The sequence below is a fragment of the Epinephelus lanceolatus genome, chromosome 21 (assembly GCF_041903045.1).
Source record: "Epinephelus lanceolatus isolate andai-2023 chromosome 21, ASM4190304v1, whole genome shotgun sequence".
Taxonomy (NCBI): domain Eukaryota; kingdom Metazoa; phylum Chordata; class Actinopteri; order Perciformes; family Serranidae; genus Epinephelus; species Epinephelus lanceolatus.
The window spans coordinates 38104141-38174483 of NC_135754.1; the positions used below are offsets into that span (position 1 = coordinate 38104141).

Here is a 70343-nt window from a genome sequence, read left to right on the forward strand (position 1 = left end):
TTTTGCCAACCATTTCCAAACACAACATTTCTGAAAGCCAGCAGCATGGCCCGGGAACGTGCTCAGCAGTGCAGTGTCGGATGTGATATAAACCATTGGTGCGGCCCTTTAAAGGTCCACTGTGACTTATTGATAAATTTAGAAAATACTAGGCAGATTAATGGATCATGAAAATAATTATTATTTGCAGTCCTAAGTGAATCTGTCCTGTTTTAAATGTGTTCAGATCAGAGTTGATCCAGCTGGTGACAGTGACTCAGAAGAAAGCTGAGAACTCCTACAGAGAGCTGATCGAGCAGCAGATCCAGATGTACCAGCGCAGGTAACATTATAAACATCTTTTAAGTCTTTTAACATCGGAGCTTTTCTTTGCTCTCTTTGACCTGATGTGTTTGATTCTGTCGTAGCTGGTTGAAAGTCACAGAGCACCTGACCGACAGGAACATGCCCGTCTTCCAACCCGGCACCAAGGTCAGAATTTTATTATCTTTCACTCTGTACTGACGTTGGTGCATGAGTGTCAACTTTAACACGTCTGTATGATTTTCGCCACTGGAGACACGTTGACATTGTGCCAGGTTAACAGTCAGTGAGGGCCGCGTGTCCCCTGCAGGTCGATCCCAAAACTGCAGTTACTATTGAAGGCTTAAGTATCTGAAAATGAATAAATATTTTTATTTTTTTATCTTGACACTCTCTGAAACTGCAGATATGTTTCTTTAACCATCTCTGAGTGACTGGAGGGAAATGCATCACCCTCCCTCCACCATTAGTTACTATATATTTGTATATTCACACCAAATGTAGGTCTTAAAACCAACGCAACGAGCTAACAGGAGAGAGAATTATCACCGAAACAATTTCCTCAGCAAAATGCAAATTCTCCTCACAAATCTCATCATCACACAAGCTGTGTGTGCACCTCAGCAGAATATGGATGCATGCCGGCCACCTGTCCTGGTCCAGTGGTCAGAATAATATCAGTAACTCGGCTCGGCAGCCATTTTTAGATTTTAAAAATGTACCTTTGATGATCAAAAGGTAAAAGTTGAAAATGAAATTTGTTTCTCACTGGTGTCCTGCAGGTGCACAGAATTTAATGTTTTTCACAGGATCTGGTGCAAACAGTTTGTTTTTGGTGAATTTTGAAATGAGATATAAAATAAAGTCACTTTATTTGGTTAAGTTTAATGATGGTGGCATTGGTCACACATGATGTGGACTGTTGGAAATCTGAATATCCAAAGATAATTTCTGTCTCTACAGTTTCTGGTGCTGATAAATGGTGTAACTTTGGACTTCAGGGTTCAGAGGGCATCTTACTGTATAATGAGGAAAACTCTGTGTGTGTGTCTGTTCCACGTTTTTCTCACTTTTGCAACATGACAGAAGACCAGGGATGAACGATCTGAATTTAAAAATGTTTCACCTTTGGGAAACTAAAACATTTTATGGTCCATTAAAAGTTGTTGTGAGGTCTTAAAATGATCCACATGCTGTATAAAATCCACAGAAAGTGTTTCACTTTAATCCTGAGGTCTGGATGGTTCATGTTGTTTGTTGCCTGTGAATCATTTTGTCATGATGAGTTTTGTAACTGAGGTCTTGTCATCCTGCAGCTGAAAGATAAAGAGCGGCAGGTGATTAAAGACAAATTCAAGGTGAGCTCAGCGTCACTTCGTCACCACACATATATAAATATCTTCAAACAAATCTAATCCTGTGAAGATGCTCGCTGTCGTAACACGGATGTGACACAACAAACAGATGTGACCTCTTTTTCCTCCTCGCTGCCTCTCAGGGTTTTAACGACGGGCTGGAGGAGTTGTGTAAGATCCAGAAGGGCTGGGCCATCCCAGACAAAGAGCAGAGAGACTTCATCCGTCAGGCTCAGAGGAGGGTGGTGTCTGACGCCTACAGGGCCTTCCTGCACAGGTGAGAGCGACTCCGATGGAAACACTGCAGTTACAGCTGATTCACCTGTCAGACACATCACAGGTGTATCACACACGTCATCACCTCTGAGATAGCACTGTGTTTAGTACGAGAGGGAGAATGAGCTGTGTTTGTGGGAGGGTCAGAGAGATGCAGTGGCTTTTAGAAAGTTTCTCATCAGCAGGAGATAGGAGGACTGAAGAGTTTTAGAAATGATCAAAAGCAAAACGATCTTAAAGTTAAAGTTAAATCTGGTGTAATGTGCTGCTGCTTCTTCTTCTTCTACTTCTTCTTCTTCTTCTTCTTCCGAGGAAATCATACTTCCCATGGGTGAAAACTCTCCAAACTTTGCACAAAGGTCCAGTCTCATGCCAGATATCCTCAGCTGTAAACTCAAGCCAATAGTCCTGATGGTGGCGCTACAGCAAGCGTCTAAAGTTCAAAACTTTGAAAATTCATAACAAATCAACCATACGTGCTACAACTTCACAACTTTGATCAAACTGTAGCCTCAATACTGAAGAAACTTTTGTACATTTAAACCTATTAAAAATTATGAAGTTCATCACTCTGTTTTTTTCAAAAACTGTAAAACTTCTTAAACCTATCTCCTCCCACAGTTTTTGCTCAACTGACACCAAACTTGCTACAGAGCATCTTCAGACTGTCCTACAAAAACTGTTTCTCAGATTTTTGATTTATCAAAAATTGAGCCTACAGTGCATCAAAATGTTTGACTGTAAACGGTACTGTAAACATATACATGCAAATTCTTGCTAAATAAATCTTCAACGTTCATGAAAAAAAGACAAAATTCTAGAGTCATGGTAGATGATGTGTGGCAAATTTCAGAATTTTAACTGAAAAACTGAATTTTTGACAGCATTTTGAATTTTGCTCTAATGTGAACAATTGGAGTCAATGTAAAAATGGCAATTTTAAACATCAGTTTTTCACTTATGGAGCAAATCAATCATTGTTACAAACAAATTACCAACATCTCCACGCTGTCTAGATGCAACATGTGTATTTTCAGATTTTTGTTTCGATAACTGAATTTTTTACAGTGGTTTGAAATCTGCTTTTCCATGCATGGACGGCTGCTAAACCTGCACGTCTGGCTTAGTCAGTTTGTGAAGCTACACATGAACTGTCACTGACTAATTAGCTCAGTGAGATAGAAATTGATTCTTAGTCTCAGAGGTTGTGAGTTCAAGCCTCAGCTGATGCAAAAGGCAGAGTGTGTTGCTAAATTCCTAAATGTCTTCCAATTCTTCTGCTTGTTGCTCAGAATTGTCTAAAAATGCCCGGACCGACCCATCACTGCGCAGCAGCTATAATTTTAGTTTAGATTTTAGCTGCAGTGTTCACAGACCTCCTTAAAAAGTCTTAAAAGGCATTGAATTCATTAATCTAAAAATAAGGCCTCAATCAGTATTAAAGTCTCTTAAATTAATCTTTCCAAACTTAAAAATGTGGAGGTAGGATTTTATGATTCTGATGTTGCATTTTAAAATATTGAAATAATTACTAACATCTGTTTGTTAAATAATTTACTGAATGCCTCTCATGTTAACGTCATGCTCATCAAGACCGAGGCACCAACAACATTCATATACATTTACCAGCCACTTTATTAGGTACACCTTGCCGGTACAGGGTTGGACCTGTTGCCTTCAGAACTACCTTAATTTCTTGTGATCTGATCAGAAGAGGGCAGAGCTGAATACAAGTGTAAACGACCATAACGACGCATTGTGATCCACTCAAACCAGTTGCTGAGGTGGTCTGGGACGCATCTGACCACATCTGTTTTGTAGTGTAAACACTCATGCGTCCTGGCACGTCCCTGACCAGGGTTACATCATCAATACAGGACATGGTGGTTGTTTTATTGACAGAACGCTAACGCTCTGTAACGTGCCCATTTTACAACGAGTTGGACGAAGTGTTGCTTGATTGTTTTTCCCTTTGGAAGGAGACGTGTTTAATTATGCTGACAGCGATATCTCCAGCTGTGTTGACACAACTGCCGACATGACTAGTGAGGTCAGACCTTGAGACGCGGCAGGTAGCGGTCTCGAGTGAAGCACAAGTCACCGTGCTGTCAGCGTCGCAATCCATCTTTGTAAATTCACCCGCAGTAGAAGCTCTGCAACAAACTGCTCCAGATGTGACAGATGTTTGAAATGACTGTTATGTGACACTACACCTGCCAGCCAATCAGAGCCCTCCCTGGTCTGACTCCCTTCACACTGAATCATTTTTTTTTTCCAGATGTGCCAACATCTCTTTCACCAAGAACCCAGAGAAGTATCACAAGTATCGTCCGGAGGAAGTGGAGGAGATGATTGAAAAGCTGTTTGACACGTCGGCCTGAGCTGCACTTTGACCCTCATCTTCCTCACCCTGAACACGTTAACCACAGCCTCTCCTCACACTACCGCCGCCCTCGTTGTGTGTGACGAATGTTTTGTACAAAGATATGATGTATTTATGTAATTTAGCTGCTCCAGCATCAAAACAAATAAAGGGAACTCTGTGAATCGTCCGGGGGGGTCAGTGTTTGTTCTGCTGATGACAGTTACACAACAACACAGCGCAGGCCGATAATGACACCGTGTATTGACCTGAAAAATAAGAGACGGAGCTGAATGCTGTCTTTTTCAGTTTGCATACAGCATTAATCAGCAGATAGACACGATGGGAAGCTGCTCGTCTCTGTGCAGGCGACACTCCATTACAGCAGCAGGATCATTTGCATCTTAATGAGGATTTAAGGGTTTTACTACAGAGCAGCACTTGAACGCTCCTCGCTGAGATGTTTCTACCGCGTGACCCTTTGTGTTTGTGACAAAAACACAAACTGAGGAAGAGTGTGTTTGTTAATCAGCAGCAGAAATAGTTCCTTAACATGATGGTTCAAACTGTGCTCGGATGTTATTTACAGAATTTAACAGTCTGATCTGAGTGGTGTGTTTCCAGGGAGAAGACTGCAGCGTGTTCAGAGTTACAACTGAAATAGTCTGTGTCTGTTTATCTGCAGTGGATGTTGAATTATCACCAACTCTCCAGTTCCTCTCAGCTTTGTGGAGTGTTAATGCATCTAAAGCAGGATTTATACTTGTGTGTCAGCTCTGTGCAGAGCCTGAGGCCTACACATGTGGCCTACGCCATTGTGAGCATTTATACTTGTGTAGTGGTGTGTCTGTGTCACTCTGCAGTTACACCTCCAAAACACTGGTCACTAGTGAAGTGCTGTGTAAAGTTTAGTTGATTCAAACACACGTTAAACACACATTAAACACACATTAAACATGGCTTAATAGAGACAGTTTCAAACACAAATCAGCTTCACTATAACTCGCAGCATTCACAGACAAACACTTGTCTTTATCTGGACACATTTTCCCCACAAATACAACACGCTAACGTTATTAGCACAAGCCTATGGCATTTTACATTGTATAAATTAGCCTAGCAGCTAGCAGAGATTTCCTCTGCTCATATTTCAGCCAGGATAAATCACACACAGTGTGTGGAGGCTTTATTGTCTTCACAATTTATTGTTTCTTATCTGTGAAATTAAAGTAAATCAAAGCTTTGTTTCCACTGAGGGAAATGGTTTCAGCTCACAGAGACAGACAGGAGGTCTGCGTCACTGTGACCTGTGCTCAGTGATTTGGTTTTACAGACCAGCACTACACTATTTTAGTTCACTCTCACGGTTCTCATTGTTTCTGGCAGTAGCGGGCCGACCCAGTCGCCAGAAAAAAAGTTGGCATTGTATGTTTCTGCAAACCACATTTGAATATTTGCACATTATTATGTAGAGGTACATTGAAACTTTCCACAATGTGTGGTTATATTTAGACATAAAATCCACTCTTATGGTCAATCAAAGATCATGTCTTGGCTGAAAATACTCGGATAAGCGGGTACAATCCCCGCTGGAAAAACAGTGACGTATCAGTAGAGAACAACTGCTTTCTGTGACATTATCCTCAGTGGTAACTCAGCAACGGGTTGCCAAAAAAACACCCACAGTCAGTGGTTATAAAGCAGCTGGAAACACAGCAATGACACACTCAGCTCATTCACTATGTCACTTTAGACACATTGATGTGTTCCGTGTTAAATGTACAAATGTGACTGATTCACAGTTTGCAGAAACGTACAAGGCCAACATTTTCTTGTGGCAGTAGGGCTGAACAGGAAGCTTCTTTTAGAGTTAAAAAAACGGACGTAATCTCTACAAACTGTGTGTGTGTGTGTGTGTGTGTGTGTGTGTGTGTGTGTGTGTGTGTGTGTGTGTGTTCCAGGTTTTTCTCCTCACTGACTTGGTCAATCCATGTGAAATTTGGCACAGTGGTAGAGGGTCATGGGAGGATGCCAATGAAGCAATATTACATCAATTGGCCAAAGGGGGGCGCTATAGCAACCCATTGAAATGTCAAACTTTGAATGGGCATATCTCATGCCCCGTATGTGGTAGAGACATGAAACTTTGCACAGAGATGCCTCTCCTCATGAGGAACACATTTGCCTCAAGAACCCATAACTTCCGCTTATATAGATTTTCTGCCATTTTGAATTTTTTGAAAAACACTTCAAATGGATCTCTTCCTAGGAAGTTTGAGCGATCTGCATGAAACTGGGTGAACATAATCTAGGGACCAATATCTAAAGTTCCCTCTTGGCAAAAGTTGGAAAACTTACTAAAACTGAGCTTCTATAAGGCAATGAATATTGCGGAGGGCGTGGCTCATCACATAAAGGTGTATAACATCTCAAGGGTTTCACCCATCACCACGCAACTTTGTAGGCATATGACCACACATAATCTGAGGGGACCCCTCCATTATTGACCCCATCAAACAAAATGGGGGCGCTAGAGAGCTCATTTCTTATCTAGGCCTAACCGCCATATGGATTTTTACTAAACTTGGTAGATATGTAGAACAGGACGCCTCAAGGTGACTGGAGAAATTTAACTCTAATTGGCAACTGGGTGGCGCTATAACAACAGAAAAATGCTTCAAAATGGCTAAAATGCGACCGATCGCTGTGGCTCCCCGTCCACAGTAGTACATTGCTTAGCTTCTGTGTCGGACTGCTGCCTGCTTCTCCAAACTGGGGGCGTGCTGACGTCTACTGCAGGTGATCACCTGACTGGGTAAGTACCTCATACAGCCCCACGTAAACAAGTCAGAATTAACCCTTTAATGGTGTTCAGTGAGGTTTCCTAAAGTCTGTGCTGTTTCCTGAGTCAGTAGTTCCAACAGAAGAGACGAAAAAAGATCTAAAAAGACTGTAAACTTTCCAAACTACAACATGTGGCTCACGTTTCATGGATTTTACATTTCGAGCAGACGTCCTGTCATTAAAACATCCCAAACTGCTGTTGGCAGTTTAAAGTGCGACTGAGCTGTGGTCTGACAGAGAGCCACTTTGTGTCACCAAGACAACCTCACCTTCTCAACGTCTCCAGACTGGGTTTCCATGGTGATAAAAAGTGGCGACCATGGATCCTTGAACCCATGTGCTTCTGTGCTTCGTGTTATAAGCTGGTTTCATGGAGCAGCTCAAGGTCGAGAGAAAATGAAAAGGTTTCTTCTTTCTCCTGCTCGCTCTCAAAGTTTGGTTTGATGGGTTTTTCTGTCACGTTTGTACAGAGGGGCTCTGCAGTCACAAAGAAACAAAACGTAGACTTCTAATGAGGTAAATATGAGTTATTATCTTTTAATTACAAGAAAAGATCTCATGATTATGACAATATTTTGTAATTATGAGAAAAGTTAAGGTGGTTATCCATCGTTGCTAACGCCTGCGTCATAATAAGCAAAGAACTCGTCTGTCTGGTGTCACTGCACAGACGCTGTCTCTTCAGTGTCCTTATCAATCAAACGCCACTCTGCACAGATGAGAAAATTATGCAGCAAACACTGAGTTATGATTTATGAATCCATCAGATGCTGCCACTCATTAGAAAACAATAGTGTGGATTATTAACATTTAGTTCATCATTAGCTGACAGAGGCATCCATCAAACCTCAGGGGCCAGCTGCACAAAGCACCTTAAGTTTGCTCCTATGACACTTAAAGAACACATGCAGGCGTGTAGCGTCACAAAAACAGCAAAAGAAGCAAAAAGCTTCATTGTCATGAAAGATGATAACAAAAAGCCGCCTCCAGCTGCTTAAACACTTACTGTGTGACTGAGGCTTAACCCCCCCCTTAATATTCACTGTTGCTATCACTGAAGCTCCGGGGCCCAAAACAGTTTTCAGCACAGTCAGGCCCACATGTCACAGGCTCATCAGAGACGAGAGCAGGATATGAAAAAGAAAACACAACACCTTTGTGAGGTGGAAACAATATTCACAGATATTTATATATATATATATATATAATTAGGAGCCAAAGTAGTGAGGCAGCTTAGCTATAACATCGCTCATTTTTGTGATTAAAGCACCAAATTTGTCAAAAGTGTTGACAAATACAGTACAGGCCAAAAGTTTGGACACACCTTCTCATTCAATGCGTTTTCTTTATTTTCATGACTATTTACATTGTAGATTCTCACTGAAGGCATCAAAACTATGAATGAACACATGTGGAGTTATGTACTTAACAAAAAAAGGTGAAATAACTGAAAACATGTTTTATATTCTAGTTTCTTCAAAATAGCCACCCTTTGCTCTGATTACTGCTTTGCACACTCTTGGCATTCTCTCCATGAGCTTCAAGAGGTAGTCACCTGAAATGGTTTCCACTTCACAGGTGTGCCTTATCAGGGTTAATTAGTGGAATTTCTTGCTTTATCAATGGGGTTGGGACCATCAGTTGTGTTGTGCAGAAGTCAGGTTAATACACAGCCGACAGCCCTATTGGACAACTGTTAAAATTCATATTATGGCAAGAACCAATCAGCTAACTAAAGAAAAACGAGTGGCCATCATTACTTTAAGAAATGAAGGTCAGTCAGTCCGGAAAATTGCAAAAACTTTAAATGTGTCCCCAAGTGGAGTCGCAAAAACCATCAAGCGCTACAACCAAACTGGCACACATGAGGACCGACCCAGGAAAGGAAGACCAAGAGTCACCTCTGCTTCTGAGGATAAGTTCATCCGAGTCACCAGCCTCAGAAATGGCAAGTTAACAGCAGCTCAGATCAGAGACCAGATGAATGCCACACAGAGTTCTAGCAGCAGACCCATCTCTAGAACAACTGTTAAGAGGAGACTGCGCCAATCAGGCCTTCATGGTCAAATAGCTGCTAGGAAACCACTGCTAAGGAGAGGCAACAAGCAGAAGAGATTTGTTTGGGCCAAGAAACTCAAGGAATGGACATTAGACCAGTGGAAATCTGTGCTTTGGTCTGATGAGTCCAAATTTGAGATCTTTGGTTCCAACCGCCGTGTCTTTGTGAGACGCAGAAAAGGTGAACGGATGGATTCCACATGCCTGGTTCCCACTGTGAAGCATGGAGGAGGAGGTGTGATGGTGTGGGGGTGTTTTGCTGGTGACACTGTTGGGGATTTATTCAAAATTGAAGGCACACTGAACCAGCATGGCTACCACAGCATCCTGCAGCGACATGCCATCCCATCCAGTTTGCGTTTAGTTGGACGATCATTTATTTTTCAACAGGACAATGACCCCAAACACACCTCCAGGCTGTGTAAGGGCTATTTGACCAAGAAGGAGAGTGATGGAGTGCTGCGGCAGATGACCTGGCCTCCACAGTCACCGGACCTGAACCCAATCCAGATGGTTTGGGGTGAGCTGGACCGCAGAGTGAAGGCAAAGGGGCCAACAAGTGCTAAACACCTCTGGGAACTCCTTCAAGACTGTTGGAAAACCATTTCAAGTGACTACCTCTTGAAGCTCATGGAGAGAATGCCAAGAGTGTGCAAAGCAGTAATCAGAGCAAAGGGTGGCTATTTTGAAGAAACTAGAATATAAAACATGTTTTCAGTTATTTCACCTTTTTTTGTTAAGTACATAACTCCACATGTGTTCATTCATAGTTTTGATGCCTTCAGTGAGAATCTACAATGTAAATAGTCATGAAAATAAAGAAAACGCATTGAATGAGAAGGTGTGTCCAAACTTTTGGCCTGTACTGTATATTTCAAACCAATCTGGATATTGGGGCATCAGAAACTCGCCCCCTGGTGGCCAGAGCAGGCAGTTGAATCCTACCTGCCCATGGACCCGTCCCGTTAATTGGATCCACTCCAAAATGTAATGGCTCCTGAGTTGGACCATGCTACATGCCTCCACCACGTTTTGTGAAAATCGGTTGGACAGTTTTCACGTAATCCTCATCCAAAAAATGAATGGAAGTGAATGGGTGACCACATGGACACGCCCCCTGAGTTGGATCTGCACCAACATTTAACGTATTCTATGTTAGCACGTGTTACATCCCTCCACCGAATTTTGTGAAAATCGGTCCGGCAGTTTTTGTATAATTCTGCTAACAAACTAATAAATTTGTTCATTTTTGTGATAAAAGCGCCAAATTCGGTTCATTTATAGATTAATATACTGGAATACAACAAAGCTGCTGTTACCATGGTTTCAGCACCACAAATATAATTTAGAGACCAGATAAAGTGAAAAATATGTTTTATTCTAATGCAGGACAATAGTAAATTAAAGACAATGGTGCGATTTAGGCCAGTTATTTCTAAGGCCATTTAACAATGTTCACTGAACATATTTAACAATTACACTCAGAATACGTTAAATGTTGGTGCAGATCCAACTCAGGGGGCGTGTCCACGGGCCGCCCATTCACTTCCATTCATTTTTTGGATGAGGATTATGTGAAAACTGTCCAACCGATTTTCACAAAACGTGGTGGAGGCATGTAGCATGGTCCAACTCAGGAGCCATTACATTTTGGAGTGGATCCAATTAACGGGACGGGTCCATGGGCAGGTAGGATTCAACTGCCTGCTCTGGCCACCAGGGGGCGAGTTTCTGATGCCCCAATATCCAGATTTGTTACCTCTGCCAAGGTGGTTATGTTTTCGCCAGCATTGGTCTGTTTGTCTGTTTGTTTGTTTGTTTGTCTGCAAAATAACTCAAAAAGTTCTGAACGGATTTTGATGAAATTTTCAGGAAAGGTTGATAATGGGACAAGGAACCGGTGATAACATTTTGGTGGTGATCGGTTGAAGTGAAGTGGATAAAATAATAAAATGGCGGGAAATGCGAGCTGCTTGGCGGAGATCTGCGCTCTCCGAGTGCTTTTCTAGTTTTAAATATATTTGTCAACACTTCTGCCAAATTTGGTGCTTTTATCACAAAAATGAACGATTCTAGAAAACTACTGAGCTATGCCGCCACACTGGAGCGAATAAATAAACTTTGAAAAATCCAAATAGATTTTTTTACATGTGGTCAAAGTTTTGATGGGGTGGTGTTACAATGAGTGCGTCTGCTGCTGTTTTGCAGCCACCTTGAGTGTTTTTACCGGTTTAAATCTCCTGGTGTGTTCGTTTTGGAGAGGAGGAGACCTCTGTGGATAAATTGGGTAAGAAAAACCTCCTTACAGTCAGAGGCCAGCTGCACAAAGCACCTCGAAACACCTCGCCAATAACTGACAGGAAAGATCTCGCTGAATAAAACTGCAGAGCGATCATCAGGAGTGCAGCGTTGTAAAGTTGAAGGATCCAAAACAAGACGGTCACAATTCTAAACTGACATCTGGTAAAATTTAAAGCACAAAATCAGTTGCTCATCATTAAAAGTGTCCATCGATGCTTTTGTTTTTCTCATTGACTGAGAGTGGAGCAGCGACTGCAAAGGTACGATCTCTCCTTACTCACCAGCCTCCGTCAGTTAAAAGACAAATGTTCGGAGGATCTGAGAGGTCGGGAGGTGGAGTAGTATCAGACCAAGATAAGGAGAAAAACTTAAATCCTTCAGTAAACAGACTTGAGGAGGTTTAGTGCAACTGATTTTTTCAAAGAAACCTTAACTCAGACTTAAGGGAAAATCTTAAGGTGCTTTGTGCAGCTGGCTTCAGGACTTTTCTGGGATTCATCTCCGATAAAATCAGATTTTAGCACAAAGTTTTTAGCAAGAAAAAAACTCTGTCTGCAGACGTTTAACATTTAACAGCATCAGAATCAAGTGACACACACACACACACACACACACACATACACACCCCTCTCTGCATTCAACACAGTCTCACAAGTCATCACATGTCTAATCTCTCTGAATGTCAAGTGTGTGTCAGACGATAGTTTATTTCCAGGCAGCATGTTGCTAAGCAGACAGAGAGGAGTCGAGTTAATAGATCATTTATTTCAACAACTCAACAACACTGTCGGCATGCAGCCAGTCACATTTCATAAATATACAACACTGATGACGATAAGTTATCATGCAGCATATTGTCAAAAGTCAAAATCACCACAGGAAACATCGAGGCATGTCGAGGTTGATGATGAATTAGTAAAACTACAAACGTATATTCTACAGATGTGTGTGTTCACTGAGGAAAGAAATTTACCATTTTTCTGAAATAACAAAATTATCTTAGAATGTTGAGAAAAGTTTTTCTTTCTCTGAGAATTTAATAAATTATTCCGTTGTTAATTTTGATTTTTTTTTGCCATGAAAACATTTCTCATAATTCAAATAATTATCTCATTATTTCATCAAAACAGATTTTTTTTAATATATAAATTATTTTTTCTTGATTGAATACATTACACTTTTGTAACATTCAGATACGTCATTGAAAATCTTTCTGGAAACTGCTGTATTCACAACACTCATGTTTCAGTCCATCATCACCTGCAGCTCCTGCGACAGTTTCAGGTCAGATTCTGGTTCCACTCACGGCCGTCATTTAATCTGAAGCTGAGGAGAGTCAGTGTTCCTGCAGACGACACTGATGACCTCTTTATCTTCATTGAAATCTCTTTTTAAAACACGTTATTTCTGACACTTTATTTTGCAGCTTTTTATTTTGTCAGAATTTAGTCTCACGTGGCCTTCACTGTGTCGAATGGAGCCTTTGTCCTGAAAGGTAAAGGTTTTCCTCCGCACATCAGTTTCTTCAGTCAATAATTTGGTGGCAGCAGCCTGTGCTGTAGACAGCTGTGGCTCACCCTGCAGCTTCTATTGTCCTGAAGTGTTCTTCATTCGCCATCGTCATCTCATTATTGTCTGTCCTTACAGAGACGTCTACTCAAGAGTCTCAATGCTGATGAAATGAATACGTTTGGGACATTATGTCAGGCTGCGTTCACACCTGCCCTGTTTGGTTCGGTTCAATCAAACTCAAATTCGTTTGCCCCCTCAGTGCAGTTCGTTTGTGCAGGTGTGAACACACCAAAACAACCAGACTGAGACCTTCTTGAAGAGGCTCCAAAGGAACTCTGGTGCGGTTGGTTTGTGGTGAGAAGGTGTTGCGACCTGGATGTGAAGCAACTGCAGTCACATGACACATTGTTTGGGTTAAACATGAGCATGTTACAGTCCTGGAGGATTATTAATGTGCACCTCCTCCTGTACTGCCTTAATATGCACATTCAGCACATCCAATGCATCAAAACATTGTTTTCTAGTTGGAGCCGCGCCTCGTTTTCAAACTGTATGCTTTGACTAAAATGAACAATGACAGCAATATAGTCCACGATGAGCAGCGCTAAAATCAACCTGCGTAGTTGTCCCTCCATTGTGACATTAGAAAGTGTCACATTTATCTTGCAAGTGTACTCTTCTTCAACGTTTGCTTTACTTCCTGGATTTTTCCCACATGGAAATTCTGACCAATCAAGAGCAGCTTTCTCACACAAGGCATTTGATCTGGTCCTCTTGTAAATGCTGCTGTGAGAACACCAACCAACTCTAGGCAATTATACAACTTTGGAACAACATGAGTCCCTGATTCAGACCAAAGGAGACCACTCTAGGGCTGACAGCAGTTTCTGGGTATGTTCATAGTTCGTAATGTTCAGTTGGACGTCTCTCCTTCAGCGTCTTCAGTTGAACGTCTCTCCTTCAGCGTCTTCAGTTGGACGTCTCTCCTTCAGCGTCTTCAGTTGGACGTCTCCATGCTGCTGACTGTGTTCACCGCCTGGATGACGTGCACCTTGTTGATCTCCCTCCTCCTCAGCGAGCAGCTGAACACCTTCCTGAAGCCTTTGCGGAAGTGCTTGGAGACGAGCGCGTAGACGATGGGGTTGAGACAGGAGTTGGTGTACGCCACCAGGTGGGAGAGGATGCGGAGGACGTAGGTGACTTGGTTGAGGGGGAAGCGTCCGAACCACATGCAGAGGATGACCAGGTGGTGGGGGAGCCAGCAGAGGCAGAAGAGAGCGGCGACAACGATGATCATCTTGGTGACTTTCCGCTTGGCTCGCCTCGACTCGGACATGTCCTCCACGGGATCCACGCTGGTCCACAGGTATCGGATGGTGCGAGCGTAGGTGAGGCCCAGCACCAGCACGGGGATGAGGTAGCCAAAGACGAAGGTGCACACGTCCATTATGATGCGTGGTTTGGACTCCCAGGCAGGAATGCACACCACAGTGCCGGCCAGGTCCATCTGGGCGTAGTAGCTGAGATACGGTCCTGAGAAAACCAAGGCCAAGGCCCAGACCAGGCAGATGGAGACCAGGGCGTTCTTGGGTGTTCTCATCTCTCTGGAGCGGAGCGGGTAGCAAATGGCTAAATACCTGTGAGAGCAGAGGGAAGACGTGAGATCGGGTCAGTCGTTACTGAAAGATGAAAACCATCTGAGTGCAGTTTGTGTTGTTGACTGAGGCTGTGTTTATTTATATCATAGACTGTATAAACATAATGGATGCAGCCACCCGGTGGTTTTTGGACTCCTGTTTTAAAGCCTCTAGTCTGGATTTTTGGCCACCGCCATCTTGGATTTTTGGAGCCAGTAGTGACCATATTTGGACAAATTGAAACAGGTTAGTTATATAAAAATTCACTCAATGTGCACTTGTCATGAACGGGGAAATTAGCTTTAATCACAGTTTCCACTGTGCGATTTTGGACTCTTCCAGACAAAAATGACCGACGTAGAAGAAACATGGCGGTATCTTTGGTCGTGGCTCTACAACGATGGTCCTACATCGCACAGTGAGACAGGTTTAAAGATGGCCATTGTCCCGGTTGATCAAAGACAGCCTGGGATAAAACTGACCAAAAGTGACCATCTCACTGTGTGACTGCTGTTACCACCTGCGTCTACTGGCAAAGAGGAAAACCTTGTGAAGCCTTGTGTGTATGATGTGTCCTCCAGCTCTGACCATGATCGCGTAAAGAAGGAAATGGAGGCGGAGCTACAGCTGCCAGGTGAGACACCTAGCAGCTAGCAAACACACACACACACACACACACATACACACACACTGCAGTATATAGAGCCCATGACATTATATCGACATTTTTCTAGACTTTTCTTTTTTTTTTTTTTTTTTTTAAACATATTTTTGGACTTTTTTTTCTGTTGTTGAAAATGTTATCAATATTTTTCCAGATATTTATTTAATATTTATCAAATGCTTCATTAACATTAAAAAAAAAATAAAATTAATTAATGTTATTTAATAATGTTTTTTGGGACATTTTTAAAAATATTTTTGAGAAATTTCATTAACATATTTCAGGACATTTTAATTGTATTTTGTGGGCATTTTATTAACTTTTTTTCCTGTGTTTTTTTGGACATTTTAATAATATTTTTTTAGAGTTTTTTTAAAATAATTTTTGACATTTTAATAATTCTGTTTTAGACTCCTTTTTAACATATTTTTGGACTTTTTTTTTTAATATTTTTGAATTTAAATATTTTTCACACATTTCATTAACATGTTTCAAGACATTTTAATAATTTTCTGACATTTTATCAACATTTTTCTAGACTTTTTTTTGTTTTTACATTTTTTCAGACATTTTAAAAATTATTTCAGGACATTTTAATTGTATTTTTTGGGACATTTTATTAACTTTTTTTCCAGGTTTTTTTTAAAGACATTTTAATAATAATTTTTCAGACTTTTTAAAATAATTTTGGACAATTTAATAATTCTGTTTTAGACTTTTTTTTTTCTTTTTTTCTTTTTTCTTTTTTTTTTTTTTACATATTTTTTGGACTTTTTTTTTTTTTTTTTTGAAAACGTTGTCAATATTTTTCCGGATATTTATTTAATATTTATCGAATGCTTCATTAACATTTTTTTAAATTTAATTGATGTTTTTTAATAATGTTTTTTTGTGGACATTTTCATAATAATTTTTTTTTACTTTTTAAAAAAAATAATTTCGGACATTTTAATAATTCCGTTTTAGACTTTTTTTCTTTCTTTCTTTTTTTTTTTTTTGTTACATATTTTTGGATTTTTTTTTTGTTGTTGAAAATGTTATCAACGTTTCTTCTGACATTTTCTTAATTTACAGAGGGAATCATGATGTATCATTTATGGTAAAAAGGCTTTTTTCATGTGAAAAGTTATGTTAAAGATAGTTTCATAAATATCTATGACTGAATTTGTGCTCATTCAAATGTGTGTGAAGTGTACTGAAGGACTGAATGACTTTAAATCTGTTCGTTTATTTTTATTTTTTATAGATTTCTGTGTTTCCCTGACAGAAACAAAACGAACACCAATATGAAAATATAGATAATTTGTAAATCTGTTTTTTTTTAAATTATTGATTTATATCATTATTATAACATGTACAACATGAGAGCAAATGAACACATATTCATTCTTATTTTTATTCTTTGGTAGTTTCTTTGCATGTTGGTGACACGTGTGTGTGTGTGTGTGTGTGTGTGTGTGTGTGTGTGTGTGTGTGTGTGTGTGTGTGCAGGACTTTGCTGAGCTGCAGTAAAAAAATTGTGACCCCCACCCCCCCCCCCCATCCCTGTGATCAATTTACCATAACGTGCATTGATTCTGCAGGTTGTGTGAGTATGAAGTTAATGACATGTGAGAGCACGCACCTGTCCAGGGACACCGCGGTCAGGGTGAAGATACTCGCGTACATGGTGAGGAAAATGATGAAGTGCACGACTTTACAGAGCACAGGACCGAACACCCACTGATCCAGGGTGTAGATGGTGGCCTGGAAGGGCACACAGAACACGATGAAGCACAGGTCTGCTATCGCGAGGTTGAGGATGAACATGTTGGTGGTCTTGGTGTTCATCTGTCCGTTACGGAACAGGACCGCGAGGACCAGAGAGTTCCCCACGGTGCCGAGCAGGAAGATGACCGCGAAGCCCAAAGAGATGACCACAGACTCCGCTCTCCAAGAGGAGGAGGTCGCCGAGGAGAGAGTCATCTTCGTGTCACAGTCATCAGTTCACACGGTCCGAAATATCTGTCCAGGAACGTTGACGCACGGCTCGTGGAGACGCGCGCCTCGTTTGCGCGCCACATTTCCATATCCAGACGCAGCGTGACAGACATCATCATCATCATCATCATCATCATCTGACTGAGATACATCAATCTGTTAAGTAGAGAGGAAGAGTTTCTCCCCATCAAACACAGACTGAGAGGAACTTGGTAGCAGGGGCGCAATCTACGGGGCCACACAGGGGACATCTCTTGTCAGATGTTTGTATTTTATAAGGTGTGGAAAATTACAAAGAGAAAGTAATTATAATAATTAAATGAAAATAATTGAGAGGATCTGTAGATGAGTTTTAGAAGTGATAACAATATCTGTTATGAGCCCATTTTACACTGACTGTTCAAAGCGGGAATATCACGCCGTTATGCACCTCGCCGTGCTGTACATGAGGTATGATCCCGGAATCAGGGGACAGAGTTGTCTCGACTTTAAGACGAGCGCTGTCGACATCACGTCCCAACCCTCACCTATGGTCATGAGCTCTGGGTAGCAGCCTCGGATAAGTGTGTGAAAATGGATGGATGGGGCTCTAGATCAGTGGTTCCCAGCTGGTCCAGATCTCTCCTTCATCGTCAGTTCAAGGTCCACACAGGTTAATATATTCGGTGTCATGTCATTGAGCTGGTTTTCTGTCTCTGTCAGGTAGCTGTCTGTTAGTCTCTCACTCTACAGCAGGAAACAGCACTTCAAAATAAAAACTCTGTGTTGGAAATTCACTGTACTTAAAAATACAATTTGTTTTTTACAAACTTTTGACCATTCAGAACCCATGACCCACTTTTGGACCCCCAGTTGGGAACCACTGGTCCAGAAAGAGAGACAGATAAAGGCTCGTTTTTGTTGTCTTGCAGGAAGCTTCATCTGTCCGTCCTGGTGTCTCTTTATTCCTCTGTCTCTTGATTCGACCACAAGATGGCGCTGATGTGGCACAAATGAACCAAGGTGAGACAGATGAGGTCTTGATTATCTGCAGGATGTTTTCTGTGTGTTGATTGAAAATGTTTCCAAAGCCTGACCTCTGTTTGTCCCCTGATGAAGACAGGAGCTGTGTGGATAAAGAAGATCTTCCTCCTTCATGAGGATCACAAGCACAAATTTAATCTCACAGATTATTTATCAAATAAGTGGAGTCCTGCGCAGACGTGGGCCTTCAGGTCGTCACCTCTTTTCATGCACGTGACGACTTCACTCATCAGGTTTCGTGTTTGCTTTTCTTTATCTTCATGTGGAGGAAAGGAAGCTGGCAAACATTAAGAGAACAGATAATTTGGGTGTTTCCATTTTGTCAAACTATGATTTAATGGAAGGAGCGTAATGAATCTAGAGTGGCTGCTCTGATGACTCTCACTCTGTAACATCCCCATGAAGACATGATCCTATAGTGCATGTTCAAGGCAAGAGGCAAATGTTTTCTTTGCACATGCTGCCAGAGTTGATATTGAAGGAAAACATTAAAGAATCTGCAGGAGAACATTTACTTTATTAAAAAAGTAGATAAAATGTACTTTAATGGATCTGAAATTTGATATCAGACTGATGAGGCGGATTAGTTTTAATCTGCAGACGTGGTAAAATCCAGACACCACAGAATTGTTCTAATGTTGATGGGAGTGGTGATGACACCGTGTCGTTCTACCGGCTGGACGAGTCAAGGCGTTGGCACAAACGTTCTGCTCTGCTGTGACAACAGATCACAGCTGTACTCGTGCACAGTGTAGAGTTGGCAGGAGATGAGGAGACAGAGATGTGTGTGTGTGTGGGGGGGGGTGCAACACATTGTGATGACATCATCATGATTTTAAACCCCTCAACCAGCTGATATTTTGCTTTTTAAAATCGCGCATGTTGGATGTGATGCAGGTTATAAACCAGCTGAGGGTTTAAAGTGTTTCTGTGGTGTTTCCTCCCGCGGTGCCAAAACATGGCTGCACACTGAGGACCATCTTGTGTCTGCAGTGAGGGAAGAAAGGCTCAAAGTCTTTACTCAATAAATACAAAGAAACAATACAACAATGTACAAACACATGAGGCCTAAATACCACATCCACAATCCTGCTAAAGTTTGAAAGAGAAAGTTCACCTGAAAAATGACAAGTTTGAATCATCGGGTTGTTTCTCTCTCGTATTTTTGCATCTCTGTGGTCATTTTCTGTCGCTTTGCTCTCATTTTGAGTGTCTCTTTGGTCATTTTGCATCTCTTTGTGGCTGTTCTGTGTTGCTTTGTAGTAATTTGCATCTCTTTGTCATTGCTCCATGTTGCTTTGTAGTCTTTTTCATCTCTGCATTCATATTGAGTTGCTCTCTGGTTGTTTTGCATCTCTGTGGTCATTTTCTGTTGCTTTGCTCTCATTTTGAGTGTCTCTTTGGTTGTTTTGCATCTCTTTGCGGTTGTGTCATTGTCTCGTTCAGTAATCCATCCATGTGCATGTATACCTGATGGTCTGAATGTTTGCTGTTCCCTCTGAATGGACAGGCGACTTGTCCAAATGTTATCCATCACTTTCTCTCAGTGCGCGCAGGAACAGGTTCCACATACAGAAGGAGCATTAAGACAATGAGAGGTCTGTTTCATCACATCGTGCTCATTCATCAGTCTTTGGCACATGAACTTTAATAAAACAACACAACATGGAAACAGTCACTTAGAAAACATCATTTATTTCCAACTGTTGGAATGTGCTCTTTGAGAGGAACCGGTTCAGGAGGTTTATGATTCATCTAAAATTAGTCACCGTCATTATCAGGTGTACCGACCGTCTGACAGGTGGGGCTGCAACTGTTCACTCCTCAAATCTCTCCAGACATCTCTGTATTTCACCCAACAACAGCCAGCCACAAAAAGTTCATGTGTTGTTCACCTTTTTTTCCATCATCAGTCTTTTAATTCACATCAGACACATCATCAATGCTTCTCCCCTCCAGTGTGTTCCCTGCAGCTCCCCTGACAGGTATAAACCGTCACACATAACTGGCATCACAGGTGAGCATTGACACACCCACTGTCGCCTCACACTGTCAGCGAGGTGTGACTCTGCCTGGGAGGGTGTGACTTCATACTTGTCTCTGAATCAAACTCTGACCTGTTTTCAGAGGACTCGCTGCCGTCCTGTGTGTGCGACATAAAATAAAGTAAGTACATTTACCTTCATATAATTCTGCAGTATTCACAGAGGATAGACCTGCTTTAAAACGTAGTGATGAAATGAGTCAGCGCTGCTCAGCAGAGATGGATGTAGCTCTTCATTTTGTGTCGAGATAAAAGTTTGCTGCTGTGATGTCATGTTTGGATGCATCGCAGGTTATATCATGTAGAACGATGGTTTGCAGCCTCTCAGCAGTTTGTGTCAGTAAAATAAATCCTATCAGGCTCAGATACATTTCTCTACCTGATTCTGTTTCATGAAGATCATTCAGAGAAGTTTCCACATAAACTACAACTTCTACTTTAACAGACATTAAAACATCTTCATCGCTTTCTGTCGTTCGCAGCTCTTTTCTTCACCTCCTGTCATCCAGCCGTCTCCAGCAGCCGCCACCATGCACGACACTGCAGAGGCCCACTCCCACACTCTCACCACCAACCGCAACTGCACCATAGAGATCACCAATGTCAGCAAGAGCTTCTGTCTCACCAACCCAAAGTAAGAATCGCTGTGCAGCCTTTTTGCAGCCAAATGTCTGAAATATACTCAAATCCATTTATGCATGACTACTGGTGGTGGAAAGTAACTAAGTACATTTACTCAAGTACAGTTTTGATGCACTTCACATGAGTATTTTCATTGTATTTGTGCTCATGGTACTTTTATACTCCAGTACATTTATTTGTTCAGGACTTGATTAAGATTTAATATAAAATTTCATATCTGATAAAATACAACTAACTGTTGAAGCTTAAACAAATGTTTTCCAATCTTTTGCGGGTCGTGACTATAGACTGTATGCACGAGGTGGACGTAGCCTCCGGGTCTGAAAAGTGAAGCCAATGCTGAAGTGCTTTTTTAAGGGATTTATTCTTGTGCGTCAGCTCTGTGCAGAACCTACGCTGTAGCCTATGCACATTTTGAGCATTTATACTTGTGTGGTGGTGTGTCTGTGTCACTCTGCAGTTACACCTCCAAAACACTAGTTGGCGGTGGGGTTTCTGTAAAATGCTGCAAAGTTTAGTTGATTCAAAACACACATTAAACACACATTGAACACACATTAAACACACATTAAACACACATTAAACATGGCTTCATAGAGACAGTTTCAAACACAAATCAGCTTCACTATAACTCGCAGCATTCACAGACAAACACTTGTCTTTATCTGGACACATTTTCCCCACAAATACAACATGCTAACGTTATTAGCACAAGCCTATGGCATTTTACATTGTATAAATTAGCCTAGCAGCTAGCAGACTTTCCCTCTACTCATATAAAACCAGAGACAACAGCAACATTTAACAAAGGTAACGTTACAAAATTCAGCTCCATTACAACTCACAAGGTTCACTGACAAAACAACTGTCTGATACTAAACACGTTTTACAAACAAATACAACATGCTAACGTTATTAGCACAAGCCTATGGCATTTTACATTGTATAAAACTTTAAATGCTATTTTTGTGGAGGCTTTATTGTCTTCACAATTTATTGTTTCTTCTGTGAAATTTAAGAAAATAAAAGTTTTGTTTCCACTGAGGGAAATGGTTTCAGCTTACAAAAACAAACAGGAAGTCTGCGCTGCTGCGAGGTGCACGTCAGGCTCTACGGCTTAGGGTATGGCATAGGCTCCACATCAATGCAGAGCCTACGCTGTAGGTACGGAGTGGTGCAGTGGTTAGCATTGTCACCTAACAGCAAGAGGATTTCCTGGTGCAAACCCAGGGTGGAGTTTGCGTGTTCTCCCTGTGTCAGCGTGGGTTTCCTCCAGGTGCTCTGACATGTTCTCCCTGTGTCAGCGTGGGTTTCCTCCAGGTGCTCCAGCTTCCTCCCACAGTCCAAAGACATGCAGGTTAATTGGTGACTCTAAATTGTCCGTAGGTGTGAATGTGAGTGTGAATGGTTGTCTGTCTCTATGTGTCAGTCCTGTGATAGTCTGGTGACCTGTCCAGGGTGAACCCTGCCTCTCACCCAGTGTCAGCTGGGATAGGCTCCACCCCCCCATGACACCTAACATGATAAGCAGTTACAGAAAATGAATGAATGAAAATGAAAACGTTTTTGACATTGTGGTATTAGTATTTCAATTGAGGAGAGGATCTGAGTACTTCTTCCACCACTCATAACTGCATCTACCCCCTTCTACCCTGCAGGGTGCACATGGAAAGTGGCTTCGTCTACAACCCCCCGCAGCCAACCCTGCGCCCCACTATGACCGAGGTGTGCTCTTTCATCAAGGACGACAACACGGCATCAGGTGCTGTGGGCGTCATGACCTACGAGCTGTTCCACATGCAGAGCCGCCAGTGCAGCGAGTTGATCGCCATCATGTTCTCGGTGCCATTTGACTACAACTTCTACAAGAACTGGCTGGGGCTGGGCATCTTTGAGCACACGAAACCCTGCGATGACAAGCTGTTCGATCTCATGTACAATGACAAGGAATGCGTCAACTTTCAGCGGCATGAGGCCAACGGCTCAGGGGTGGTGTTTAAGGGGAAGTTTTTGGAAGTGAGGGGCTGCATGTCCGATGAGGGCAAGGCCATCATTAAGCTGGAGCTGTATGACAAGATGCCCCATTGAGCCTGGAATGAATGCTTTGGTGTAAAATAAAAAAAAGATGCATAGTCCTAAAAACCTACATACAACATGTCTGTCATACGTGTCATGTACGGGTGCTTTAAATAAACAATAAACAATCTCACACATTTCTTGTCTTTGACTTTTTTATGCCTCTGTGCCGGCGATAGCTGTGACCAGAGGCGTTAGTTCTTTGGGTTGTCATCTGTCAATCCCATTCTCATGAATCTCAAAAGCACATTAAGGGAATTTCTTTAAATCTGGCACAAACGCTAACTTGGTCTCTGTAATGCACTGATTAGATTTTGGTGGTGAAAGGTCAAGGTCATTGTGAACTTGCATCCTTCTAATTGTTGTGATCCCGATATCTCAAGAACAGCTTGAGGGAAATTCTGCAAATGTGGCACAAACGTTCACTCAGACTCGGCAATGAATTTGGTGGTCATAGGTCAAAGGTAAAGGTCACTGTGACAACACATTGAGGCAATTTATTCAAATTTGACATGAATGTTCACTTGGACTCAGCATTGAACTGATTAGAATTTGGTGGTCAAAGGTCAACGTCACTGTGACCTTGTGTCTGTCTCATTCCCAAGGAGGCGATATCACAATTAAACTTTGAGGGATTTTTTTTTTTTTAAATTTGGCAGAAATGTTCACTTGTACTCAAGAATGAACTGATTAGATTTTGATGGTCACAGGTCAAAGGTCACTGTGACCTCACAAAATATGTTTTTGACTGTAACTCAAGAATTCATGCGCTAACTAGAGCACTCGGAAAGTGCAGACCTCCGCCAAGCAGCTCGGATTTCCCACCATTTTATTATCATCTGTTCCTTGTCCCATTATAAACCTTTCCTGAAAATTTCATCAAAATCCGTTCAGAACTTTTTGAGTTATTTTGCAGACAAACACCGGCGAAAACATAACCTCCTTGGCAGAGGTAATTATGACACAATGTTACAGAAATGTCTAATAGGATAAACTGATGATGATATAACATGATGACATTTTATATCCAAAAGGTCAAGGGGTCAGCTTCACTTCTATCTTGTGTTGCTTGTGTGGAGTTTGTATGGTTGTGTGTGACGGAGGATTTTGTTTTTGCCACTTGCTGTCAGGAATGTTTTCTGTGTTTCATTGTGCTTATTTAAATGTAACATGCCCTTTTGCCATTGTGCTCTGTGGGAGAGTCAGGAGAGGAATAAATGGAGATCGCCTTCAAAAATATCCACGGTCTGGGCCTCATATATGTACACAACACAGACATCACTAGAGTCCACCAGTCACACTTAATTTGAGTCATCACACATGAACATTTGCACACAGTAACAAAGGTTAAAGTGAATAAAAATGATGCGAATCATTTGGAGTAAAAGTATTAGAATAAACAGTCTCATGCAGACAGTAGAAACAGCAGAGACAAAAGGTGTGGCACAAAGGCAAACACTGAGCTCTGACACTGTGTCACGAAAGGTCGAACAAACCGGCTTGTGGCTTGGCAAAAATAAAGACACTGTGAAAACACAAAAATACCACAGCAATGTCCTTATCGTTGGCTACGCCCTGTCTTCACGCCTCCGTATGCAGAACATACCTCAGGGGAAGACTGCGAGAAACATGGGAGTAGGTGTGTGTGGGTGGAGACAGTTTTGGGATGGGCTTAAGGTGCCACACATTCCCCAACAAGAATGATCTGAAGAGTGAGCCCAGTCTGGCATCGCTCAAATGAGCAGCGCACCCGTGATCTGAACAGGTAAGCCAGATTATTTCTCTGCTGTGTTTGGAGGTTTACTGACAAATATTGTTCAGTAAGTTGTGTATCTTTTATCATAGCAACTATTAACATAAGGATATTTATATTAATACAGTGTTTTGTTGCAGACTTCACCAGCAGCAGCAACATGAGTGAATCAGCAGAAGCTTTGGCTGCGAACCTCAAAAGCCGAAGAAATGTCACCATTGAGATCACCAACCTCTCCAGCAACTATTGCCTCATTGACCCAAAGTAAGTGCAACACTTAAAGACAGTATTGCCAAAAAAATAGAGTGTGTGTCAATTTCAGTTGCACGGATAAATTGAGGTTCAAATACAAGCACAGCTACATCAGTTCATTACTCGCAGTCACTCTTATTCCCTCTCTGCTTTTTCTCTGCCTTTCAAAAAAAGGGTTTTCCTGGACAATGGCCACGTCCACAGCCCACCCCAGCCCACTGTGCGCTCTATGAAAACTGAAGTGTGCAATTTCTCCAAGGGCAGCGGCAAAACCTCCGGCGCAGTGGGCGTCCTGACCTACGACCTGTATCATCAGCAACATGGTGTCACAGAGAAAATGGCGATAATGTTCTCTGTGCCCTACGACTATAACATCTACCAAAACTGGGCAGGCTTGGGAATCTATGAGAGAGATCGAGAGTGCAATGAGGCGCTGTACAAAGAGATGTACTATGAGAAAGAGCAGAAGTGCTTTCTGAGGGATGAGGCCAAAGGCAATGGCTTCACGTATGTGGGCAGGAACTTGGACATCAAGGGTATCATGTCCCCGATGGGCAGGGCTATCATGAAGGTGGAGGTGTGGGACAAGCTCTTCACTCCTCCATCAGGGCAAAGTCCGTATTAAGTGATTCATTTTTGACAAAATAATCCAGTTTGGCATGCCAGTGTGTAGTGCTCGATATGTTTAGCCCATTGTGCACCTGTACTGACTGTACCGTGTGTTCATGCAATAAATCCAGTCTGATATGAACAAACTTGTGTCTGAGTGATCGTTACAGAAACATACAAAACCAAAAAGTCTTGGTAAAACATCTGTCGAGTCCAACTGGTGGAACAAGTTCATGTTTGACTAAATGAGTTATCTTATGCTATTCATTAACATGTGTTTATTTTTCATTTGAAGCACAAATATAACTTCTTCTTATTTTATACATGTTCAGAAAACGTCCATCAGCTGAGCCTGTGTAAATTGATGTGATACAAAAAGACTTAAGTGTTTTTTCTGTGTCAAATATAGAATAAAACGTCATTTACATTATGTAGTAAATAATAAGACAAAAACACAAATTGATGTCAAAGATAATGAGGTCTGGTGTATCTTTGAAATACAGACGAATTCTGTTGAGCAGAGGATGCAACTCATATACATGTATTGCACAAGGTCACCATCTAGTGGTCAATGTATGCATCTTCAGGAATACCATAACACAAATAATACTGTATATTCATGTACATCCCCAACTCCAAAAAAGTTGGGACATTGTGTAAAATGTAAATAAAAACAGAGTGCAATGATTTGTGAATCATTTTTGACCCATATTCAAATGAATGCAGCCCAAAGACAAGATATTTAATGTTCAAACTTTATTTGTTTTTGTAAAATATACACTTATTCTGAATTTTATGCTGCGACACATTCCAAAAAAGTTGTGACAGAGTTGTTGAATGCTCAAAAAACACCTGTTGGAACATTCCACAGGGAACAGGTGTAAATTTATATTTAATGGACAGATATGATGTTCCAAAAAGTCAAACTCTTCCTTTAAAACAAGCTGTTTGTGCGTTTCATCTCAACGAAACCTGAGGTCTTATGTCAGGGGCCAGGCTATGGTCTTTATACTAAGCTAAGCTAAGCTAAGCTAAGATAACAGTCTCATGTCCCCAAATCTATATTTAATGGACAAATCTGACTCTCTGCAAGAAAATAAATACCTTTTTTTCTCCAAAATTCATACTCTTCCTTTAAAACAAGCTGTATTTGTGTGTTTAATCCTAACGAAACCTGAGGTGTAAAAACAACCAGTAGGCTAACTGTTAATGGTAGCAGCCAGGCTATGGTCTTTATGCTAAGCTAAGCCAACCACCTTTGTATTTACCAGACAGATGGTATCAATTTTCCCGCTGACTCACGGCAAGAAAATAAAAAGTCAAACTCTTCCTTAAAAACAAGCTGTATTTGTTTGTGTGTGTTTAATCCATACGAAACCTGGGGTTTAATGGGAGGGGCCAGGCAATGGTCTTTATGCTAAGCTAAGCTCATCTCATCTCATGGCTCAACCTTCATATTTAACAGTCTTCTCTTTGACTCTCAGCAAGAAAATAAGTCAGACTCTTCCTTAAAAACAAGTAGGTAGGCTTACTGTTTTACGGCAGGGGCCCGGCAATGGTCCTTATGCTAAGCTAAGCTAACTACCTTATGGCTCCACCTTTGTATTAACCAGACAGATGGTATCAATCTTCCCTTTGACGCTTAAAAAAACTTTGTTTGTGTGTGTTTACTCTGTATGAAAACTGAGGTGTAAAAACAACAACAAGTTATGGCGGGGGCCAGGCTCGGGCCTTAATGCTAAGCTATGCTAAGCTAACAGTGTCATGTCTTCAAATGTATATTTTTTGGACAGATGTGACTCTCAGCAGGAAAATAAACACCTTTTTTTTCTCCAAAAAGTCAAACTCTTCCTCTAAAACAAGCTGTATTTGTGTGTGTGTTTAATCCATACGAAACCTGGGGTTTTATGGGAGGGGCCAGGCTGTGGTCTTTATGCTAAGCTAAGCTAACTGCCTTTTGGCTTCACCTTTATATTTAACAGACAGATAATATCCGTCTTCTTGTTGACTCATGGCAAGAAAATAAAAAGTCAAACTCTTCCTTTAAAACAAGCTTCATTTGTTTGTTATTAGCCCCAAAATAAATTCAGGGCAAACGTCGCACATCAGTGGTTAAAACCCCCCAGCAACATAAGAATCACTGTCTTGATCAATGAAACCTTTATAAGAGGCTTTTTATGCAGCAATAAATCAGCAGATTTGTCAGTCCATTAACTGTCAAAATAATTAATTCTTCCTTTCTTCTTCTTCTCGTCTTTAAAGGGAAACAAACACATCACAGTATTTTAAAGTCAGGGTTGGTTTCCTTTAACCATGACCACCACAGTCTTTCCCAGACTTAACCAAATAGGCTTTGTGCCTCAGACCTGCAGGATCAGTCCGACCCGGAGCACTGCTCATAGAAAACACTGACAACCGTCCCGAACCTGTCCCTCAGATACATCTCAAGTGTATCCAGTGGCATCTGTCTCACATCGTATCCTCTGAACTGTTTCTTTGCCGTCTGGCTCACCGGCACAATCTCCTCCGTGCTGTTGCGGTCGTTGCGGCCGATAGCTGCGTACGTGGGAAAAGCATCCTTCAGTTCTTCTGGAAGACTGTTGTTGTAGTTTGGACAGCAGTAGGCTGACCACATGTACTCAGGCACAGCCACGCGGTGATTCTTGAGCCAGTGTTCGTCGCTCTGGTAAGGGATGATACCAGTAACTACGTAAGCCTCTCCGAGACAGTAGGCCGATAAGGTTTTGTTGATGGTCTGCTCCAGGTCCTCCCAGGGCCCGTCATTAGAGCCGGCCTTCTGGGGAACCACGTTGGTGAGGGTGAAGGTGGCGGAGCGGTCCTCGTGGCTCTGGTGGTGGAGGCTGGGGTCCAAGTGGCCACGAGAATAGGTGGAGTTAGTGTAGTCCAGCTCCACCCCCTGGCTCTCCACCACGTTCTGGTCTACAGGGCCTGGAGGGAACGGGATCATGTTTCCATCAGCTCCTGGGTAGGCTAACTGTTTATTGGAGGGGTGGAAGGAAGACATGATTAAAAGTAATGAATGAAGCTGCTTTTACTTTGTGGACAAAAGTATGTGGACATCTCCAAGAGTCTACAGCCATGCTAACAGCTCCTTGCACTCAGGCACATTGGTGACTTGAGCTAAATGCTAATGTCAGCATGCTAACATGCTCAAAATAACGATGCTAACATGCTGATGTTAAGGAGGTGTAATGTTTACCATGTCAGGTGTTCTCCTCACCGATTGTGCTTATACCAGTGTTTATTTCATTGACCAAAACTATGACGAATTTTTTTTGTCAGCGACCTTTTGTCCATGACGAAAACGAGCCAATGACGAGCTAAAAATAGATCTCGATGATAAAAACTAAGACAAAATCTATGTTTCATTTTCCTTGACAAGATGTGAGGAAAATGTTAGCAGTGGACTATTGGACATTGAAAGCTGAAAACAGCTGCATGAGTGACAGGCTGGTAAACTCCAGTAAATAGTCTGTGCCAGGATGTTTTGTTAGCCTCTGAACGGCAGTGGAGCCAGAGGCTGTCGGACCGCTGGAACTAAATTGTGACTAAAACTAACAAGAATTTTCATCACAACTCTGAGACTGAATCTAAAACAGCTGAGAACGATGGATCATGAATTCAATCCATCCAGTCGTTTTCGAGAGATTTCAGTCTGGACTGAAGCAGTGAGCTAAAGACATGGCTGGAGTCATAATTCCTCCAACATAACCAATTTCTAACTGGCAATCAGAAGCGATACAATTTCTCTTTGATATCCTAAAGTGTATTTATTAATTGACCCTAAAACTACGATTAAATGCCTCGTCATTAGAGGCCTGGTCCCGTTCTTTTTTTTTTTCATAGAAGTTCCTCGGCTGTATAAAATCAGGTTGTTGGCTTCCTCAAATTCCTTCTTACTCTGTAAGTTATTCATATTCCTTTGTTCTGTAAGTGTCCTCAGATCAAAAGGAAAATATAATGCGCTGTCTGTCTGAGCTGGATCAAATGAACAATTCATAATTGATATATTATGTGAAGCCTGATTATCAAACAAGTGATATTCATACTGGTTTAAATCAACAATTTGATTGTATTTCCTGATTTTTGCAGAGCAACAGTTTTGTGTGAAAGAGTTAAAGGCCTGTCCCAGATATAGGTCTGTTGACTTCAGTGATTAAAGCAAATAATAGCCCAACTGAATCATCTTTTCTGTACGCTTGCTATAGTTTAAAGGCCAGTGGTGTAGTGGAGGGTATACTCAGGTATACGGGGTATACCCACTTCTTTTTCTATCCAGTTACAGTATGCCCACCTATCAGCCAAAAAGCCATTGTAATATAAAGGAGAGTATACCTACTTCCTCATCGGTAACCTACCTATGTACAGAGTTTCAACTATGTGGGAGCCAGTGGGAACTGAGCTCCCATAAAGAGGACATTAGCTCCCATGAAAGCTGTAAAACCATACATCTGTGGGGGTCTCTAACAAAACATTAACAACCACTATTTTATCACAAATTATGTATTTTTCAGTGTAATGAGTATCATTTAAGTTAGTGAGATAAATAACTAGTCCAAAATAAACAAATGTTTTCCAAAAGAACGACGATATTCTCCCGTGAATGACAGGCCTTTGGCTGCAATTACGGCGCCAAGACACCATGGGGCACTGTAGAATAGGCTACTGTTCTACTATGAGTTGACTTTGACAGCATGGGAACACTGACGTTACATAAAAAAAAACGCATGACTTATCATCAAGCGAGTTTGCCTGTATTTCCAAGCTATAGCTATGTCATGCTGCCGAAAAAAAGGCTGCTTCAAGGTTTGAGTCTTGAACATTTTGTTTTTTTTCTCAAAAAACCCACAAGTGAAGAACCTGTTACGGCTAACGATAGCCAACACCAATGTTAGCTCGGCTGCTAACGTTGCTGAGGACTCTACCAGGCCTGAATGTGAGACCACACGTGGTAACGTTAGGCCTACTGTGGCAGCCACAGACAGTTCCGAAGAGGAGCAAGATGAAGATCAAGCTCGTGGGGCTGAACGACCGCCACAGAACGGGTCCATGTCATTGTTCCGACAGCCCATTGGTCCGGCATCCCATTAGTCCAACGGTCCGCGGTGCTGAACGGCTCCCGGCGGGCATATTTCTACCTTGATATTGCGCCACGATCGGCTCTGGGTCAGCTGGGAAAGGCTTGAGGCGGAGCAGGCTCACAGCTTATGTGTTTGCCACTTTCTTTTTCATTTTAACCCACACCATGATCTTTTCCTAACCCTAACCCTAACCAAGTGGTTTTTGTGCCTAAACCTAACCAGACCTTAACCACAGGGCATCATGGTGATTTCGGAACAACGGGACTTCGGAACAATGGGTTTAATATGGTCGGAACAATGGGCAGTTCCCCACAGAACTGGGGAGAGGACCAGTGGAGATCCTGGAAGGAAAGATACCCCTGGCTGTTTTCAAAGGAAGGTGGTGAAATACGGCTGATTAAAAATTGTAAGTCCCATTGCTGTGTGGGCATGAATTGAGTTATTTTGCACTGTTATTTTGGAGACCCCCACGAAGCTCAGTTTATAGTTCGAACCCTGCCTATGTAGCAGTACACCCACATCATCAACTACCACTACACCACTGTTGAAGGCTGTTTTGAAACCTTCAGCATACCGCCTGGAAAATAATTATAGCTGAGTGATAATAATAATAATCCCTCCTTTTTTATTGTAATCTGATATTTTTTTGCATTTATTATTTATTTATTTGTTCGCTGTTGATCTTTAAAAGAACCAGAATCAGATGAGTACTTTGCTTGTAACTGTTCTGTAGAATATGGTGATTAAACTTCAGGAAAGATACTAAACACAGCCCTGGTTACGAACAGAGGAAGAAATGTTAATGCTGCTGCTTACAGTTATATTTTTAGTGTATTTTCAGAGCTCAACCTCATCCAACACCTCACAATAGCTCCGCCAACTCTGAGCCAGACCTCACAGATATTTATAGCAGCAGACCGCTTCCTAATTACCACTTAATCACATGAGGAAGTATTGTTTGGCTGTCCGCATACTTTTGGCCATGTAGCGTACCAGATGAGTTTACACGATTATCAAATTTAAATGCATGAGCAGCACAGTGTTCTTTGGGCCGTGGAGAGATGATAGACCATAAACACACAGATGAGGAAGTTCTCCTTCATTTCCTCATTTCTTGTTATTTGATGTCAGCGCTCTGAGAGCGTCTCACTGTGCCAGATGTTATATCACTGATGCTAAACTGGAAACTGGAACTCCTTTATAAAGTTTATCTTTTTTTAACATGTTGAAGAATTCTTGTTTCAGTGCAAACATGCTGTGTAAAAAAGACAAAGTGACACAAACTGTTAAAGGAGCCGTGTGTTCAGGGGGATTTAGTGAGGACTGCAGATTGCAACCAGCTGAAACTTCTCCTGGTTAGAATTCCTTCAGTGTTCACTGTTCAGGAGGTTTTTACCAGGAGCTGAATTATCCACAGAGGTTTCCTCCTCTCCAAAACAAACAGACCAGCTGATTAAAGCTGGTAAATAAATCAATTTCAAGTTACAAATCAGTGTTTCCTTTGTGCTGTTTGGCATGTGAGATTTGTTCTGCTAGCCTGGTGTAGCAGATAGAAAAATTACTGGAAATACCACATCTCAAGCGAGAAAAGTGTCTCCTTTGGATAAAGTTGTGTGGTAACGTTAGACCACAACATCAACTCAACGTGAATAAGATTAACAATGATGTCTACATCTGTTCTAAGGTAAGTCAACATTGTGTTTGAGGCAACATATTGTCACTTTGCTGGAAAGAAATATAAAGTTATCTTTAACATCTCTAGCTAACGTTAGCTAAAGTTAGCCTAACGTTAGCTCCTAGCTGCGTTGTTCATCATGTCACCTTGTTTGCTGGGAGTTCATTAGCCTATTTTGTTCTAGTTTTGTACTTTGGTGATCGTACATCATTGTTAGCTGTTGTCCAAAGGGCTCTAGTTAAGCTAACGTTAACTTCTGGAGCTTAGCTTCATTAACTTATCTGTAATGGCAGAGATAACAAAGGTTGGCAAACGTTATGCTGAATGATTCAGTGTAAATACTGTAGCACCAAACTAACGCAGAGACACTCTTGGTAAAGATGGTAAAAAGGCCGTTATCCTTTTCTCATATTCTGAGCCAAAAACCTTAACTTCAGTGGCACTTTAACTTGTTGTCTTTGATGGTGACGGCAACCAGATGCGGTTCACAAGCGTACACTGTGACCTGTAAATTTTGGCTTGTAATTTAAGCTTTTCATCGACCTTCTCAACAATAAAATGATGAATATATCCCTCCAATGCGTAGTTTAGGCCCTTTTGGTTACTTCTCAATGACATCTGATCGTTATGTCTCCAAAAATCATCAGTCGCCTCCTGTGAAATGCCGTGTACTGTGACACCTGCCATAGCGCCGCTCACTGAATGTTGATAGTTTGTCCGAGTGAGTGGAGGGGGGCGTGGCTTAGCCATAGGTCAATTGTTTGTGTGAGTAGACGTGCCGCACTGCCTCCAGCTTCTCGTTAGTCTGCAGTGAACTCAAGAGGAAAATATTCATAGGAGCGCAATTACAAACAGAGAATTATACCTTCTGATGTTGATTTAAGTGCACAGAGCAGCTTATTAACGTAGAATATCATCAGAGTAGAGTCTTTGCATGGGATACATGTTAAAGCTTGTCTTTTTCTCATGTTAGGTGTGTTGTTGTGAAGATAGAATACACACAACAGTGTTTTGCTCTGTGTGGACTCATAACAGGAACTAACCTGAGTTTGACACGAGAACACAACACAGTGTGGTCGGGATCTGCAGACCACTAGCATCTGCTAATGTGCGCTCACCTTTTTTCTGATCCAGACCTTTAGGAGGTTTTTCTTACCCTGAGCCTTTTTATCCTCTTCCTCTCCGAAACAAACGCACCCGGTGATATAAACCAATAGAAACACTGAATAAAGCAGTTTCACAGTTTTTAAAAAATCAGTGTTTTCCAACAATCTCATCACAGAAGGGATGCAAGTCATGGTGGCTGACACAAAAAAGGGAAACGTAAATGTCTCTATTAAGAGCCAGTGTTTGGTTTGTCCATTCTGGGCTACTGTAGAAACATGGTGGTGCAACATGGTGATCTCTGTGTACGAGGACCTGCTCCCTTTGTAGATATAAACGGCTCATTCTTAGTTAACAAAACACAATGATTCTTATTTTAAGGTAATTATACGCTGAAGAAACAAAATTATTTTATATATTCCATTTCTGCCAGTATGTCCCCCTAAATCCTACAGTCCTGTTTTCAGCTTTGTGACGATGCATTTTCCAGGAGGCTTTGTAAAGAGTCTGTTTTCATTATTAACTTCAATTTATAGCCCGGGCTATTGTTTGCTTAAATCACTGAGCTTACATTTAGGACAGGCGTCTATACGAGACAGCTACAATGTGTAGCATCTCCATATCGATAAAAGTTTAAAAACTTACATTTGTATGGGTGATCAGAGCAGCTAACTATAATGTTATATAATGTTAGCTCCTGCGGGTAGCAAACCACCCTGTTTTATACATCCAAAGAATATTTATATAAATGAACTGTTTGGCAACCAGACCAGGCCTCTAATTGAGACAGGCATTTATTTGTCAAAATGTGTAGCCACACCAGGCCAGTAAAAGAGACTAGGCGTTTAATTGGCAGTAGCTTTTATTTGAAGTTTTACAGTAGTTTAAGACGTAGCAGAGTTTCCTCACGCACAAAGAAACGCTTCAGTTGATCATAAACATTTAAAGTGACATGTCTTTAATACTTATTTTTATGTGTCCCTAACATTACAGTTTCAAATCTTTAAATCAACTCAATATTTTCTCACCTGTGGTTCAAACTTCCAACACGCGGTGGGTCTCCTTCCCTCTGGGACAGAGTACAAATAGGCCGAGAACCATGGGGAGCGGCGCGGTCGACTGTACAGCGTGGCAAAGCGGTACTGATTGTTAAAACGCTGGCAGATTGGCGTCCCAGTCAGACCTTTAGGAGGCCACGACTTATAGAAGAACTGCAGACATGGAGTGAAATCCCCAACATCAGCTGCACACATGCACCACCCTCCAGTGAAGACCAAGACGAGCGCAGCCTGAGTGCTGAAACATGACATGTTGACAAGTGACGGTCAGTGGTGAAATCCAGAGGCGATGAAACCAAAGTTGTGTCATGCCTTCACACAGACTCTCAGTGAAATGCAGGCTCGATTAATGGAGAGACGTTCTCCTTTTCATTAACACGTGACTTCTGAGTGAAAGCAGAACAACTGGTTCAACATTAGTTTCAGTCATCCATTTTCTACGAGGAAGAAATCTGCTGAATCTGCTGTGACTGTTGCACCTCAGTAAACTTCACTTACAACCAGACTCACAAACTTCCTCCTACGTACGAAGAGTTGAGCTCAGAGGCAATAAAACTATAATTACTTTACTCTACAGCAGCAAAACTGATGTGTTACACTAAACCAGGATTCATCCACCACTGAAAATAGTCCCCAACAAATGCTCTGTTTCCTTCTGTTTGAGGGACATTTGCTGAAAACTGCAGCAACCAGCTGTTTTCAGAAATTCACAGACAGAATAGAGAAATGAGAGACAGATAGATGAAGACATTGTTCGTTTCAGTGTCTTCATGAAATGTGCTGACAACAAGAAAAATGTTTTAAAAAAAAACCCAAAACCCTTATCCCTTAAATTCAGAAATCAGTTGATGCTGAAAACATTTTTCTGTTTAAAACAGTGTAAAGTACCTGGAGAAAAGCACCTAAATGTCCCAACCAGTCACAGAGGAGGAAAAAAACCCACTAAAAGTAAGACTTCAGATGTGTAAAACTAAAGGTACTTTCCCAACACAGACACAAGACCACCATCAAACTTTATTTAATGCAGTTGTTTTTTGGAAAACAAAGCAAAACATCAGATTGGATAAATAATCAGCTCACAGGGAATATTTAAGTTTGAAAAAAATGGCAGCCCTGCTTTGTGCAATTTACGCTCACCGGCCACTTCATTAGGTACACCTGTTCAACTGCTTCTTAATGCAATCAGCCAATCAGGTGTCAGCAGCTCAATGCATTTAGTCATGTAGACATGGTGAAGACGAGCTGCTGAAGTTCAAACGGAGCATCAGAATGATGAAGAAAGGTGATTGAAGTGACTTTGAACGTGGCATGGTTGTTGGTGCCAGAGGTCAGAGGAGAATGGCCAGACTGGTTCAAGATGATAGAAAGGCAACAGGAAGTCAAATAAGCACTGGTTCCAACCAAGGTGTGCAGAAGAGCATCTCTGAAGTAACAACACCTTGTCCAACCTTGAAGCAGATGGGCTACAGCAGCAGAAGACCACACCAGGTGCCACTCCTGTCAGCTAACAACAGGAAACTGAGGCTACAATTCACACGGGCTCACCAAAACTTTTACTTTTCATTGCAACATATGCAGTCGAGAGGTGGTGAGAGGCAGAGGTTGATAAGTCGAGGCCCCGACCACCTAGTTATGTTTTATTTATTTTTGGAATTTTCAGGAGACTGGCATTTTGGGATCGTATTAATTAAAAGCAGTGACAAGAAGACTAAAGGCCCTGACACACCAAGCCAACGGTCAGCTGTCGACCAAAGTCGGGCCGTCGGTGAGCGTCTGTCGCCCTAGTTTTTGCGGTGTGTCCCACACCATCGGAACTTTGGTGTCGGCGGTTTTTCAGCCGATTGAGCATGTTGAATCGGAGGCGGAGCTTGTTGGTGAGAGAAATCACTCTGATTGGCTGTTCAGGTTTTATTTCTTCGCCCCTGTAGCGAGTGAATCTGCCTGTAGTGAAACCGGGGCTAACCGGTGCTTCCTCCTCAGGCTCCACTTCACTCAGCTGCCCCACAGACCCGCTGCTTCTTCACACTTTAACCTGAATAACAAACTGTTTGGATCCAACCGGAGCACCGAGCCCTGGTTTGTTATTCAGGTTAAAGTGGGAAGAAGCAGCGGGTTTATCGGGCAGCTGAGTGAAGTGGAGCCTGAGGAGGAAACACCGGGACCGTCTGGATGTAATAGTCCGTGGAGGTGCTGCGGTGCTCGGCTGCACAGATAGGAAACCCCTCGGCTGACAGGATGTACCACTCTCTCACTCCGCTACTTTGTTTATCTCATGCATTCCTCGGACTTCCGGTTTCCCTTTTTGCATTATTTCCTCTCACACAGGCGCAGAACGTACGTCCTACTTGGCCGTCGGATGTAGTCTTTGTAGTGTGTTCAAATGCAACTGATACAGGGCGACGTGAGGCGATGTAGACGACGCAACAGTTGGCTTTCATCGCCGCTAGTTCTTTGATGTCGTTTTGGTGTGTCAGGGCCTTTAGCTTGGATGAGAAAGTGCTCAACGGTGTTTCTAGTCTAGGGGTGCTGTCACACCTGCTCTGTTTGGTTCGGTTCAGTCAAACTCAAATTCATTTTCCCCCTCAGTGTGGTTCGTTTGTGCAGGTGTGAACACAGCAAAACAACCGGACTGAGACCTTCTTGAAGAGGTGGTCTCAGTCCGGTTCCAAAGGAACTCTGGTGCGGTTGGTTTGTGGTGAGAAGGTGTTGCGACCTGGATGTGAAGCAACTGCAGTCACATGACACATTGTTTGGGTTAAACATGAGCATGTTACAGTCCTGGAGGATTATTAATGTGCACCTCCTCCTGTACTGCCTTAATATGCACATTCAGCACATCCAATGCATCAAAACATTGTTTTCTAGTTGGAGCCGCGCCTCGTTTTCAAACTGTATGCTTTGACTAAAATGAACAATGACAGCAATATAGTCCACGATGAGCAGCGCTAAAATCAACCTGCGTAGTTGTCCCTCCATTGTGACATTAGAAAGTGTCACATTTATCTTGCAAGTGTACTCTTCTTCAACGTTTGCTTTACTTCCTGGATTTTTCCCACATGGAAATTCTGACCAATCAAGAGCAGCTTTCTCACACAAGGCATTTGATCTGGTCCTCTTGTAAATGCTGCCGTGAGAACACCAACCAACTCTAGGCAATTATACAACTTTGGAACAACATGAGTCCCTGATTCAGACCAGAGGAGACGACTCTAGGGCTGACAGCAGCCTAAAAGAAGCTTCACAATCTTTAGTTTTTGCATTTGTGTAAGGTGGATAACCGTAGCCATGACAAGTTAATAGGGTGCTAATATGTCTCTGTTGTGTGTACAGCTTGCATGCTGCTCCATGGGAGCCAGAAATCCCTTAAACACTTCTCCAATCATTTCTTCAACTGACTGAACACACATGAAGAAGAAAGTACTTGTATTCTTGGAACTTCTCTTTCCTTGATAAAGTATTTTTCTTATCAGTGGAATATTTCCTGTGGGAATGAGCTCATTGTGGTCACAGCAAGCCACAAAAAACCCCCACAACATTTGAAGATATTGTGTTACTCCTCCGTGAGTGTGTGTGCAGTGCAGAAAAAGAGGGAGGGCTCTGTGCGAAAACTCTTTGCCTCTCCTCCCCTTCAAAATACACACATACATACTGAGGTCCACCCTCTTCCCCTAACACCCACTCTTCCTTATGTAACACAATAATCGGGTTTGGAGTTTGGATCCTTTCTCCATGCAGGCGCTGGGCCTCACTTGTCCACAGCAGGCTCGACATTTCTCCACTGTTAAAGGGATTGAAGGTATGTCACAACTCCTTTTCTCACAGTGCATTAACAGCTCAGTCTCATGCCTTCACAGCTTCACTGTTTTGGTAACTTGTGAAGAATTTTAAATAACTATAGAAATGTGGCTGACCTGAGAGCACAGTGTCAGATTCCTCTTTTAACTTTCCCAACAATAGACATGCAGAAAGGAAACCTGACACTTGAGGGCATGTTTCCTTTCTGCATGCTATTGCTGCTGCTAAGTGTTGTTAGCTTGTTAGCAGGTCCCTGCTGAATGCAGATGAGATTATAGACCACAGGAACAGCAGGCATTACTGAGCCTGTGCATTCCTCTGGACTTCTGTTAAAGCAACATGTTTTTTTTTAAAATTCAGGCTCTGTGGGCATCCTCTGGTTTGATCTAAATCTTCACTGCAGGTCTCTGAATTTGCAGATGAAACCATCTCAAATGTTGGGGTTAAAAGGTAGCCTACAAAAACATGGGTGATAGCAGCAGGCTGTCCAGACTGGCTGTAAGCACAAGCAGAACAAACTACAATTAAATACATTTTAAAGCAGATGAAGTGGGGTTTTTTGTTCTGTTTTTTAATAAAACTGAATTGTGGAAACCTACTGTAATGGTAATGACAGTGTGTCCATGCAGGGTTGCAGCCAAAATTTTAGAAATACCGCGGTTCTTTTATTTTAGTTATTATAATTATTATTTTTTATTTGCACGCATAAAACTGCATACAATCCAAATAGTAAAAAAGATAAGTGTGTCAGGAGAGGTCAAGAAGCCACAGGCTTATACAAACAGTCCTTCCCTCAACTTAAGGAGAAAAACAGACAGTAACAAAATTAGGGAGAAAAGTAGACACAAGAACTAAACTATTACAGAAAAGTACAACCAAAGAGAAATGACAACAGGAAACACTGAGCAGTCAGTGAAAAATAAAAACCGAGAGATACATGGAACACCATCATGAATCATGAATAAATGTAATGATAATTTCGAAGAGCTCTTGACAACATGAACGTTGGTGTTCCAGATCTGTACATCACGATATCTGAGGGAATACTGACCATGTTTCGTTCTGTGAAAAAGAAGGTGACTCAAAGTCCCCCACTGTATCACCGACGTAGTGCTTTTATTTTGAAAGAGACTGTATGTAAACGTCAGTATGTGACGAGGTCGGAGTGAGAATGTGTTAGACATGACCTCAGTGCCCTCGATAGAAGCTACAGTACTGTGTTCATGTCAGTGTTGTTTGTGGCTGGTTGTGATTCCCAGCTGGTTGAATAAGTTTGTCAGTTGATGGAATTCAATAGAGATCATTAACACATCAAACGTGACATAAAGACTTATGAATTTTACAGTTGCTCACACGACACTTGAATGTTTGTCCTTTCCCTTCAGGGTTAATCGATGGGGAGCATCCCAGGTGTTTCCTTTCTGCTTGTGGTGGTGAGTGTGTCCCTCCTGACAAGCCCAAGCGTCCAGTGCGGAAAGATTCTGGTGTTCCCGGTGGACGGCAGCCACTGGGTCAACATGAACCTGCTGATCCAGAGCCTCCACAGCAGGGGCCATGAGGTCACTGTGGTCCGCACAGCCACAAGCTGGTACGTCAAAGAAAGTGCACCACACTACCACTCCATCACCATCACCTTACCAGAAGCCATCAGCATAGAGGAGCAGGACTTCTTTGTAACCTTCCTGGTCAAGATGCTGGCCATTCAAAAAGAGGGGCCGTCTCTTATCGGCTTTGTGAAGTTCTACTGGGAAATGCTCGGGTCGCTGTCGAACATTCACCACCAGGCCAGCCTGGTGGGGGTAGAAATATTTGAGAACAAGACTCTATTGCAGAGTATTCGGGACACTCAGTTTGACATGGTTCTTCTGGACCCGGGGTTGCCTGTTGGAGTTCTGGTGGCTCATGAACTTAAGTTGCCGACTGTTTTTAACGTGAGATGGATCACCAGTGGAGAAGGGCATTTTGTGGTGGCTCCATCTCCACTGTCTTATGTTCCAACTTCAGGACATGCTGTGCCAGATAAAATGACCTTTGGCGAACGAGTCAAGAACACATTGTACTATTTACTCAATGTCTGCATCGACAAATTTATAGTATGCCCTCACTATGATACCCTGGTAGACAGGTACTTTGGTCCGGATGTGAACTTCTATCACCTTCTACAAGGGGCGGACATCTGGCTCATGAGGGTGGACTTTGTCTTTGAATTCCCCAGACCCACCATGCCAAACATTGTCTACATTGGTGGCTTTCAGTGTAAACCTTCACAGCCTTTATCATCAGAGCTAGAGGAGTTTGTACAAAGTTCAGGAGAGCATGGATTCATCCTGATGTCTCTTGGTACTCTGGTCGAAGGCTTACCTATAGAAATTACTTCAGAAATTGCTGCTGCCTTTGCTCAAATTCCTCAGAAGGTCATATGGAGACATGCTGGTGAGCACCCCAACAATCTGGGCAGCAACACCCTACTGGTGAAATGGATGCCCCAGAACGACCTCTTGGGTCACCCGAAGATCAGAGCCTTTGTAGCCCATGGTGGCACCAACGGGATCTACGAGTCCATCTACCATGGCGTGCCGATCATAGGCATACCCCTTCTGTTTGACCAGTTTGAGAACATTTTGAGAGTGGAGGCGCGTGGAGCCGCTAAGGTGGTGGATGCGACCAAACTGACTCGTGAGAACTTTCTTGAAGCGATACAAGAAGTTCTTCACAATCCCTCGTACAGGAACAACATGAAGCGTCTCTCTGCTCTCCATCGGGATAAACCGATGCATCCTCTGGAAATGGCTCTTTACTGGGTTGAGTTTGTTATGAGGCACAAAGGAGCTTCACATTTACGCACTGAGTCTTATAAGATGCCCTGGTATACCTACCATTCTGTGGATGTTATTTGCTTTTTGACAGTGGTCTTGTTGATGCTGACAGCCATTGTAGTTGGATCAATACGATTCCTTTGCATTCGACTGTGCAGGAAAAGAAAAGCCAAGCAGGAGTAGTAACTGACTCCTCACATCAGATTAACACTCATTTAAATGAAGGAGAACTGGACTGGCGATGTTCTATATTCTTAGCCATACTAGTGCCGTTGCTCTAGGAAGGGCAGTGTTGGCCTGTCAGTCAGTTGGTCCACCACTTTGGTCCAGACTGAAATTACTCAACAACTATTGAATGTGTTGCCACAACATTTTGCTAAGACAATCATGTTTCCAATATTCTACACTTTTTGGTAATCCATTAACATTTTGATTTTGAGTGTCTCAACAACTATCTGATGAATCGTTATTAAAGTGGCCATATGCAAAATTCAGATCATTTGACTTGGCTGGACGCGGTTCTCAACATGGAGGTGGCTAAACAGCTAGCAGCTAACTCTGCTAACTCCATAAACAGCGCTAAACAACGGCAACAGTGCTGACAAAGCTAACGGTTATAACCAGTGGGAACCGGAGAGCGAGCACTACGCTTCAGTCCTCACATCACTTGCGGAGATCCAAGGGGAGAGGAGGTAGCAACACAACTCCACCTAATGGAGGCTGACGGTGCCCCAGATTCAAACGTCCAAAAACACATAATTGAAACCACAAATCCAAGTGTCCTGAAGCCCCGACATAAAAAGTTGTTTGGAAAAATGTCTACAGGCTACATTGAGGCTAAAAAGTTCAAATGAGGTTTTTCCAAACAACTTTTTATGTCGGGGCTTCAGGACACTTGGATCACTACGGACGAGCAGTATGGAGATATTTTGTGGTTTCAATGATGTGTTTTTGGACGTTTGAATCTGGGGCACCGTCAGCCTCCATTAGGTGGAGTTGTGTTGCTACCTCCTCTCCCCTTGAATCTCTGCAAGTGATGTGAGGACTCTAAAACTTCACCTGAGCCTCCCTCGGCATATGGGCGAGGAGATAATGGCTGAATTTACATTTTTGGGTGAACTATCCCTTTAAATTGGTGCAGATATTCATGGTGTCCAGAGGATAAATGTTAACTTCTGCAGTGATATTTCTCAGATTTCCCCTGACAATGAATCTGCCTTTGGTGATCCACTAACTTTTCCCCATGTGTCACTGTGAGGTTCACATTTGTGGTTTCGAGTGCAGTGACTCGACAACTATTGGTTGGATTGCCGTAAATGCTGGATAGACATTCATGATCCCCTCAGGATGACTTTGATGATGTCTTAATGTTTTACTAGCCTAATTAGCCCTATACTTTGGGTTAAGATCAAATACCAGCAAAACAACATTCCCTTCATCCTCAGCCGTGCTTTGTGTGTACTCCAAATTAAAAAATGCTAACATGCTAACTGTCTAAACATTATGGTGAACATTATACCTGCTTAACGTTAGCGTGTTTGTGTTGTTATCATGTTGAAATTAACTCTTATGTTACAGATTTTCAATTAAAGAATTAACATGTAACTAAGCTCAAGACACTTTTTTGTTCATTATTATTATTATTATTATTATTTTTTTTTTTTTTAGGGCGCTGGTCCTCAGACTATGGTAAGTCTAGCACTGTTGGTAATCAAGCTTCCTCTAGTTGTGCACTGAAAAATATTAAATATTTACAAAAAATGTAATGAAATAATGTATGTAAATATAGATATATAATGCTAACCAAATACTCAAGCATCTTGAATGGAAATACTTCAGCTATGAGGTCCCCAAAATGTAATTTAAAGTCAGATTTGCCTTTCCTGTAATATTATTGTTTCAATATCAGCCTGATATGTAGACAGTTATATGAATGTAGCATGTGCATACATGCATTTAACAGGCTTAACTGTGCTGGCAGGATGGTTAGCAGAGGTTAAATTATTTTTTTAAAAACACTGCAAATGTGGCTCCAGTCGAAATCTTTCAGGGAGAGAAGCGCACATCAGGAGGAAAATATTTCCAGCAGCCTTGTTGAAACTGAAATGGAAGACGGTGAACTGAGTGCATGTGTTATTGGCTTTTTCATCAGCACCAGTGACGTCTCCACAGCACCTGAGATTTGAGATTTATTTGGTTTTTAAAAAATGCATGAATGGACATTTACATGTAAATGCATGAGATTATAGCCAGGTGGCTAATTTCCATCTCCAGTCCCATTGTAGGTTGGTGTCAAACACACAAAATCAACAATGCCAACAAAAGAAAATAAAATACACAGAGAAGAACAACATAAGGACAACATAAGTAAACCACAAAGCACACAACAGGCGAAGAGACAGGCGGGGAGACCTTAGAAATTTCAATCTGATTACAAAGTGCAGGTGTGCTAGTTAAAGCGGAGAGTGCCAAAGTGCTGAGTGTGTATTGCAGACACCCCGGTTTATTGCACATGCCCTAACGCAGTAAAGTGCATAGTACAGTTTGTGCTAATTTGCTAAGTGCCAATTCATATTGCACAATGTCACCTACAGCACTTGACACACTTGCACATACAAATATGGTACCCCAGCAAACCAGTTGCACAGATACACAGAACAATAATAAGAGAATGCATTAAAATAATAATAATAAATAAAATAAAATCCTCAAGATGCATGAGTGCAAATTTGATTCTCTAGTAGCTGTGTTTTGAAATGTCTAATGAATGAGGCAAGAGTTGGCGAATCCCGCATAGTATTTGGTATGGTGTTCCATGTCTGGGTCGCTCGATATGAAAACACCGTCTGTCCGAAAACACTTTTCCTGAGCGGGACTTGACAATCCCCTCTAGAGCCGGCTCTCATTGACCTCATAGGGTTCCTTTTAATAAATTCATCTAACGGAGGTGGCGCCAGACCGTGGAGAATTTTGTACACCAAGACACCATCTGCATGTTTTATTGTGTTTCCCCAACTCAGAAGACCATATTTTTTCAAAATGTTGCAATGGTGGTATGCTTTGGGTTTTTTGTCTAAAATTTTGATTGCCTGTTTATACACAACTTCAGCTGATTTAAGTGTGGTCTTGCATGCCAGTGCCCAGATTGTTATGCAATAAGTTAAATGTGGCTTTACCATAGCACTGAAATATAGTTTTGCTGATTCGGTAGTCAGGTTGTTTCTTATGTATCTGAAGTTAAACAGGTTGAATTTGGTTTGGTTCACAGCTCTCTTTACTTGTTGCTGAATTCACGTACCACTTCAAGCTTGTTCCCGTTTACAAACATGTCAGGTAATATGTCATTATTTCCTTTTTTTTGAATAAAACAACAACATGTAGACGGTTTTTGATACATTAAGATGTAACCATGAACATTGTAGCCAGTTTGAAACATGAACCATAGCAGCAGATAGATCTGATGTAGGGCTGGTCCTTGTGGTGCGTGAGCGTTTTGAGGAATAGTGTAAGTAACAGTTTAAGTGCTTTCCCTTTGTACAGAGTGCCTGTGGTGGACAATAATCAACAATGAATAATCGTCCGATTAAAAATTAACCCGCCTCCTATGTGAAGTCGTCGTAGCTGAACAGGGCTGACACTACTGTATCTTAACTCCAGATATTATCTTGGCTCTTGAAGAGTGGAATATTATTTGAGGTCGTACATGGTGTAAAAAAAATTGAGAACCACTGTTGCAGGGGACAAATGTGTAAATATGATGAGGCTTCTCACCATCACAGATCTAAAAAGTACTGGATGCAAAACACACCCCACCTTTTACTATGCATCCACAGACAGCTGTGTGCCTGTACTTAGCTCTTAACAGCAAAATATATCATTTAAAAAGTATTTGCAGATCTGAAATTTGGTTTGGTTTGACGTTTGGTCATGGACTTTCCACGTCCACATATGACGTCCAAGGTACCCTGGGTGTGTTGGTTGTTGACGTTCTGGGACACCGTGTCAACTTCAGCCTGTTACATGCATTGTCTGTTTTCAAAATACACTTCTGTTTTCACAGGAAATGTACAGTTTGCATACAGTCTCTTTCAAAATAAAAGCACTTTGTTTTTAACAATATACACACAGGATTGGGTTTAGGAAAACAAAAAGGGGTTTGGGTTTACATTCATACGGGAAGCGAACACCAACCTCCCAGGTGAAAGACGGTGGTTGTTGAACCCGCCAGCCCGACCCTGACCTCTGCCCCCTTAACTTATGTTGTTGTCCAGACGCTTTTCCCCCTGATGCCACTGGGTGCTGTTACAGAATAAAGGCAACCGGCCGTGTATCATAACAACATGAATGGACGGCTTTTTTCGTAGGTGTCTGACGTTGGATGTCACTGACCAAGTGCCAGTATTTGACGACTTCTGAGTGAGACTGGGTTGAAAATAAATGTTACAACTTTATGTTGTGTGCACTCAAAGACAGAAAATGCAGTCTGTTGTAGCTATTAGTGAAATATATACCTTATGAAAATAAAAGGGTAAGACCGGCCAAATTGCTTGATGGATACAGTCTTTGTTTCCTCCTAGAACAATGAAAATTTAAACTCTGAAGACTAAATATTGTTTTATTTTGTAAACAAACATGTACACGATCACCACTGAGAATTTAATACATAGCATTAATTGTATACATCACAGCTATAGTCCTATAGATGCCCACATATCGTCGCTGTCCGATGAAAAACACGTATCTCCACTTTTGACGATTTTGAATTTCTACAGTGTGTGGAGTGTCCATAATATTCCTTAGCAACCGTTAGCATTGGATATCCAAATGACCAATGGAAAGACGTCTATTACATCATCTATTCAACACGTATCTCCATTGGCTGTCAGAAGTGTCCATCAAAGCACGTAGAAAGTCAGAATCGTCAAAAGTGGAGATACGTGTTTTTCGACGATATAGAAAATAAAAACATCACATAACTGTATTTACAATATAAAAATGTTTCCAGACGATCTAAACATTCTTTTCACAGATCCATCTGTAAGGTTTATTACAGGAACCATCCATCCAGGACTCGAGTGTGTTTTCGTTGGTGTCTATGTGTCCACAGTCTTCACCCAGAGGGTCGTCCCGCTTCCAGTCATCAGGCTCAGTCCCCAGTCCAGGTCTGTTCAGCCAGAACCTGCAGGAAGAGCAGCGTTAGATAATCTTATTTCACAGTGTCGCTGAAACAAAACATCCTCGTTCAGTGACAGAGCATCTTATTGTGTGACTTCTGGTGTTTTAAAAGATTATTTAGGATTCACCAAAGTCACAGTAACACAACCTAACTGATCGAGGCAGCGGTAGACCAACAGCTCCAGTGTTCAGCGAGGTAAAATCACTGCTTTTGTCAATGCAGTCTGGCTTTGAAGAAGGCAGAGAAGGATCCACTTTCCCTTCAGTTCACCGTCCTAAAGGTCTGTCTGTCTGGGAAGTACTGAGCATACGACTGCATAAATGAGACTTCTATTATCCTGACGAGTTGTGTGAGAGTTTAGCTCCTTGCAGCGTTTGACACAGTTGACCATCAAATTCTGCTACAGAGACTGGATCACTTAATTGGCCTAAAAGGTTCTGCACTAAGCTGGTTTAAATCTTATTTATCTGATCGTTTTCAGTTTGTTCACATTCATAATGAATCATCCTTATGTACTAAAGTTTGTTTTGGAGTTCCGCAAGGTTCTGTGCTCAGACCAATCCTATTTACTCTATATATGCTTCCTTTAGGTAACATCATTAGAAATCACTGTAAATTTCCATTGTTATGCGGATGATACACAGTTGTATTTATCGATGTAGCCAGAAGAAACTAATCAATTAACAAATTGTGATTTGTGATATTGGGCTTTGTGCTGCTTCCGAAAGTATTTAAAGCTCTGAACCCTGAGCAAACTGCTGCAACTTCTTTCAACAACACAGGGGAAAAAAGGCAATGAGCAACTTTGTAAGAAATGTCCCACAAATTGCAAAAAAATAATAGATTCAAAAATGTATTTAAAAAGTTATTATTATTATTAATAATAATTATTACAGTTTAAAACTATGTTATGGATTTTTAAAAAATAATTTGTAAACAAATGTTTTGATATAGTTTTGCTCTTGTTCAACGTGGTCGCTCTTGACTTTAATTCATCAAGAATATTCTCAGCTTTCGGATTTTCTGTTCACCGTGGAGGCATCTGAGAAAAGTTTTCGTCATGAATTCAACGTAACACGGAGTGGGTAACTGATATACAGACTATCACTGGGGCGTGAAGCATTCCTTTAATGCAACACGAATAATGACAAAATATTTAATCTTATAGTGGAAAATTATGTTTTTACGACATATTGGTTCGACAGAGAATTTGTAGAATTGCTATTTTCCAAAGATAAAGATAATCTGTTGGTAGGTCGTATGGACATGTCCAGTCATTTCAGCGGCACGGTTAATCTCTGTAGTTACCATTAAATACTGCAGAGAAATGTTTTCTTGAGCCTTGTGGTGATTAAAAGTGTCACTTTCTATTTCAAAGCCCAAAGCCCTGTCGTGTCAGAGTGAGTTGTTGTTGAAACAGTGGGTGAACCAGTAGTGTTGTCACAGTGTCCCTGCATGTGTCTTACTGTAAATCTGAAGAGACTGGGCTGCCGTCCACCCAGCTCCATTCACCCTCCTCCTGTGCGTCTGTCAGACCAATCCACAGCCGGCTGCTGCTGCTGCTCGACTCCAGAGTCCGGCTGCTCTCCAAAACAAAACTCTGAAACAGAGCAAACATGATTTACATTACATCACTCCTGGAATCTCTGTCTCTCTGTCTGCAGCTGCCTCACAGTCTCTTCTTTGTGTCCTCTACCTGTTCAGGTTCACTGTTAATGACGAGCAGGTCGCCCCCCTGTGTCTGACACCAGGCTCTGCTGGAGCTCCAGGTGAGCATACGAGAGGAGAAGTAGTAGCACTTCCTCTCAAACAGTGTCCAGCCGTCGTGACACGATCTGCACATCCTCTCTGTGGAAAAAAGAAAGGGACAGTTTCTCTACAGTTACCAGTCTTTGCTGTATCAGAACCCAGTAACATTAATGGTGGGAATCACCAGAGGCCCCACGATACGCAAGTCATGACACAATATTATTGTGATTTTAAACATGTCGCCATATTCGGAGTATTGCGATAAAATATATATCAATGCTGCAATAAACACATCTTCAATACTAATCTGAACTTACTATAGTTAGGATTCTTTTCAGCACCAGGGATCCCTGAAAATATAATATGGGCCACTGAATTTGGTGGATTTACCATTTATGAGACCACAAAGGAAACACAGTTTAAGGACTGGTCAAGGTCCCTGCTTGGCCAGCCTTCACAGATGGGGGAGCAGCCTGAGCCCACTGTGAGGTTGTGAAGAGGAGCAAACCCTGGAGCATATTATTGAAGCCTACCCTCTCCAAGGACTAAAAGGTGACCCCTAGTGGAGGCATGACCCCAGGTTACATATCTTTGATTTGTTGACAGTGACCAGCCTTATAAAGTTGAACTTGAAGTAACCAGTGTGTCTTCACACTGTGGGTTAATCTAATCAAAGCCACCATTAACATCAGACATAACCGAATATGTACCTTTGGTCTTGTGGTTAACCACGGGGCAGTAGAGGTCCAGGGAGCTGTAGGCCTCCTTTATCGACTGCATGTCTGCCACCATTCGCTCCGTCTCGTCCTCTCGCTCTGCTGCTTCCTGCCTCTCTTTCATCAACATCCTGCTCAGGTTCATGTTTTGCTCCTGAAGCTCTGTTAATCTCTGCTGCAGCTGCGTGTTTTGTTCTGACGCCCTCTCGCGGTCCTCGTCCAACAAAGCTCCGATCCTCTCGCTCAGATTTTTAACTTCTGCTTGATACTCGTCATTGATTTCCAGAAGTTGTTGATTCCTTTCCTTCAGTTGACCCAGCTCATCCCTCAGGAGGCTGTTGATCTCTCGTCTCTCCTCCTCTCGCTGAGCGTTGGAGTCGACCAGATGTTTGATAGTCTGAGACATGTTCAGCTTCTCTTCCTCCTGCTCAGATGTGTACCGGACCAGACGCTCGTGTTCGTGTGTGAGTTGTTGGTTTGCTGAAGTTAGATTGACGATTTGCTCCGTCAACTCGGTGCTTTCTAAACTCAGAGCAAGGTTAACAGACATCAGACCGGCTGAAGTCCTGTTGAGGAGTGCGGTCTGTTGGTGCAGCCAGGCGCTGTGCTCCTTCAGGAGTTCATTGTCTCTCCTCAGGTCGTTGTTTTCTGTAGTGAGGGCTGAGTAGCTGTCGCTGACGTTCTGGTAGTCAAACAGGAGGCTCTTCCATCCTGGTTTATTCTCTGACTCGTTATCTGAAATCAAAGGCAAAGAATCATCACAACACAGCGTGCTTCAAAATGTGACTCAAACACAGATAACTGTTGTTATGCTACGAGTTTTAAAGGTTAATCAAAACACATGATTTAATTTCCATTTCAAAAAAGACACATTACACTTAACCTAGAAGTATAGTTTAAGATTTGGGAACATATACGTGTAGGGTTTCTTTCTGATAGTGAGATGAGCACATCAACATTAATCTCAGGACAGGGTTAGCCTAGCTTAGCATAAGAATCAACAGCCTCTTTTACACTTCCTGTTCAAGGCAGTAATAACGTGCTGTTACTCTGCCTCACCGTTCTGTAGATATGGTACAATTTCAGAATGGGGGGGGCAGAGTCTCAGCTCAGAGCCAGGAACAGAGGGAGGAACAGCACTGACACGATGTCTGTATAAACGGGACAGCCAGCAGGCCGGGATAAATGGCAGCACAGGTGTGACATTTTAGCAATGTGTTATGTGTCGGGAGATTTAAAAAGTAGCTGATAGCAGTTAGCAGCTAACTCAAAGAATGCGAACAGCGACTGAAATGTCTGCAAATTTGGGAAAACAGTGAGGTCTAGGAGAAAATTTTTGAGAATTTTTTGAAAAACACTTCAAATGGATCTCTTCCTAGGAAGTTTGAGCGATCTGCATGAAACTGGGTGAACATAATCTAGGGACCAATATCTAAAGTTCCCTCTTGGCAAAAGTTGGAAAACTTACTAAAACTGAGCTTCTATAAGGCAATGAATATTGCGGAGGGCGTGGCTCATCACATAAAGGTGTATAACATCTCAAGGGTTTCACCCATCACCACGCAACTTTGTAGGCATATGACCACACATAATCTGAGGGGACCCCTCCATTATTGACCCCATCAAACAAAATGGGGGCGCTAGAGAGCTCATTTCTTATCTAGGCCTAACCGCCATATGGATTTTTACTAAACTTGGTAGATATGTAGAACAGGACGCCTCAAGGTGACTGGAGAAATTTAACTCTAATTGGCAACTGGGTGGCGCTATAACAACAGAAAAATGCTTCAAAATGGCTAAAATGCGACCGATCGCTGTGGCTCCCCCTGTGGACCAATGTTGGTGTTGTTTTCTAATGTTTGGTATGACTAAGTCATGGTATGGTATGCTGTACTCAGTGGGTATGGACTAGTAGCTATGTTATATTTCACATTAGAGGCTGATGCTGTTGTGTTACACGTCATGCCTCTTTTAAGCCCCTACTCCTGAAAAAACACAGTCTGCTCTGATTGGTCAGCATTTCTGGGCTAGAACTTGAGGTCAGAGGCAGTGAGGGTAAAGAGGTCATGGTAAGGGTTAGTACTGGCTAATCACTGCACAGTAGGATAGGACTGGGCAGAGCACGCTTATAAAAACATCATGCTGGTGTCTCTGTGCCTTCAGTATAGCTGGGGAACGACTTTAACATACACAGGTAGTGACACTTTATACTGTGAAAAATCACCATTAAAAGCCTCTAATTCACAACTGAACATGTACCAGCAAAATATGATCTGAAATCTGGGAGAAAATAACATCAGCAACCAAGATTTTCCCGACCTTAGCATTGAGCTACATGTAGCAGTGTACTTGCAGCCTGGGAATGACTGTGCGTAGCGGCACTTTGTCCTGGTAAAAATTACTAATAACTCTGATAAAAAGAAATCTGAGAGACATTCACATAATCAGAAACCAAGATTCCATGTTACCTTGACGTTAGCATGTAGCTACATGTAGCAGTGTATATAATGTAAAAACTTGCAGTAGTGTGCCTGGAGCAGACGACTGTATAAAGAAGTCCGTCACCAGCTGACATTAGCTTGAAGCCAGAGTAGAAAAAAGTGTTGTAAATAGTCTTCAGAGGTTTTTGCTCACAGTGATTAATTTCACAAACGTTTCCCTCATTATTTAAAACTTTAGCCATGTTTAGCACGAACGTCAGACGTTGTAACACTATACTGTATATATGACAGAATATAAGGAGCATAACAGGTCATGTTTAACCAATTATCTTCAGCTTTTTAAAACAGAGGTTTATTTTGGCTCATCATCAACTTACACAGGACACAAAGTGCTACACAGGTGACGAGCAGCAACAAGCAGAGCGCTGAGAGACCGACCACTGGACAGAAGTGGTGACGCGTCACTTTTCCTCTGATGCTGAGGCAATCTGAGGCTGAAACAAAAACAGACAGATTTACTATTAATATTATTATTATGACAGGGTTGAAGTTGAAGTTGTGCACATGCTGGTTATTCTCTTGCTGAATAGTTGTTTCATGTACACAGATTTAGGATTAATGTTTACAGAAGATACAAACACTACAAACGTCTCGAGCTTTTAAAATGTCATTAAACCTGCCAGTGCAGTGAAATCTTTACGTGTTTGCAGTCAAACTCAAACTGAATCAGAAACACAGTGACATATTCTTACTGCACAGGAATATTTTTAGTTTTTTAAAGGATTTATTAAAGAACAAACGAGAGTTTTGCAGAGAGTCCCCCTATTCAACATTTATAAACAGTACACAAACATTTGATAAATTATTTACAACTCTCGTAACACTTACTCCATATTGCAAGTCCATCAGTGAGTGATAAACCATCTATTAAATGTTAATATGCTGCTTATGAATGCTAAATATAAAGTTCAGTGTTGTGTGACTTACGTATTTCCTGTTCCTGCTTGGCTGAGGTCACTGTGATCGAGCCAGAGGTTGGATTATTAATCCAGGGGAGCCGCTTATGACCGAACATTTTACCTGCTCAGTGTCGGAGCGTTCAGAGGAGCAGGAAGCCTGTCAGGGAATGACAGGGATTAATCGGATGAGTAGTGAACATGCAGAGTGAAAAAGTGTTTAATTTGGATCAGAGGTGTTGAGGTCTCAGCCCACATATCGACAGACCGACAGAATTATCTGCATCTAGACATCAAACACAGACAAAGTGTTTCAGTGGTTTTCCTGTTATGTCTCATCAAAGACTATCACAGTGTCTGTTAAACAGCGTCCATGCTGCAGCACAGTGAGTGAGACGAAGCCTCTGATTTAGGATTTACACAGAGATACACAGTACGACACTAAAGTTACATGTTGAAGTGCTTGTAATTTTATGTTTCCTTTATACTTGTACTTCACGTGCAGTAAGAAATATTGTGCTTTTTATGATAACTTGGGTGTCTTGAAAGGTGCTTGTAAATAAAAGGTATTATTATATTATTAAATGTTGTAGCTGTTAAAGAAGCAACACATTGTACTAAATTTAAATACCATTGAGTGGTCTGATCTAAAACAAGGACACTTTACAAAACTGGATGAGTCAGTACATCATAAAAGTTAACAAAGAGCAACAACAACAAAATGTTTGCATGTATTAAATGTGTTTTCTTGTAATGTTGCGTGGTGGCACGGTGGTGCAGTGGTTAGCAATGTCACCTCACAGCAAGAGGGTTTCTGGTCCCCCCACCCCCCCACCCCCCCAGGTCAGCGTGGGTTTCCTCCAGGTGCTCTGACATGTTCTCCCCGTGTCAGCGTGGGTTTCCTCCAGGTGTTCTGACATGTTCTCCCTGTGTCAGTGTGGGTTTCCTCCAGGTGCTCTGACATGTTCTCCCTGTGTCAGCGTGGGTTTCCTCCAGGTGCTCTGACATGTTCTCCCTGTGTCAGCGTGGGTTTCCTCCAGGTGCTCTGACATGTTCTCCCTGTGTCAGCGTGGGTTTCCTCCAGGTGCTCTGACATGTTCTCCCCGTGTCAGCGTGGGTTTCCTCCAGGTGCTCTGACATGTTCTCCCCGTGTCAGCGTGGGTTTCCTCCAGGTGCTCTGACATGTTCTCCCTGTGTCAGCGTGGGTTTCCTCCAGGTGCTCTGACATGTTCTCCCTGTGTCAGCGTGGGTTTCCTCCAGGTGCTCTGACATGTTCTCCCTGTGTCAGCGTGGGTTTCCTCCAGGTGTTCTGACATGTTCTCCCTGTGTCAGTGTGGGTTTCCTCCAGGTGCTCTGACATGTTCTCCCTGTGTCAGCGTGGGTTTCCTCCAGGTGCTCTGACATGTTCTCCCTGTGTCAGCGTGGGTTTCCTCCAGGTGTTCTGACATGTTCTCCCTGTGTCAGTGTGGGTTTCCTCCAGGTGCTCTGACATGTTCTCCCTGTGTCAGCGTGGGTTTCCTCCAGGTGCTCTGACATGTTCTCCCTGTGTCAGCGTGGGTTTCCTCCAGGTGCTCTGACATGTTCTCCCTGTGTCAGCGTGGGTTTCCTCCAGGTGCTCTTACATGTTCTCCCTGTGTCAGCGTGGGTTTCCTCCAGGTGCTCTGACATGTTCTCCCTGTGTCAGCGTGGATTTCCTCCAGGTGCTCTGACATGTTCTCCCCGTGTCAGCGTGGGTTTCCTCCAGGTGCTCTGACATGTTCTCCCCGTGTCAGCGTGGGTTTCCTCCAGGTGCTCTGACATGTTCTCCCCGTGTCAGTGTGGGTTTCCTCCAGGTGCTCTGACATGTTCTCCCTGTGTCAGCGTGGGTTTCCTCCAGGTGTTCTGACATGTTCTCCCCATGTCAGCGTGGGTTTCCTCCAGGTGTTCTGACATGTTCTCCCTGTGTCAGTGTGGGTTTCCTCCAGGTGCTCTGACATGTTCTCCCCGTGTCAGCGTGGGTTTCCTCCAGGTGTTCTGACATGTTCTCCCTGTGTCAGTGTGGGTTTCCTCCAGGTGCTCTGACATGTTCTCCCTGTGTCAGCGTGGGTTTCCTCCAGGTGCTCTGACATGTTCTCCCTGTGTCAGCGTGGGTTTCCTCCAGGTGCTCTGACATGTTCTCCCTGTGTCAGTGTGGGTTTCCTCCAGGTGCTCTGACATGTTCTCCCCGTGTCAGCGTGGGTTTCCTCCAGGTGCTCTGACATGTTCTCCCCGTGTCAGCGTGGGTTTCCTCCAGGTGCTCTGACATGTTCTCCCTGTGTCAGCGTGGGTTTCCTCCAGGTGTTCTGACATGTTCTCCCTGTGTCAGTGTAGGTTTCCTCCAGGTGCTCTGACATGTTCTCCCTGTGTCAGCGTGGGTTTCCTCCAGGTGCTCTGACATGTTCTCCCTGTGTCAGCGTGGGTTTCCTCCAGGTGCTCTGACATGTTCTCCCTGTGTCAGCGTGGGTTTCCTCCAGGTGCTCTGACATGTTCTCCCTGTGTCAGCGTGGGTTTCCTCCAGGTGCTCTGACATGTTCTCCCTGTGTCAGCGTGGGTTTCCTCCAGGTGCTCCAGCTTCCTCCCACAGTCCAAAGACATGCAGGTTAACTGGTGACTCTAAATTGTCCGTAGGTGTGAATGTGAGTGTGAATGGTTGTCTGTCTCTATGTGTCAGTCCTGTGATAGTCTGGTGACCTGTCCAGGGTGAACCCTGCCTCTCGCCCAGTGTCAGCTGGGATAGGCTCCACCCCCTCTGTGACACCCAGCAGCATAAGCGGCTACAGAAAATGAATGAATGAAATGTTGTAACAATAACAGGAAGTATTGTAGAATAACTCCGCCCTCCTGCTCAGGTTAGAGTGTTGGGGCGCTCACTAGCTCTCCAGGTGGAGGCACCTCATGTACAAAGGCTGTGTCCTTGCCGCAGCAGCCACCAGCTCAATTCCTACCAATCACCACCTGCTGCATGTCATTCCCCCTCTCTGCCCCCCCTCACACTTTACCTGTCCTATCAAATAAAAGCACCAAAAATATCTTTAAAAAAGGGTCTCCAGGACAGTGCACTATCCTCTGAGGCCCACGTCACTAATGTTACTCTGTCTGCAGACTTTCCATGTGATATTAAGCATCTTTATATTATTGCTGAAAGAAATATTAATCAATAAACTTCACTGACTTCCTGTTAAATATCACATCGACTTCAAGACTCTGCTTCTCACCTTTAAAGGGATAGTGCACCCAAAATGAAAATTCAGCCATTATCTACTCACCCATATGCCGAGGGAGGCTCAGGTGAAGTTTTAGAGTCCTCACATCACTTGCAGAGATCCAAGGGGAGAGGAGGTAGCAACACAACTCCACCTAATGGAGGCTGACGGCGCCCCAGATTCAAACGTCCAAAAACACATCATTGAAACCACAAAATATCTCCTTACTGCTCGTCCGTAGTGATCCAAGTGTCCTGAAGCCCCGACATAAAAGGTTGTTTGGAAAAACCTCATTTGAACTCTGTTTTTAGCCTCACTGTAGCCTGTAGCTCTGACCAGCAAAAGTACGTGAACACACATGAAGGCGGTGTCCATGTCTCACGGTCTTGCGCAAGTGCACACACGTGAGCGTGGTGCCCAGAGAGGCAGTCAGCGCTACAGGCTAAAATGAGGCTACAAACAGAGTTCAAATGAGGTTTTTCCAAACAACTTTTTATGTCGGGGCTTCAGGACACTTGGATCACTACGGACGAGCAGTATGGAGATATTTTGTGGTTTCAATTATGTGTTTTTGGACGTTTGAATCTGGGGCGCCGTCAGCCTCCATTAGGTGGAGTTGTGTTGCTACCTCCTCTCCCCTTGGATCTCTGCAAGTGATGTGAGGACTCTAAAACTTCACCTGAGCCTCCCTCGGCATATGGGTGAGTAGATAATGGCTGAATTTACATTTTTGGGTGCACTGTCCCTTTAAGGCCCTTCATGACCCCGCCCCTTCCTACCTGTCTGAACTCCTTCATATCTACACACCCTCCTGTACTCTGCAGTCCAGCTCACATCACCATCTGCCCTCCTGACCACCATGGGCTCTAGATCCTTCAGCCGTTCTGCCCCCGCCTCTGGAGCTCTCTCCAACATGACGCTCACAGTATTGATTCACTTTACAACTTCAGATCCCGTCTGAAAACACACCTCTTCAAGCTGCCTCAGTCTGATTTAATTTATCAACTTGTTTAGTGTAGTTTATTTGCACATACTGTGCATGTACAGAAAATACAGGAAATGAAAAGATAAAAGGTTGTGTAGGTTAGAAGCCAAAAATGTCTCATGAACACATCCTCCCTTATTACATAACAACAATCATACATAAAAATAAAAGGATATAAAACAAAGATTTCATGACTGAATAAAAGTTCCAGACTAAGAAGTTATATACATTTGTTAAAGATGTACAACAATATAACTGAACTTAATTTTATAATCTGTGGATATAGATAGTTTTTTTTTTAACTGTGTCTTGTGAGGTGTGTTTGAGTGCTTTGAAAGGCGCCTTTAAATAAAATGCATCTTCATCATTATTATTATTATTATTATTATTGGAGGTGAAACATAAGTGCATTTACTGAGGAGCTGCACCTCAGCACAGTTCGGTACGTGTACTGGAGTGTTTCCATTTTATGCAACTTTACATCTCCTACAAATATTGTACTTTTTACTCTATTATATTTATGTAACTGCGACTATAGTAACTTTAAATATTTCACATTAATACAGTATGTATAGTTATCAGTCTTTTAAAATGTGAAGCATAGTTCTAGATCTAAATACTAGAGATGTGTTAACGTGCAGTTAGCTGATTATGCGTTTAATAATAATAATAATAATAATAATAATATTAGGTCCAAATAAGCCGATCAATGTTACCAATAGCTCTAAATGAGAACTCATCATCAGTAAAGTCATGTAAACAGCCTTCTCTTGTGTTGGTGTATATTTTTTGTGTGGTTTTGCTCATCTTAAATGAGAGATCTCAGTGAACACACACTGAATACACACTGAACACACACTGAATACACACTCTGAAACTTGGACACTCAGTATAATTTCTCATGCAGTACTTCATGTTAGAAAAAGATCTAAATACGTCCTCCGTCACTGCGTTTACAGCACAGACAGAACAAAGTGCTGCTGATATCATGTTGTGTCTTACCTCAGTGAGCGTCTGCTGCAGTCTGATGTCTGTAACGTGTGTGTGTGTGTGTGTGTGTGTGTGTGTGTCCCGTCCTGGTGGTGGTCTCATTGAAGCAGCAGGACGGTCTCCTTTATAGCCCCCTCACCTCCTGCTGCTTCACCTCCAGTAGGTGGAGAGTCTCTAATAATGGCCCATTCTGTTTGATGTCACCTTATCTGTCACCTAACAATAGTCCCTGAGGCCCAGCTGTGTGTGTATGTGTGTGTGTGTGTGTGTGTGTGTGTGTGTGTGTGTTTGGCTTCTTAACCACACGCTGAGTTTCTGACTGAATTCATTATTTCTGTGTGTTGCTGTGGAAAAGTTTCACAATCCAAACTTTGAATTTAACCCTGTAGTCTGAAAACAGTGATAACTTTCTTTTACCTCATTTGAACCAGCAGGTGGCGATGTGTCCTTTTGCACTATGCAGCTATCTGGCCAAAAGTATGTGGACACACCTCTCCACATTTCATTTCATTTATGAATACAGGAAAGTAATTTAAAGTAACATTAAGTGTTACAGTTAAAACTGCCCTGCCTCAAGTAAAGACTGGTTTCCAGCAGGTTCCTCTAATGCAGGCATGTCCAAAGTCTGGCCCGGGGGCCAATTGTGGCCCGCAGACCAATTTTAATTGGCCCTCGGCTTGACTTTCAAAATATACCATATGTGGCCCTTTACACAATAATGGTTAATCAAGCAATATCACTTTGCATTTTTACCCTTCACCTCACAATGATAGGACCATCATACAGTTTGCAGACAGGCATCAAGTAGTAATAAATCATTAAAAGATAAAAATGGTTGCATTTGTCTCTTTTTTTTTAAACCCATTTGATGTGAGAATCAGTTGGCTCCCAGGTATTTTCACATTATTTTATCTGGCCCCCATTCAAAAACGTTTGGACACCCCTGCTCTAATGCAACAAAAAGCACATTAACTCAACTTTATTAATATTTCACCTCTCATACAAACATGCAGCCCAAAGTGCTTCACATGGCAAAATTGGAATGACACAGACACAAGACAATAAAATATTGAAAAAGCAAAGCGACCAAAACAGAACAAACAAAAAGATGATTAAAACTCTGAAGAATAAAAATACATAAGTAAAATGGAATAAAAATGAACAGGAGAAATAAAGTAGGTAAAAATCTGTTTAAAACCTAAAAATCAAGATTGTAATGTTACCACACATTAAAAGCCAGATTAAAAAGATAGGTCTTTAATTTACATTTAAAAATACAGAGAGAGTGTTCTAATATCCAGAGGTAACAAATAGCAGAACATTTAAAAGTAAAGCAGCGGAGGACCTCAGTGATCTAACTGGAACATAAAACGACAGAGAATCTCTGATGTAAGTTTTTTTCATGAGGAAGAACCCGGCTCATCGATTGGCCACAAGCAACCACGATATATCGTCCTCTGACCATGTATCAATAAGCACCTCCTCACTACTCCACGTCTGCCCACGAGACATTTTCCACCTTTTTCTTTTTTTACCTCTGCTTCTCCCCGTTGGCACTGTTGGCTTTGTTTTTTTTTTCTACCCAAAATGCACTGCGCTCTAAGTCACTTCCTCTCTTTGGTTCACTTCCTCTCTTTGGTTCACTTCCTATCTTTGGTTTGCTGGATAGTCTGTTTGCATTTCCCACTGTAAGCGCATCGCATCAGGGTTCACTTGCAAGTGAACCGAGACCCCCATTTTTCAAGGGGACCAGGGTTCGTTTAAAGCGAACCAAATAGCGCCAGTGTGAATGCGTCCTTGTTGATTTTTTGGGTAGTCTGGTGAAAAGGGAGCTGCAGTAGTCTCAGCAGCTGGTAATAAAAGCGTGAGTAGTGTTTCGGCATCTTTCTGGGTCTGACCTTAGCAGTGTTCCGGACATGAAAAAAGGATGCTTTAATGACCTTGTTAAAATGAGAATTAAAATTTAAATCAGCATCTAAAATCACTCCCAGGTTAGCAACATCAGTTTCAATGTGCTTGCTGAGGCCACCAAACACTGAGTGCAGTTTTTTTTCTCTTGCTGCTTTTGGTCCGATTAAAAGAGTCTCAGTTTTGTCCTCATTTAGCTTTAAAAAGTTTTGACTCATCCGTACATTATTGTCAGTGAGACAGGCCATGAGAGCGTCCAGTGCATCAGGGGCATTTGGTGTGACAGAGACGTATAATTGCAATACAAAAAAACCCAGAAACAATCAACAGAGGCAAAACAGCAGAACAGGAAGCTACACAGAAGAAGCAGAGCAGAGGGCTGACGTAGAGTGAAATGAGATGTAAATCAGTGGTTGCAGGTGTGTCCTTCCATCAGATAGTCGGTATTCTCAATTCATGTTTTCCTATGTGTTGTATACACGTTGTAGGCTAATATTGGTTCTCAGGTATCGAGAGGCGCAGTGGTGTAAATGTGTGTTTGATGGTGAGAAGAGTGTGTTCATGTCATAGTTTCATTAGCGATGGATTGGCTTAGTTTGGGAATTTGTTAATTTATGTTTCTCGTGTTTGTTTCTGTTTTGTAGGTTTCCCTCCCTACAATATATTCTTATATTGTAGGAAATTAATTTTTTTATTTTATTATTATCATTTCTTAATGTTTGAAATAAATAAATCAGATCTTAAAATGTGTAATCAATGTTATTGCTCTGATGTAGTGTGGGATCTCGTTCCAGAGTTCAGTGTGAGAGTGAGACAAATGATGTCTGACTGTAGCTGTTTCTGTGAGGCGCTACAGGAATAAGAACATGTGAAAGTGATCTAGTGATGTGTTGGCATCTTGTGTTGTGACTTGGAAGTGGAGCAGGACGTGTAGGAGTGGAGTTGTTGTTTAGAATCTGAACGTGACATTTTGTGTGGTTTTGAAAAGTCAGGGCGTTCGAGTGTGAGAGTGCAGTGATGTGTCCAGAGAGGGAGGTTGTGCCTAAACATGACCACATTAACCACAATGTCGTTGAAACATAAAGAAATGTAAAGTTTCACCGTATCTGCTTTGTAACGTGCAGATGTAACATATCTGTTGTTCGCAGAAAAGGACAGCGCCAACATTTATTCTGGCGAGCGCACTGCAAGAAGACACTGCTTCATTTTGAGAGGCCAAAAGCCAAAATAGTTTCAGTTGATAGTGTGTTTCCAGCTTTGTAACGACAGTTACTGTTTGACTTTGCTGCATTTAAATATGATAATGGCCTCGCACATAATGTCGCACACTGACTGTGAGCCAGACCCTGTATCAGTGTTTTATCAAATGGTGTGCTGTGGGATTTGTGATAACCACACATCATTATTACAATATTCATCTGGACCTATACAAAAAGTTGTAAGATGTAATTTAATTTAGTTTAAAAAATGGGGTTCATTTCTTGGTCTGGTATAGAGATTGTTGTATATATTTTTTGTATGTATTATTCATTGTCACTGTGAATATTTTTCACTGTCTTTCAGTTATCTTTGATCATGTGACCCATCATGTGACCCCGCTGACGTCCCTAAAAATGGCGTCCTAGATGTATGTCTCATGTCTGAAGAGGAGCGTTTGGCTCGAAACGTCAGACACAGTATTTTTGGGATGTGCTAAATGAATGCAGGTGAACTGAGAGCATCAAGTGTGCCGACTATCCTTCTTAACAACTGAAGGGAGAAAGCCATGAGTGGGACAATGGATCTCTTTATTGTACGGAGCAAATTACAACAAGGCACCAGCAAAGACGACCTACGACCGAAAGAAAAGAGAAATAAAACAGTGGACAGTGTCACTAAAGCTCCCTCTTATTGTCTTGTGTCGTGATCAGAGTGATAACACATGTTATAAAAGCTGTTGTGCACAGATATAAAAACAGGTGTGCCTTGAGATTTTGGCTTGCCATTCGGTGTGACTTGGGAATGAAATGTTCAAATATTATGTTCAGATATAAAGCCTGAGTGTCCCCATGCTTTTGGCCATTTGAAGAATCTCATTGGACACATATTTAACATTAGGGCAAACATAAATCTCCTGGAGCACTGACAATGTATTTCATTTACCTAAAAACACAAGAGACTTTCTTTGAGTCTCAGATGTTTATTAGAGTCAGTGTGTGATTGTCGTGAGACGGTGAAATGCCAAAGCATGCTGCTAACAGCAGGACATCTAGTAACAACAGAGTGTGTGAGATAAGAGAGACAATGCTCTTTCTCTGCTGCGAGATTCGTCCCTGAGAAGCTGCAGAGATCTGCGCTGAACAAACACGTCGTCACTGATATGTGTGAGAAAGGAAATGCAGACCATCATTGTTCTAACAGCCTCTGTCTCCTGACTGTGGAACACTTTAAACCAAATGCATCAGTTCATGGCGGCTCTGGCTCCTTTAGTTTAAACTGAAACCCAACACAGGTACAAGAATACACTCAAAGTCCTCACTGCAGTCGTTTTAGCCTTTCTGAAAGGTTATCTGGTGTTAACTGCTTGTCATTGTTTCAGTTACAGGCCCCACGAGGGAGCACATAAATCACTACATTAAAACAAGTGGAACTTTGTGTCGATGGTCAGCTGTGTTTCACCAAATCTCACTGTGAAGTTTCACACAGGATGAAGAAGAAATCATGCTTGAGTGACTAGAAACTGGAGGGCTGGTCGAGTGTGTGTCCCTGGGTGGTGTAGGTGTGAAAACAGAAATAATGCTTTTACTCTGAGTTGACCCGGCTGAAGCAAATTAACTGTGTGTGTGTGTGTGTGTGTGTTTACGACTCACTGCGGTGCATACAGAGGACAAACACAGACGCTGTTAGTGACACTCTGTGCTAATGATTCCTCCATCCTCTTATCTTCAGCACCTCTTACCACCAATGAGGCACCATCAGCATCAGAGGGCCTTTATCTCAGCAGATCAGCCTGTGTTTCTACACGTGTGAGGACTCTCAATGACTTAATGTGGTATCTAACCTCTAACCTAAACCATACTCTGATCTTAACCCCCCAAACAGCCCTGTGAAGACATGAGCAACGACTGGAAAAAAATGTCATCACTCAAAGGCTGAAACTCAGGTTGGTCCTCACACACACACACACACACAGACACACACACACACACACATTACTACCAGGAAGCACAGCAGATTTAAGTGAGCGGTGTTTTCTTAGAAAAACTTCACACCATGACACCATGCTGTTTACAGGCCTGTGCATGTGTCACTCACCATGTCTGCAGCTCTTTGCAGCTTTGCGTGCATTAACTGTCCGTGCACAAAGAATAATGAGCGGGAAAAAAAATAGCACAGCAAACATAAAAATACAAGCATAGCATGCAACTGCTACAGAACACCAGGGCCCTCATTTATAAAACAATGCATAGGATCTATACTAAAAATGTGCGTACAAAGTCAAAAATGGCGTGCACCAAAAAATATTCGACAGGCTTCCACCTCACCTTCTGCGTCACTAATTTCTCCTCTCCAAAATGTTCATAAGCATGTGTCAAAGTTTCTCCATCTCCATCAAGTCTGGTCTTATAGATCACAAGTATTCCGTGGGAAGTGGCGTACACCTCTTCCAGGCCTCATTTTGTGCGAACGCAGTGTTTATAAATGAGACGCCTGGAGAAATAAGTTCACAACATACAGAATCCAGCTACAGTATAAGCTATATAAATAAGCTCCAAGCCTGAATTTGAAGTTCGAGAGAGAGAGGAGGGCTGTGGTACAATATACAAGTAAGAAAACTCGTCAACAGACCACCACACAAAGTTATTACTGCTTCTACTGAAAGGTCTTCCACCTCTGCATTAGCTTAAAATCATGTGTGTAGAGCTAAGCTGCCAGGACACTATTGTAATCCTAGGTATTCTTCTTCTTCTTCTTCTTCTTCTTCTTCTTCTTCTTCTTCTTCTTCTTCTTCTTCCGAGGAAATCATACTTCCCATGGGTGAAAACTCACCAAACTTTACACAAAGGTCCAGTCTCATGCCAGATATCCTCAGCTGTAAACTCAAGCCAATAGTCCTGATGGTGGCGCTACAGCAAGCGTCTAAAGTTCAAAACTTTGAAAATTCATAACAAATCAACCATACGTGCTACAACTTCACAACTTTGATCAAACTGTAGCCCCAATACTGAAGAAACTTTTGTACATTTAAACCTATTAAAAATTATGAAGTTCATCACTGTTTTTTTTCAAAAACTGTAAAACTTCTTAAACCTATCTCCTCCCACAATCTTCAACGTTCATGAAAAAATGACAAAATTCTAGAGTCATGGTAGATGATGTGTGGCAAGTTTCAGAATTTTATCTGAAAAACTGAATTTTTCACAGCATTTTGAATTTTTCTCTAATGTGAACAATTGGAGTCAATGTAAAAATGGTATTTTTAAACATCAGTTTTTCACTTATGGAGCAAATCAATCATTGTTATAAACAAATTACCAACATCTCCATGCTGTCTAGATGCAATATGTGTATTTTCAGATTTTTGTTTCGATAACTGAATTTTTTACAGTGGTTTGAAATCTGCTTTTCCATGCATGGACGGCTGCTAAACCTGCACGTCTGGCTTAGTCAGTTTGTGAAGCTACACATGAATTGTCACTGACTAATTAGCTCAATGAGATAGAAATTGATTCTTAGTCTCAGAGGTTGTGAGTTCAAGCCTCAGCTGATGCAAAAGGCAGATTGTGTTGCTAAATTCCCAAATGTCTTCCAATTCTTCTGCTTGTTGCTCAGAAATGTCTAAAAATGCCCGGACCCGACCCATCACTGCGCAGCAGCTATAATTAAACTTGATTTCTCACCTGGAGAGCCGATGTCCAGAGCTATGACTCATCAGGAAGTGTTGTTTTGGCCATTGTCTTTGTATTGTCTGGATTGTGGGTCGATTAGCCCAGAGTATTTCTTGATCTCAACAATGAGTCTCTCCTCACTCATCATTTGTCACACATGAGACACAGAGACAGCTTCAGAATTCTCTTTATACATCAGTGGTCAGGAGAGGAGCCGAGCTGCCACAGGAGCTGAGAAAAGAGCTGCTACGGGAGCTGGTTTGTACAAGCAGAGAGCGAGTGGGGGAAAATGCACAGGGTGGCACATCCAGGAGCGCTGATGTGCGTCTAGCATGCTGCCTGTGTATGGATATACATTGAAAATAACAGCGGCATATTTTTTCACACCCCCGTTCACCACTGGTGTGTTTTTGCCTTAAGCCAATTATTGGAGCAAGTATCATAAGGTCCAGGGGCTGGGAGCACAAAGCACCTTAAGTTTGACACTTAAGGTTTAGTTTTTCCTTACCTGAGGAAATTAATTAAGAGTGTTGCGCACAATCCCCCAATCCCAAATGGATCCCTTACAGACTCGTTGACTCAAGCCCTAAGCCCTTACAGACCTAGGACCAATTCCATTTCTTCCCCTTAGCACTTGTCTTGGCCCTTCCCATTGGCTTTGCACATTCACGTGAGGGGAAGTGGGGTCCCAATTCTCCATCAGGTTAGCTCTTAAGCTCTTAGGGCTTGAGTCAACGAGTCTATAAGGGATCCATTTGGGATTGGGGGAATCTCTTAAAAGGTTTCCTTAGTCAAGGAAAGACATGAAGAAATTAACTGCACTGAACGAGATTTTACAGCAGTAAAGTTCTACTCTTATCATGGACACTTTAGGGAAGCTGCAACATCAGAGAAGTGCGCCACTATCTCATCCTTCTCTTGTTGGGACGGGCACTTCATAACAATGTTCGCAGACAGGTGAGGGTGTTTGAAACCGGCACACAGTTGACTTCTGTACATGAAATACCTCGCCAATAACTGATTGGAAAGATCCCGTTGTGTAAAAGCGCAAAGCAATCATTAGTTGTGACAGGGCTGGAAGAGCGCAACTTCAGAAAGTTGAGTGATCCAACTCCAGTTCTTAAATTGACCTCCTCAAATCTATAGTGCAAAATCAGTTGCTCACCATTAAGGGTGTCCTTCGGGTTCTTCCAGTTGTGGAACACTCTTCTCAGGACACCTTCAGTTGGTTCCTTCCTTACTTTGGTTGCTAAGGTGCTCTGTGCCACAGTTTAACAAACTTTTAGCAATTCCTTAAGTATAAGACCAAGAAAAGGAGAAAAACTTAAGGAAATCTTTAGATTTAAGGATGTTCTGTGCAACTGATTTATTTAAAGGAAACCTTATTTAGGATTAAAAGGAAAATTTTAACTTTAGGTGCTTCATGCAACCGGTCTCAGAGTTCCAGTCCGACAATGAGCTGATCTGAGGTGACAAATCATCAACAACTTGCAAAATATACAGTGACACATTTCTTGAGATAAGGGACAAAACATGTTGTATGTAGTTAAGATTTATTTATATCTAAAATAATAAATTCATATTATAAAGGTATGGAAAAAGTTGCATGTAAAGGAACTGACTTAACTTAACATTAAAAAAAAATCATCCTGTCATTAGCAAGTGACAAACTACCAAAAAAAAGTGTTTAAAACTGTTATAAATGCACAAATATACATTTCAAACAAAGGGTGAGCATAGCATCATATGAAAAAATACACTCCAGGCTTTATTTACTGAAAATAGCAATTCACAGGTAGTACAGCAATGTGATCTGACAGAGATGTGACTCAGCCGGCCTGTGTCGGTATGTATAGTACATTGTTGTCAGAAGTACGAGGACAGTGAAGTATCTCTTCCTGTTTTTGCTCCACTCCAGCATACCAAGTTTGAAAACGCCGTGATTATGAGGTTAAAGCTCTGATTCACAGTGTTTGAGCATGTTCACATCCTGATGCCACATATTTCCAGTGAAGACAAACATTAATGATTCAGCCGAATAATATTTTAGACAATAGAGCTCTTTCAACTTTGAGTTAAGAGAAGAAATGACAGGTTTTGGGTTCATGGGGAGTTATGTGACACTGCTGACTTCTTTGATTATCCCACAGATAGCTGCACTCAAGATAAAAAGTGTTAATAAGTTAACTTTAGAGGGGCAGATTTTGTTACCTTTCCCTATAGAGCCAGGCTTGCTTTACCCCTGTTCCTTATGCTAAGACAAACTAACCCACTGCTGGGTTTAGGTTCAGATTTAAAGATGGGGTAGGGAGTTTTATCTTAGTGTCACTGGGCAAAAATCCCATAATAAACTTTCAGCATATTGTAGTTCAAGCAGTCTGAGAGAAACCTACACTTCTGCACCTCCTCTTGGCTCTGTTTTCAGGCTTCAGAAAATCTAGCTCATGATGGGAGACTCTGGCCAATCACAGGACATTTCAGAGAGAGAGGGCGTTCCTATTGGCTGTTTGACAAATGCAGATGTGTGTGCACGTCCCTTCAGATGGTGAAAGCCTGATTCATAGCAGATAATCTTGCAGAGAAAGTTGCTGTTCCAGTATTGGCAACAACTGCCTACACTGCAAAGCAACTCGAAAAAGGTAGACAGAGTCATAAAAAAAGAGAGTCTCTCCAAATCATGTTTAGCGGTATTTATTAGCAAGCTAGCTTTCCCTGTGTGTCACAATTGGCAGTGCACACTCAATCACCTTGGCAGGCTATGGTCACTTGCCTGCATTCACTCATGTGTGACTGAACCCTACAGGAGAGTCTGACAATATACAGAACACAAAGGCCCTACCCCTACATTTGCGCGTTCCCTCGAGGGGTAGTTGCTTCCCAATTCCTTTTTGCGTGTAGGGGTAGGGGGCATAACGAGGGGTAGTGGGTATGAAACTAGCCCTTCGGAGCGAGGGATTTCAGATGCTGACTTGCCAGCGAGGGGTAGACGCCGCCATGGCTACCTATGAGCAAGAGATGGGGAAAAAAGTTCATGCATAGCTAACGTTACCGTCATCAGGTTGCTTGTTAGCTAGCTAGCTAGCTCGCACTATCTGGCGTCTGGCATCTGTCCTATTCTGCAAAATTGTCAGACTTTTCACATTACGATAACACGCCAGCTAGTATAACTATGCTGCCTCGTAATGTTAGCTGGTTAGCTAGCTAGCTAAAGTCCCCTGTCGTCTGTCGTTCATCAAATGAAGCATGATGAATGCGGCAAGCGCAATTGGTAGGATGAACTCAACTGGAGACTCCATTGTAGATGCTGGTTGGAAATGTAGATGGCTCGCAGCTTCCTGTTTAAAATAGTTATGTATGCGTGAACGTAACCGATACGGTGACGTAGTGAGTGGTGTCCCAATTCCTAGGGAACAATTTCAACCCCTACCCCTTGTTGCTTCATTTCGAGGGTCAAGGGGTAGTGGACAAGGGGGGGTATTGGGATTGGGCCAAAATGTGTCAGTATTGGCGGAGTGTTTCAGAGATGGGGAGAAAACACTGCTCATCGTTAAGCCTTCTGCTAACCAGAGCTAAAGGCTCATGGCTGCAGCTTCAAGGTCACAATTATGTAGCTAACATTAGCTAGAGCCTCACATCACAGTGTCCTCTGCCTCACATCCATACAAACAGACCACTATGCCGGAAGGAGAGTGGGCAGCAGCTCTGGAGACTGATCTCCAGTCAGCAGCTGCAGCATCCAAATTCAGCCAGTGCAAACTCGTACTGCGGGGAACTCGACAGCCTTGGCCCCTTGCTGGATCAGCAAACTTTCGGTTGCTGCTGTTACACAGGTTAGACCTGGTGCTGCCGCTGGCCACCAGCCTGCTGTGACATCAGGTGCTGGGGCGGGTTTGCGCTGGCTGAATTTAAATTGCAGACTAAAGATCCATCTCCAGAGCTGCTGCCTGCTCTCCACCCAGGGATACAGTCCACAGAGGTGGGGAGCGAGGCGGAGAGACAGTGTCGTGGCGAGCTGGCAAATCTTATTGGATTGAGCTCCACAATAAAATAAAATAAATCCATGCATTAGAAGCACCGGGTTACTGTATTTAGTGTGTGCATATGACTGTGGTCGTCTGGTGGGAGGGGCTTAGGACAGAGACAAGAGAGCTGCAGGAGCATAGTGTATTATTTTTTTTTCCTTTCTAGATTTCTGCCTACCCCTTTAACTGGAAGATATTGTAGAATAAAAATAAAGCAAATAAGCTTATTTCCCAAAATGTTGAACTATACCTTTAATACATATTTAGTTAAACACGTATAAAAAATGTATAAAAGTAAAAAACTTCACATTTCTGTAGATTCATTTCACCCACATTTGAATTTATGAATGTTGTCCTCAACTTCATAATTTACTCACCTTTTAACTTCCTACCAGACTGGTTATACAATATATAAAGCACTGTCTGGAGCATATTCTCGTATATAACACACTCTGTAACACGAGGTTTACATGACGCAGGTCTGACATGACTCACTCTTGAATATTACTTTTCAAAACCACCAGATAAACCAGTACAGGGATGAGGCTGACCGGAATGAGAGTGAGGACGATCACCAGCCACTGAGGGGCGTCCACGAGCACAGGCAGCTCCTCTTTGGAGCAGTTGAAGAAGTAGGACGAGTGGATGTGAAGGAAGAAGTCCTGAATGTTGGAGTTCGGGTAATAACAGCCAAACGAGTTAGATATACTCTCCAAGCAGAACGTCATGTTGCTGTATGGTCTGGAACAGATGGAGAAACCAGTGTATTGATAATGAACACACCTTTGTGAAAATGATTGATCCTATTAATTAATAGTTTAAGTCATTTATCAAGCAAAGAGTGACAAATATTCTGTTTCCAGCTTATTTAATGTCAGGATGTTCCACTTTTATGTGTTTTATAACATTGTAATTGAACTTTTAGTAGCTTTAATGCCACACTGAGCCTTGATGGGCATTCTTCACTGTTTTCTGATGTTTTTATTAAGCAAATAATTGAGAGTATAATTGTCTAATGAATCAGTGACTGGGGGCCCAACAGTCAGAATTTAAATTTATAGTACTCTTGGTTCCACATGATATTTTGGCCTCAGTTTATTTGACATAAAGGGGCAGGAAAGCATCAAAAATATTTGTAACTATAGTTTTACAGGGACCTGTCTTTAACAAAGAGTAGATGGTTCACATTATATTGTGTAATGAGGTGATCTAATTTCACAGAAACACTGCTTTTCTGAAACTGGATACATCACTTGTGAAATGAAAGTCTTCAGTTGGATGTTGAAAAATGAGGCACATCTACTATCTGTGACTCAAACTGAGACTGTTGTGGTCAAACTATTTCCTGTTTGAACATAAACAGAGCAGAGATGATTGAGGCTGTGTGAGGGTGGGCTGGAGGAAGAGACCATCACTCATGTTTAAACCTGCATTTATACACTCAGCCGTTTGCTGGGCCACTGTTATGGTCCTTCACACACACTCAGCTTTTGACTTTACTGTGTACAATGCACTGTTGCTTGCTTTAGTAAGCAAACCTAAAGAAAGGAATAACAACGTGTCAGTCCATCTGTCAACACTTTCTGACTTATCTGCTCTGTCTGTGGCTCTCTATGGGGTGCCGTTTGTAAAGTGGCTCACGCTGAAAATAACATCAACATTTTGCCACATTTAGCTCCAAACAATGTTTAAAAAAGTGTTGTGAATTTTTTAATGTCACCTTTTACCACATTTACAGCGATATTTGTTAACTTAGGAATATATTAAATAGTTAAATCTAAATATTAAATGTGGCACCTAAATGTTAAATGTTAAATCTAAATATTAAATCTAAATCTAAATCTAAATGTTAAATCTAAATATTAAATCTAAATCTAAATGTTAAATCTAAATGCTAAATATAAATCTAAATATAAATGTTAAATCTAAATGCTAAATCTAAATCCAAATGTTAAATGTTAAATCTAAATGTTCTGGGTGAAACTAAATATTTAGCTAATATGCAAATTCCCGCTGCCGGTCACCGGACGTACCAAAATAAAAGCTTGAGATGGTCAGACTGTGTTTATA

General features: G+C 42.1%; 7 protein-coding genes and 1 pseudogene across 19 annotated transcripts in view; 4 read left to right on the forward strand and 4 right to left on the reverse strand.

The window, feature by feature from the left end:
- Positions 1-4486, forward strand: part of exoc7 (exocyst complex component 7) — a 21917-nt gene extending 17431 nt beyond the window's left edge. For all 11 annotated transcript variants that reach the window (XM_078163737.1, XM_033611311.2, XM_033611315.2 and 8 more), the window contains 5 exons: positions 227-322; positions 408-471; positions 1620-1661; positions 1802-1935; positions 4213-4486. In XM_078163737.1, coding sequence (XP_078019863.1) covers positions 227-322; positions 408-471; positions 1620-1661; positions 1802-1935; positions 4213-4315 — 439 coding nt within the window. In that variant the 3' untranslated portion in view covers positions 4316-4486. The remainder of the gene's footprint in view (positions 1-226; positions 323-407; positions 472-1619; positions 1662-1801; positions 1936-4212) is intronic.
- A 7764-nt stretch (positions 4487-12250) lies between these two features.
- LOC117247597 (galanin receptor 2a) lies at positions 12251-17765 on the reverse strand. Its single transcript, XM_033612183.2, has 2 exons — positions 16937-17765; positions 12251-14648 (listed from the first exon to the last, which is right to left on the reverse strand). Exons 1-2 carry the CDS (start codon positions 17275-17277, stop codon positions 14009-14011), a joined length of 981 nt encoding a protein of 326 aa, XP_033468074.1. The 5' UTR covers positions 17278-17765; the 3' UTR covers positions 12251-14008.
- Positions 17766-20328: 2563 nt separating this feature from the next.
- Positions 20329-23210, forward strand: LOC117247571 (DELTA-thalatoxin-Avl1a-like). The gene is made up of 3 exons (XM_033612154.2): positions 20329-20481; positions 20842-20993; positions 22660-23210. The coding sequence occupies exons 2-3, from the start codon at positions 20890-20892 to the stop codon at positions 23087-23089; spliced, it is 534 nt and encodes a 177-aa protein (XP_033468045.1). The 5' UTR covers positions 20329-20481; positions 20842-20889; the 3' UTR covers positions 23090-23210.
- Positions 23211-24685: 1475 nt separating this feature from the next.
- LOC117247565 (DELTA-stichotoxin-Hcr4a-like) lies at positions 24686-25837 on the forward strand. 2 transcript variants are annotated; one of them, XM_033612148.2, is made up of 3 exons: positions 24686-24842; positions 24971-25094; positions 25257-25837. In XM_033612148.2, exons 2-3 carry the CDS (start codon positions 24991-24993, stop codon positions 25705-25707), a joined length of 555 nt encoding a protein of 184 aa, XP_033468039.1. In that variant the 5' UTR covers positions 24686-24842; positions 24971-24990; the 3' UTR covers positions 25708-25837. The 2 variants fall into 2 exon arrangements, with proteins under 2 accessions (XP_033468039.1, XP_033468040.1); XM_033612149.2 differs by having other exon boundaries at positions 24750-24842; positions 24958-25094.
- Positions 25838-27832: 1995 nt separating this feature from the next.
- On the reverse strand, positions 27833-34993 carry LOC117247376 (endonuclease domain-containing 1 protein-like). The gene is made up of 2 exons (XM_033611903.2): positions 34601-34993; positions 27833-28686 (listed from the first exon to the last, which is right to left on the reverse strand). Exons 1-2 carry the CDS (start codon positions 34880-34882, stop codon positions 28066-28068), a joined length of 903 nt encoding a protein of 300 aa, XP_033467794.1. The 5' UTR covers positions 34883-34993; the 3' UTR covers positions 27833-28065.
- A 3274-nt stretch (positions 34994-38267) lies between these two features.
- Positions 38268-42846, forward strand: LOC117247375 (UDP-glucuronosyltransferase 2A3 pseudogene; annotated as a pseudogene). The gene is made up of 2 exons (XR_013488349.1): positions 38268-38426; positions 39811-42846. The product of XR_013488349.1 is annotated as a UDP-glucuronosyltransferase 2A3 pseudogene (transcript).
- A 2995-nt stretch (positions 42847-45841) lies between these two features.
- On the reverse strand, positions 45842-56415 carry LOC117247012 (uncharacterized). Its single transcript, XM_033611081.2, has 5 exons — positions 56340-56415; positions 48877-49617; positions 48114-48265; positions 47884-48017; positions 45842-46420 (listed from the first exon to the last, which is right to left on the reverse strand). Exons 1-5 carry the CDS (start codon positions 56413-56415, stop codon positions 46252-46254), a joined length of 1272 nt encoding a protein of 423 aa, XP_033466972.2. The 3' UTR covers positions 45842-46251.
- Positions 56416-65998: 9583 nt separating this feature from the next.
- Positions 65999-70343, reverse strand: part of LOC117247594 (receptor activity-modifying protein 1) — a 16729-nt gene continuing 12384 nt past the window's right edge. The window contains exon 5 of the mRNA XM_033612181.2: positions 65999-69014. Within this exon, the coding sequence (XP_033468072.2) occupies positions 68765-69014 (250 nt within the window). The 3' untranslated portion in view covers positions 65999-68764. The remainder of the gene's footprint in view (positions 69015-70343) is intronic.

Bases quoted from the DNA above. Each gene is read 5' to 3' on its own strand.
- LOC117247597 (XM_033612183.2), bottom strand. From the start codon at position 17,277: ATGACTCTCTCCTCGGCGACCTCCTCCTCTTGGAGAGCGGAGTCTGTG. The intron at 14,649-16,936 runs GTGCGTGCTCTC...CTGCTCTCACAG, and splicing joins ACCGCGGTGTCCCTGGACAG to GTATTTAGCCATTTGCTACC.
- LOC117247571 (XM_033612154.2), top strand. From the start codon at position 20,890: ATGCACGACACTGCAGAGGCCCACTCCCACACTCTCACCACCAACCGC. The intron at 20,994-22,659 runs GTAAGAATCGCT...TCTACCCTGCAG, and splicing joins TTCTGTCTCACCAACCCAAA to GGTGCACATGGAAAGTGGCT.
- LOC117247565 (XM_033612148.2), top strand. From the start codon at position 24,991: ATGAGTGAATCAGCAGAAGCTTTGGCTGCGAACCTCAAAAGCCGAAGA. The intron at 25,095-25,256 runs GTAAGTGCAACA...TTTCAAAAAAAG, and splicing joins TATTGCCTCATTGACCCAAA to GGTTTTCCTGGACAATGGCC.
- LOC117247376 (XM_033611903.2), bottom strand. From the start codon at position 34,882: ATGTCATGTTTCAGCACTCAGGCTGCGCTCGTCTTGGTCTTCACTGGA. The intron at 28,687-34,600 runs GTGAGAAAATAT...TCCAATAAACAG, and splicing joins GTTGGAAGTTTGAACCACAG to TTAGCCTACCCAGGAGCTGA.
- LOC117247012 (XM_033611081.2), bottom strand. From the start codon at position 56,415: ATGTTGGAGAGAGCTCCAGAGGCGGGGGCAGAACGGCTGAAGGATCTA. The intron at 48,266-48,876 runs GTACATATTCGG...TTTTTTCCACAG, and splicing joins GGTTAACCACAAGACCAAAG to AGAGGATGTGCAGATCGTGT. The intron at 46,421-47,883 runs GTAAGACACATG...CTCTTCCTGCAG, and splicing joins CCAGTCTCTTCAGATTTACA to GTTCTGGCTGAACAGACCTG.